This window comes from Amblyraja radiata, chromosome 23 (genome assembly GCF_010909765.2).
Source record: "Amblyraja radiata isolate CabotCenter1 chromosome 23, sAmbRad1.1.pri, whole genome shotgun sequence".
NCBI classification, from domain to species: domain Eukaryota; kingdom Metazoa; phylum Chordata; class Chondrichthyes; order Rajiformes; family Rajidae; genus Amblyraja; species Amblyraja radiata.
In genome coordinates, this window is record NC_045978.1 from 6,999,373 (window position 1) to 7,071,461 (window position 72,089).

Below are 72,089 nucleotides of genomic sequence, written 5' to 3' on the forward strand. Positions count from 1 at the left end.
TGAACCTCTACTGACAGGAGGCTCCTCATGGACTCTTTATGACTGACTTTGGTGCCTTCCCTCACAGTGGGAAACTTTTGATTCTGCTGTGTGGGGATGTTTTATGTTTAAATCTATCGTGTGTTGTGTTCTTTATTTTAGTGTATGGCTGTATGGTGATCACATTTCACCGTGCCATCTGGCACATGTGACAAATAAATATATCTTGTATCTTGTATATCCCCTTTCTCAGCTTCAATGATAAGCTTTTCATCTGCAACTTATCTAAAGCATGAACATAATGTAATATAAATCTACTAAACTGCACACGCCCATTGGATGTTCCAATGTGCCATGTAGTGTACGAACAGCCTATCCGAATGGTTATAAATACGCCATAATGATCACCAATTATTACTTGCCTAAATACATTCTCAGTGAACCTTAATGCCAACAGAAACGGAGCCACACACGCACACACACAGGCACGTACACACACACACACACACACACAGTACATATGGTACATATTGAACGCTAGTGTGACGGCTTGGAGGTTGCCCGGTCTCTTCCTGTTTCTGCTGCTGGGTGGGTGCTGATGCTGAGGCTGATGCTTCCCCACCTCGCTTCTCGCCCTGTTCCCTGCTATCATGGCGTCTCAGAATTCTCCTGCCTCGAACTGTAGCTGGTGGCCGATCTCAGCAACAGAAATCGACGGGAAAGACGACGAGGACGAACAAAGCTGCACCCCGGCTCAGGAGCTGGTGGCCTTCCTCCCTGACAAAAGCGAAAAAGACGGCGACAGCATCGTCTTGTATCATTGGACTCAGAGCTTCAGCTCTCAAAAGGTAAACACTGTAACAAGGGGTACATAGCAATAGGACGGGAATACCCTGGTAGCGATTTATATCTCGATTCCCCTTATTGAACACACTTACTTTGGGTTTTTTTAAATTTATTGCCTGGAGAAAGACATTAGAAAAAGTCTACCTATTGTTTCCGACAACGTGTTCTTATAATCTGCAGATTTAGCCTTGTCGCTTTCATTATAACATATTGACTGACGCTCAGTATGTGGTAATGTGAAAGGTTTGTTCTTCAACATAATGAAAATCAATCATTGTTTTGTTTTTTTTGTTGGGTGTTTTAGTTGAGTAAATGTAATTTTATTTGCAGGAAAACTGCAGCCATGCCCAAATATGTATGAGCACAAAAAAAACCCAACCCAGAATTGTGTAGAGAGCTCTCTATATTCACTGGAGCACCTGGACACCATGGCATTATTGCAGAATGCAGATAAAGGTTTAGTGATATCTAAGATGATTCGTGTGTGGCATTTGGATGGTTAGGCTGGTGGGACCATCAGACGGGAAAGAAAACCGTGAGAAGAAGGAGGCAGTGTAAACACATCCATACACCTCGCATTGGGAGGCAACAATGCATTGCAATTAGATTGCATTGGGCGACGTGAGATCTTCCGGTGCAGGTTGATCCTGAATGTCATTCCATTATTTTCCATGTAGTATTGAGCCCTGCTATGTCGACATCTGCACTCTGGGACGTGGACAAAGATTTCCGCCTTCCTCTCGCCTTTTTTTTTCTTGGTTGTATTTCTTTGTGGGAAATTGTGGCGACACAAGGAACTGCAGATGCCGGTGTACCAAAAAAAAAAGACACAAAGTGCTGGAGTTCTTTAATTTTAAAAACAACGTTCTTTATGGCAGTTGACCTGATTATTGGGATGCGCAGGAAAATTCATAAGATCATAAGTGAGAGGAGCAGAATTAGGCCATTCGGCCCATCAAGTCTACTCCGCCATTCAATCGTGGCTGATCTATCTCTCCCAACCCCATTCTCCTGCTTTCTCCTCATTCTATTCTTACCTAAATGGTAACCAAAATTGCAGGAAGCATAAGAAATCTGCACATGGCATTTAAAAAAATAAGCATTTCTACAATCTTTACCTGACTGAAAGAGTATGGATAAATCCAGTCTCATATCTGGTATTGGATCTGATCAGATTTTGAGGTCACTTGAACTAATTCACTGGAATGTTGCCTTGTAATGGACCCCAAAGTATTAGTGCTCACATCATTTTCACCAATAGGCATCTCTCCAGCATACACATTAAAAATTTGATTCTGCTGTATTGAACTTTGACAAAAAATGTTAGACTCAAGCCATGCCCACAGTTTTGAATGCTACTGATCAAATACTGCAGTGAATTGTATGTTAACAAGGCATTTAAGGGACCTGACATTCTGGTTTTATGTTGGGTCATGGAAATGATGTTTCTGAAGCATTATGCTAATAGCAATTTCTGTTACCAAGTCTGTTTAATTAATTTTTGCCATTGTCGCCTTCATTCCCGCAATTGTTTGATTATTAAAGACCTAGAAGCCAGTAAATAATGGTACCTTAGCCCACATGAAATCACTTGCATATTTGTACTTTAACCCACCCCTCCAATATACTACATGTAACTTAAAATGAGTAAGATTAAGTAAATAGGTAGACAAAAATGTTGGAGAAACTCCGCGGGTGAGGCAGCATCTATGGAGCGAAGGAATAGGCAACGTTTTGGGTTGAGACCCTTCTTCGGACTAATGTGAGGGGGGGGGTGGGAAAAAGAAAGGAAGAGGCGGAGACAGTGGGCTGTGGGAGAGCTGGGAAGGGGAGGGGTAGGAGGGAGAAAGCAAGGACTACTTGAAATTGGAGAAGTCAATGTTCATACCGCTGGGATGTAAACTACCCTATCGAAATATGAGGTGCTGCTCCTCCAATTTGAGGTGGGACTCACTCTGGCAATGGAGGAGGCCCAGGACAGAAAGGTCGGATTTGGAATAGGAGGGGGAGTTGAAGTGCTGAGCCACCCCGGGAGATCAGGTTGGTTAGTGCGAACTGAGCGGAGGTGTTGGGCGAAGGGATCGCTAAGTCTGCGCTTTGCCTCACCATAATCCTCCTCTCCATAGGTCCTGCCTCAGCTGCTGAGTTACTCCAGCATTTTTGTCTACTATCAATAAACTACAGTCATTGACCTCTACACTAAGGGAAGAACTTCTACCCATTCCATACAGGGGTCTCATTATTTTATAGATCCTAATTAATTTAATTGTGAGCCTCCTCTCTTCCAAAATAAATATCCTCAGCCCATAACATAAAAACTGGGAGCTTGTAGTCCTTGCAACATCTTTGCCAATCTCTTCTGAACCCTCCTGAGTGCTGTTGTTGGATTGTGGTGACTCTAGGCTGGGCAGTGGTATATGGTTTATGGTGGTTAAGTTACTGAATGTGCAATCCAGAAACTTTAACCTAAGGTAAGGAAACATAAGTTCATATCCCTGTACTTATGTTTCTGACCTAGAAATGAGAGCATCTTGTCTAGTTTATGTTTTATCTACCTGTACTGTTATCTTTAGTAAAGTCAAGTAAAGTCAAGATACACACAAAAAGCTGGAGTATCCAAACGGGTCAGACAGCATCTCAGGAGAAATGGAATAGGTGACGTTTCGGGTCGAGACTCTTCTTCAGACTATCTGATGAAGGGTCTCGACCCGAAATGTTACCTATTCCTTTTCACCAGAGACCTGCTGAGTTAATCCAGCTTTTTGTGTCTATCTTTGGTTTAAACCAGCATCTGCAGTTCCTTCCTACACGTCAAGTAAAGTCAAGTTTATTGTCTTATATGACGAGGTAACGGTTTCCCAGGCACACAGACTCAGACAATACACAAAAACACAAATTCTACAAAAATTGCATACAAACAGTAATGCATGGATGATCACTCATCCACACAGACTTGGAAGGGCTGAAGGGCCTGTTTCCACGCTGTATCTCTAAACTCTAAAGAGTGTTTGTGCAATTGGTTCAGACGTGTTTCAAGTCAATGGTGATTTGCAGGAACACGCATTGGTTGTGCCATTGAATTTCAACTGTACGTGGTTAAACTCATATTGGGGATGGTCATTACCTGCCACTTCTGTGGCGTGAGTGTAACTTGCCACTTATCGTCCCATGCCTGAACGTGGCCACATCTTGCTGTGAAGAGGCTTGGGTGGTACCGTTTACAGAGGAGTTGAAAATGGAGATGCACATTGTTGATCATCAGTAAGCACACCACTTTTGACCTTATGATAGAGGGAAGAACACGATGAAACACTTGAAGATGATTGTGCCTGGGACACTGCCTATAGAAGCCCTGGAGTGAAAGCACTGTTCAGCACTTCTTCCACCAACTTGCAGAAGATTGGCTGATGATTAGCAGGATTGACTATCTCCTGCTTTCTGTGGTCCTGATCATTGTCATTGTCAATTCTAGTGATTGTACTGGAACAGAGGTGCAGCTTGTCAGGGCCACAGGTCTTTAGTACTACATGTGGAGATGTTATCCAGTCCCATAGTCTTTGCCATAACTAGTGCTCTCCTTTGTTCTGTGCAGTCATAGAGTCATAAAGGCTTTTGGCCCAACTTGCCCAACACATGAACTATTTTGTATTGCAGTTGTAGTTCATTTTTGCAATTTCTATCCTTGCACTGTTGGCAGGTAATGGTGACATTACTTTCAAAGTGGTTCAATAGTTCTTTACTATCATATGTACCGATGTACAGTGAAATTCCCTTTTCGCGTACAGTTCAGTAAATTATTACTGCATGTAAACACAATCTCAGATTGTATAACGTGTGTAGAAACAGCCCACTGAGCCCATATACAAGAGTCGCCAGGTTTTGACGGCATTTTCAAAGTCCAAGCTGCAGCAAGCCATAAAGGCACGTTGCAGCCATCGCCTCCAATTGTCTTGCGAATCGAAGATAGTCACAGAATGCTGGAGTAACTCAGCAGGACAGGCAGCATCTCTGGAGAGAAGAAGTGGGTGACGTTTCGGGCTGAGACCCTTCTTCAGACTTGGTCCCTCAAACCATCGCGAGCAATTTTGTATGGTATTGTGAGCAATTTTGGGTACCATATGTGAGGAAGGATGTGCTGGCTCTGGAAAGGGTCCAGAGGAGGTTTACAAGAATGATCCCAGGAATGAGTGGCTTAACATATGATGAGCGTTTAACGGCACTGGGCCTGTACTCGCCGGAGTTTAGAAAAATGAGGAGGGACCTCATTCAAATGTACAGAACAGTGAAAGGCTTGGATAGAGTGGATGTGAAGAAGATGTGTTCACTAGTGGGAGAGTCTAGGACTAGAGGTCATAGACTCAGAATTAAAGGGCATCCCTTTAGGAAGGAGATGATGCGGCATTTCTTTAGTCAGAGGGTGGTGAATCTGGAACTCATTGCCACAGAGGGCTGTGGAGGCCGTCAATGGATACTTTTAAGCCAGAGATAGATAGATTCTTGATTGGTAAGGGTGTTGGGTTATGGGGAGAAGGCAAAAGAATGGGGTTAAGAGGGAGAGATAGATCAGCCATGATTGAATGGTGGAGTAGACTTGATGGGCTGAATGGCCTAGTTCGGCTCCCATCACTTGTGACCTTATGCCCACGCCAACCAACATGCCCCATCTACACGAGCCACTTATTCAATAGTTCAATTATGCTTTATTTGTCCCATATCCATCTAAACCTCTGCTATCCCTGCACCTGTCCATATGTTTCTTAAACATTGCAATTGTCCCTGCCTCAACTACCACCTCCGGCAGCTCGATCCATACACCCACCACCTTTGTGTAAAAAAGTTGCCCATCAGGTTCCTATTAAATCTTTTCCCTTCACTTGTTCTTGAGTCCCCTACTTTGGTTTAGTTTAGTTTAGTTTAGAGATACAGAGTGTAAACATGCCATTCAGCCCACCGGTTCCACGTTGACCAGCGATCCCCGCACATTAACACCATTCTACACTCACTAGGGACAATTTTTACATTTACCAAACCACTTAACCTTCAAACCTGTACGTCTTTTGAGTGTGGGAGGAAACCAAAGCACCCGGATAAAACCCACGGGGAGAACGTACAAACTCCGTACAGACAGCACCCGCAGTCGGAATCGAACCTGGGTCTCCGGCGCTGCATTCGCTATAAGGCAGCAACTCTACCACTGCGCCACCGGGACTATACTCTGGATAAAAGACTCAGTGCGTTTACCTTATTTATTCTCTCAAGATCTTATGCATCTCTATAGGTTCATCCCTCATCCTCCTGCACCCCAAGAAATAAAATCCTAGCCTGCTCAACCTCTCCCTTCAGCTAAGTCCCTCGAGTCCGGGTAACATCCTGGTAAATCTTTTCTGCATCCTTTCCAGCTAATCAATTTTTTTCTTGATGTGGCATGGAGTGAATCAAATTGGCTGGAGACTGGGTGGTGGGATTCTCCGGAGGAGGCCAAGATGGATCATATGTTTGGCACTGCTGTTCTGGCTAAACGAGTCCGCAAATGTAGGAATCTTGTACCCAGTACTCACTTGAAGGGTCTTGCCGTCACTGGTAATGGAGATGTTCTTGGAGCCTCCACAACCACCATTATCATCAATAAGACACAAAATGCTGGAGTAACTCGGCAGGTCTGGCAGCATCCATGGACAACATGGATAGGTGACATGTTGGGTCAGGACCCTTCGTCAAACTGAGTTTAGTTTAGTTTATTATTGTCACATGTACTGAGGTATAGTGAAAAGCGTTTTTGTTGCGAAAAACATCACCTATCCATGTTGTTCAGGGATGCTGCCTTCTTTTTCTTCTTTCGTGTGACGTGCACAGCCTAAAGTTGTTGGACAACTTGTTCTATTTGTTCTTCCCTTTGTGCACGTCGAGTTGATTGCATTAGTCAAAACAGGGCGGACCACGTGAAGGTTGCAATCTTCCACCCCAGGGATGCTGCCTGACCCACGGAGTTACCCACCCATTGCACATGTCCCATGTGGTCTGTGGAAACACCAAGTTTGCTGTGACACATAACCCTGACCATATGATTTTTTTTTTTTAGATTAATAAATGAACTCAACCTTGTGCATCTGATCTGCTTGCTCTGAAAATGCCTCACGAATATCACATTACTTTTGGAGGTCAATGTACCATTTACAAGTCAGCAGTTAGTTTGAGCAAGATCAGATAATGCAATGGACTTTGAGCCTCATTAATCATTCTTCCCGCTAAGCCCCTCTAGCACTTTTGTTTCTCTCTGTACCTTATTCTAATAAATGCCTATCTTCTTGCGACACAGAAATCCCACAGAGCATTGTACATTAAGGCTGCATTTACATCATCTGTTTCATACGATTCAAAACCATTTTGAATCAATACCATTTTAAAAATTGTAGTATCCAAATAAAATTGCTCTTATATGGATAGCATCCTTCCTGTTCCCAGGATATTCTAAAGTGGTTCTTAGAAAGTGAAGCTTTTTTGAAACAGAGGGTTGAATGTTAACTCCCCCAAAAAGGGAAGCATGCAGGGCTTTAAATGAGAAACAGTTGGCTTGTATCCAAATTTCTGATTTAGGTCATAAGGTCATAAGTGATAGGAACAGAATTAGGCCATTCGGCCCATCAAGTCTACTCTGCCATTCAATCATGGCTGATCTATCTCTCCTAACCCCATACTCAGGCCTTCACCCCGTAATCCATGACGCCCGTACTAATCCATTGACTTGGCCTCCACAGCCTTCTGTGGCAAAGAATTCCACAGATTCACCACGCTCTGACTAAAGAAATTCCTCCTCATCTCCTTCCTAAAGGAACGTCCTTTAAGTCTGAGGCTATGACCCCTGGTCCTAGACTCTCCCACTAGTGGAAACATCCTCTCCACATCCGCTCTGTCCAATATTTCATTATTCAGTACATTTCACTGTTTAAGTGGAAATGGGTGAAGAAGGGACTGTGATAAATCTGCTTTCGGGGAGAAAATTGGTTTAACAAAGCTGCCCGCCATCATTTCAAAAGATATTTTGTTACAGTCACAGGCCCTGTGAAAACTTTTAATTTACCCATGGCAAGACGTCTGCTTGGAACATTAGAAATGTTTGCTCCAGTAATAAGCTACTCAGTAATACATCTTTCTCACAATCATTCCTCCTTCCTCCCATAGTCCGAACAAGTCGAATCATCAATAACACACAAAATGCTGGAGTATCTCAGTGGGTCTGTAGCATCCATGAAAAACATGGATAGGTGACATGTTGGGTCAGGACCCTTCGTCACACTGAGTTTAGTTTATTATTGTCACATGTACTGAGGTATAGTGAAAAACTTTTTTTTTGCGAAACGTCAAGTATCCATGTTCTTCAAGGATGCTGCCTGACCCGCTGACTTACTCCAGCATTTTGTAGATGAAGAAGGGCCTCGACCTGAAACGTCACCCATCCTTTTTCTCCGGAGATGCTGCCTGACCCGCTGAGTTACTACAGCACTTTGTGTCTGTCTCCATTTTCATCGTCACAACTCCCCAATAAAGCAAACGCCGCGTGGAAAATGGAAATATATAGCCCAAACTTTGGGAAAGTATTAAAAAATGATATAGAATGCTCAAGCAACACAGCGGATCAGGCAGCATCCTTGGAATCTGGTCTGTTGCATTAAGAATGATGATGAGCATTTCTTGACTGTAGCACTAAAGGGGCTGTCCCACTTGGGTGACCTAATCCGCGAGTTCTGGCGAGTTTGCCCTTGACTCATACTCGCAGCTTGGTCGACACGAGGTCGTAGGAGGTCTTTGTAACTCTCCTTCATGCCCGTGTAGTTGTGGCCTCAGCTAGGTCGCGGCATATTTTTCAACATGTTGAAAAATGCCCACGAGTAAAAAAAGGTCGCCATGGAAAAAATCGATACTTTTTTTACTTGTAGGTTTAGTCGTAGTAGGTCGTAATAGGTCGGCATGTTAGTCGTAGGTGATCGAGGGTAGTCGAAGGTTGTCGAAGGTCATTGTAGATAGTCTTCATCATAGTCGAAGGAGATCGAAGGAGGTTGTCTTCACTTTCCACTATTCGGTGTCCAATTTCCCCGAAGTTAGTTGTAGCTAGTTGTAGCTGGTCGTAGCTTGTCTTCAACATAGTCTTCAACATAGTCGAAGGAGGTGTTCAAGATGACATTTTTACAAACTCTCCTAAACTCTTCTAAACTCGCCAATTAGGTCACCCAAGTGGGACAGCCTCTTAAGAATAATAAAAGATTCAACCAATGAATGTTAACTTGATTTTCATGACACAAAAATTAATACACAACCAACACAATTTGTTTTTTAAATCCATAATTATTTGGTCTTCCACATGAAATGAGCTTTGATGGACTCCTGTTACTAATCTGCATGTTGTGTGAGTGATACAATAGTCTGATGTGACAATTTGTTTTCATTGTAGAAAGTGGGTTAAATGATCTTTAATGCAGCTGCTGATGGCAATAAGCAGAAAGTTAAGTGAACTTACCTGAATCAAGGAGCTGTAGTGGTCAAGGTAACAGGTCCTAAAAGATAGTAAGAGGCTGTGGTAACATGCTGATTATACGATATCAAATCTGTTTGGATGTCATGCAAATCAAAGCTTTTCATTTTACCTCGGTATATGTGACAATATTCAACACAAACCTAAATAAAAGAGTCTCTATCCAAAACGTCACTATTTGTTCTCTCCAAAGATGCTGCCTGTCCTGCTGAGCTACTTCAGCTTTTTGTGTCTCTCTTCCTAATATTACACAGCCAGTTAACTTTGGTAACAGTCTCATTCAGTAGTGCAATGAAACAGCGTTTCTCTACTTGAAGAAACAAGGCATTGTAGATGGCAAAATCTTTTGTTGAACACAAAGTACTGGAGTTCCCATTGGGTCAGGGCAGCATTTCTGGGGAACATGGATAGGTGAGGTTTTGGGTTGGGACCCTTCTTCAGACAGATCGTACAGGGAGATGGGGAGGGGAGGCGAAAACTTGAAAAGATAGGTGGTGTGGGACAGAGCCTGGTGGGTGGTAGGTGGATACAGGTGAGGGGGTGGGGGGTTGTGATGGGCAGATGGCTGGAGAAAGGGTAGAGATGAAAAAGGGTGACAAAAGGGGAACAAAAAGCAGTGAAGGAGGAGTGAAATGTGCACAGGCTTTACTTTCACAAATTTACTATTTGTCTCAAAATAAATCCCACTGTGCCAGTAATAACCTTGGTAGCCATGCAAGTGAAAGTATTCAAACTATCCACTTAGCCGCCTGCAGAAATGAACCATGTGCATCTTTGCACAACATATTATTTATCACAGCATGAAATATGATTCAGTTTTCGCGTCTGATGCCAATATTCTTTATTAGAATCAATGACATGAAAAGGACTTGAGGATGAAGGAATAGAGGGACTGTGGTGGAGGAGAATGAATCAAATCATTGGAACCAAAAGTAGAAACACTGAGATGGATCAGTCAGTCGCAGTCACATTTATTTATATAGCACATTTAAAAAACAACTCTCGTTGGCCAAAGTGCTTTACATTTGTTATAAGAATAGTATAAACAAACAAACTACATACATATATACATATAGCCCTCGCTCAGTGGACGTCAGGAAAGGCTTGGGAGTATAGATAAGATTTTAGTCTTGACTTAAAGGAGTCGATGGAGGGGGCAGTTCTGATGGGGAGGGGGATGCTGTTCCACGGTCTAGGAGCTGCAACCGCAAAGGCGCGGTCGCCCCTAAGCTTATGCCTAGACCGCGGGATATTCAGCAGCCCCAAGTCGGCCGATCTGATGGATCAGATAGCGGTCATTACAAAATCGCCAAAATCTTTCAAGAATGGTATAGCACATACTATTGCATATAGCATATAATATAATGCTACAGTATATAATGCATGACATATAGCATGGGCGGCACAGTGTCACAGCGGTAGAGTTGCTGTCTTACAGCACGAGGGTCCCGGATTCGATCCTGACCTCGGGTGCTGTCTGTACGGAGTTTGTGCTTTCTCCCTGTGACCGCGTGGGTTTTCTCCAGGTGCTCCGGTTTCCTTCCACACTCCAAAGACATACAGTTTTGTAGGTTAATGGGCTTCAGTTATAAATTGTCTCTTGTGTGCTAGTGTATGGGGATCGTGGACTCGGTGGGCCAAAGAGCCTGTTTCTGCCCTGTGTCTCCAAACTAAACCAAATAAAACTAAATATTACCTTTATTTGTGATACAACCGTTAATTGGTGAGGCCGCATTTGGAGTACTGTGTTCAGTTTTGGTCACCCTGCTTTAGGAAGATGTCATTAAGCTGGAAAGAGGGCAGAGAGGATTTACGGCTCAAGGGGCTGAGATATAGGGGGAGCTTGGGTAGGCGAAGAATTTATTTGTTGAAGTACAGGAGGCTGCAGGGTGATCTTATGTAGGTATATAAAATAATGAGGGGAATAGATAGGGTGAATGCACAGTCTTCTACCCAGGGTCGGGCAATCAACAACCAGATCACATAGGGTTAAGGTGATAAGGACAAGATTTATTAGGAACCTGAGGGCAATCTTTGCATGCAGAGGGCAAAGGGCGTTTGGAACGAGCTGCCAGAGGTGGTAGTTGAAGTTATAACTATAACAGATCCGAGATGAGAAAAACATTTCGACAAGGTCCCACATAAGAGATTAGAATACAAATTTAAAGCACACGGTATTGGGGGATCAGTATTGATGTGGATAGAGAACTGGCTGGCAGACAGGAAGCAAAGAGTAGGAGTAAACGGGTCCTTTTCAGAATGGCAGGCCGTGACTAGTGGGGTACCGCAAGGCTCAGTGCTGGGACCCCAGCTATTTACAATATATATTAATGATTTGGATGAGGGAATTGAATGCAACATCTCCAAGTTTGCGGATGACACAAAGCTGGGGGGCAGTGTTAGCTGTGAGGAGGATGCTAGGAGGCTGCAAGGTGACTTGGATAGGCTGGGTGAGTGGGCAAATGCATGGCGGATGCAGTATAATGTGGATAAATGTGAGGTTATCCACTTTGGTGGCAAAAACAGGAAAGTAGACATATCTGAATGGTGGCCGATTAGGAAAAGGGGAGATTCAACGAGACCTGGGTGTCATGGTACACCAGTCATTGAAAGTAGGCACACAGGTGCAGCAGTCTGTGAAGAAAGCGAATGGTATATTTGCATTCATAGCAAAAGGATTTGAGTATAGGAGCAGGGATGTTCTACTGCAGTTATACAGCGTCTTGGTGAGACCACACCTGGAGTATTGTGTACAGTTTTGGTCTCCTAATCTGAGGAAGGACATTCTTGCCATAGAGGGACTACAGAGAAGGTTCACCAGACTGATTCCTGGGATGTCAGGACTTTCATATGAAGAAAGACTGGATAGACTCGGCTTGTACTCGCTAGAATTTAGAAGATTGAGGGGGGATCTTATAGAAACTTATAAAATTCTTAAGGGGTTGGACAGGCTAGATGCAGGAAGATTGTTCCCGATGTTGGGGAAGTCCAGAACAAGGGGTCACAGTTTAAGGATAAAGGGGAAATCTTTTAAGACTGAGATGAGAAAAACATTTTTCACACAGAGAGTGGTGAATCTCTGGAATTCTCTGCCACAGAAGGTAGTTGAGGCCAGTTCATTGGCTATATTTAAGAGGGAGTTAGATGTGGCCCTTGTGGCTAAAGGGATCAGGGGGTATGGAGAGAAGGCAGGTACAGGATACTGAGTTGGATGATCAGCCATGATCATATTGAACGGCGGTGCAGGCTCGAAGGGCCGAATGGCCTCTACTCCTGCACCTATTTTCTATGTTTCTATGTTTCTTTGTTTATAACAGCATTTAAAAGACATGTTCATGGATGGGAAAGGTTCAGAGTGGTTTGGGTCAGCAGGGACCAGTTGGGCCAAAGGTAGACACAGAATGCTGGAGTAACTCAGGGGGACAGACAGCATCTCTGTAGAGAAGTCTCGACCCGAAACATCGCCCATTCCTTCTTTCCAGAGCTGCCTGTCCCACTGAGTTACTCAGGCACTTTGTTTCTATCTTCGATTTAAACCAGCATATGCTGTTCTTTCCTACACAGTTGGGCCGAAGGGCCACCTTCGATGCTATATGACTCTATGACATCCCCTTGCCCTCGCTATTTGTTCAGCCTTGATTTACATTTGTTTCATATCATCGACAAGCCACCTGAAAGATGCCTCTTTGTTCCAGGTTCGTCTACTGATTGCAGAGAAAGGTGTGCCGTGCGACGAGCGGGATGTGAGTTTACCATTAACTGAACATAAAGAACCATGGTTTATGCGGCTGAACTTGGGCGAAGAGGTGCCGGTGGTCATCCATGAGGACAATATCATCAGTGATTACAACCAAATTATTGATTACCTGGAGAAGACCTTTGTGGGAGGTAACGTTCTACTACTCATCAATACATAAGATTACAATACAATAGATAAGCGCATTTAGAGAAAGGAATAAGAAATGTTCTTCTTAAGCCACTAATAGTAAATGCAATAAATATACGAGAATTACAGTGAAGGAAGAAAGAGGATATAGTCACCACATGCAGATATCGATCCAAAGTGTCCATGCCTTTAGGTTCCTCAGTGGAGAACAGTTTTCTCTGTGGGGTCAACCATCCTTGACATTCCATCCCTGCACATTGCACCACAGAGATTTGGGAAGCATTGGAAATGTCTAACCTCCTATTTTGCTGCCAACGTGGGTGGTACATGTAAGAAATGTAACAAAACATTACTTTGGTGTGGGATACATTTGACAGAAATTATGGAGTTCATCTTTTGCTTTAGTTTTAGTTTTATTGATGTTTGAATAGTTGCCTTGTGATATTATACATCACCTTTGATGTTCATGGTGTACTGGCACAGGGGTAGAGTTGCTGCTGTACAGCGCCAGAGGCCCGGCCTATGGGTGCCGTGTGTACAGAGTTTGTACGTTCTACCTGTGACCACATAGGTTTTCTCCAGGCGCTCCGGTTTGTGAGTTAATTGACAATGGACAATAGACAATAGATGCGGGAGTAGGCCATTTGGCCCTTCGAGCCAGCACCGCCATTCAATGTGATCATGGCTGATCATCCACAATCTTTAGCAGTTTGCACCCCAGCGGTATGAACATTGACTTCTCTAATTTCAGGCAGTCCCTACTTTCTCCTCCCCTTCTCAGCTCTCCCTCAGCCCACTTGCTCCACCTCTTCCTTTCTTCTTCCCCTCCCCCCCCCCCCCCCCCCCCCACCCCCCGACCCTCACATAAGTCTGAAGAAGGGTTTCGTAACGTTGCCTATTTCCTTCGCTCCATTGATGCTGCCTCACCCGCTGAATTTCTCCAGCATTTTTGTCTACCACCCACAATCAGTACCCCATTCTTGCCTTCTCACTATGTCCCTTGACTCTGCTATCTTTAAGAGCTCTATCTAACACTTAGATCCTAATGTTTATTGGAATCTCTCCTTTAGAAATATAGAAACATAGACATAGAAACATAGAAAAAATGTGCAGGAGGAGGCCATTTGGCCCTTCGAGCCAGCACCGCCATTCGTTGTGATCATGGCTGATCGTCCCCTATCAATAACCCGTGACTGCCTTCTCCCCATATCCCTTGACTCCACCTAGAGCTCTATATAACTCTCTCTTAAATCCATCCAGTGACTTGGCCTCCACTGCCCTCTGTGGCAGGGAATTCCATAAATTCACAACTCTCTGGTGAAAATGTTTTTTCTCACCTCAGTCTTAAATGACCTCCCCTTTATTCTAAGACTGTGGCCCCTGGTTCTGGACTCACCTAACAATGGGAAAATTTTTCCTGCATCTAGCTTGTCCAGTCCTTTAATAATTTTGTATGTTTCTATAAGAGGTAAAAACAAGGCTAATTAACCGACAAACCCGCACGTCTTGTGGGATTTGGGAGGAAATTGGAGCACGAGGAGGAAGCCCACGTGGTCACAGGGAGAACGTGCAAACTCCACACAGATAACACACGAGGTCAGGATCGAACTGGAGTCTCTGGCATGGGAGGCAACAGCTCTACCACTGTGCCACTCTGGGCCGAATGGCCTGTTCCTGTTCTGTACTGTTCTATGGTTAGACGTCACCTAATTTCATGAAATTCAAACAAACAATGAACATTAAAAAATATAGAATTGAACTACCTTCAAAAGAGCAGCGCTCACAGATTCTAGTTCCAATCTCCACTTGGCAAGGCAAAGCCATTGATTTATTTACCCTCTTGAAGATCAGGAAATGATTTCTTTCACCGATATCTGACACCTGAAATACATAGAAATCAATAGATAAAGAAAGAAACGGTAAATGAACCATTACGTTGCATCTGAATCCTGAATAGCTACAGAATATATAAATGAGTTATTTAAAGGAGAACACTATTTAGTGAGTATTTTAATCTAAATTACTGATATTTGATATGCACAATTATTTTTTTAAACTACTTATAGACAATTGTTTTTGGCTTCAGAATTCAAGAAACCAAAGGGATAAAGAAACTACCGTAATCAAAACTAACTACTCAATTTATCAAAAGTGTTCACTTGAATTATTTGGTACTTTTTTCATCTCCTGGGATATTTTTCTCTTATTAATAGGATAGCAGTAACAGGATCGGTCCGAGTCAACATGGATTTACCCAGGGGAAATTATGCCTGACTAATCTTCTGGAATTTTTTGAGGATGTAACTAGAAAAATGGACAAGGGAGAGCCAGTAACCTGGACTTTCTGTAAGCATTTGATAAGGTCCCACATAGGAGATTAGTGGGCAAAATTAAAGCACATGGTATTGGAGGTAGGATACTGACATGGATAGAAAATTGGTTGTCAGACAAGAAACAGAGAGTAGGGATTAACGGGTCCCTTTCAGAATGGCAGGCAGTGACTAGTGGGGTACCACAAGGCTCGGTGCTGGGACCACAGCTATTTACAATATACATCAATGATTTAGATGAAGGGATTCAAAGTAACATTAGCAAATTTGCAGATGACACAAAGCTGGGTGGCAGTGTGAACTGTGAGGAGGATGCTATGAGGATGCAGGGTGACTTGGACAGGTTGGGTGACTGGGCAGATGCTTGGCAGATGCAGTTTAATGTGGATAAATGTACGGTTAACCACTTTGGTGGCAAAAAACAGGGAGGCAGATTATTATCTGAATGGTGTCAAATTGGGAAAAGGGGAAATACAACGAGATCTGGGGTCCTTGTTCATCAGTCACTGAAAGTAAACGTGCAGGTACAGCAGGCAGTGAATAAAGCGAATGGCATGTTGGCCTTCATAACAAGAGGAGTTGAGTATAGGAGCAAAGAGGCCCTTCTGCAGTTGTACAGGGCCCTAGTGAGAACACACCTGGAGTATTTTGTGCAGTTTTGGTCTCCAAATTTGAGGAAGGACATTCTTGCTATTGAGGGAGTGCAGCGTAGGTTCACGAGGTTAATTCCCGGGATGGCGGGACTGTCATATGTTGATAGAATGGAGCGGCTGGCCTTGTATACACTGGAATTTAGAAGGATAAGAGGCGATCTCATTGAAACATGTAAGATTATTAAGGGATTGGACACGTTAGAGGCAGGAAACATGTTCCCGATGTTGGGGCAGTCCAGAACCAGGGACCACAGTTTAAGGATAAGGGGGAAGTCTTTTAGAACGGAGATGAGGAAAAGCTTTTTCACCCAGAGAGTTGTGCATCTGTGGAATTCTCTGCCTCAGAAGGCACTGGAGGCCAATTCTCTGGATGCTTTCAAGAGAGAGTTAGATAGAACTCTTAAAGATAGCGGAGTCAGGAGATACGGTGAGAAGGCAGGAACAGGGTACTGAATGTGGACGATCAGCCATGATCACAGTGAATGGTGGTGCTGGCTCGAAGGACCGAATGGCCTATTCCTGCACCTATTGTCTATTGTCTATTGTTCAGGGTGATATAGAAGGTTATTTTTTCTAGTTTTAGTGAGAAAAGGTGGCCTGAGAAAAGGATTGCTTTGAATAATGGATGTGGTGTAGATTATAAAACAACATAATTTCAAGGTCGAAACAAGGAACTGCAGACTCTGGTTTACAAAAAAAGATACAAATTGCTGGAGTTACCAGCGGGTCAGTCAGCATCTCTGGAGAACATGGATAGGTGACATTTCGGGTCGGGTCTGAAGAAGGGTTCCGACCCGTAATGTCATCTATCAATGTTCTCCAGAGATGCTGCCTGACCCGCCGATTACTCCAGCACTTTGTGAATTTTCAAGGTAAAACCTCAAGTTCCAAGGATCCACTTGCCGGCTGCAGCCTCATAATCAACCTCATTCATCTGACTTCCTCTCCAATCTCTAGTCTTCAGATTCAACCTCTTCAGTCGTTTCCCCTACAATTCTTGAATCTGGATCTGATTCCAAATCCTGTCTTGATCCAAACATTGCCTTTGACCTTGACCTGAACCCGGCTGCTGGATATTGGTTGTCCATTGACGCAAACTTGCATCTCTCTTTATGTTTCGCTCCAGGTGAGGAGAAGCCAGCAGAAAGATATTTATCCAGTGTCCACAGCCACCCAAAATCTGAACTTTGTTGCAATGTTCCCAGCGACTAGAATTCTTCCCCATTCTCACTGAAGAAGGTTCCTGACCCGAAACATCACCGATCCATGCACTCTAGAGATGCTGCTTGACCCGCTGAGTTACTCCAGCATTTTATATACATTTATCAATGCTGACGTGTAGAAAGTGATAACATTACCATTTTCACATTTGGTAATGGAGGCAGATATAATAGGCTTTTAGACAGGCACATGGAAGTGCAGGGAATAGAGGGATATGGATTATGTCCGGCAGATGAGATCAGTTTAACTTGGCATCGTGTTCGACACAGACATTGTGGGTCGAAGGGCCCGTTCCTGTGCTATACTGCTCGATGTTCTACATTCTATATACTCTCAGCTGATGCCGTTTTGCATGAAACGAGATGATGAAGCCAGCAGCTTCTAAGGCCTACAACTATAAATGGGCCTCATATGGTTGGAGGAAAGTGAATGGTTATGGTACCCATTTCCGGTGAAAGCAGTGGAATTATGTATTTGGCATCAACCCCAATATTTAAACATCAAATCACTTTCTGCTATATAAATACAATCTATGGGCAGGAAGGAACAGCGGATGCTTGTTTAAACCGAAGATAGACACAAAATGCTGGAGTAACTCAGCGTGACAGGCAGCATCTCCGGAGAGAAGGAATGGGTGACGTTTCAGGTCGAGACCCTTCTTCAGACTGAAGCTCCATGCTGTTACTGTTGCTGTTACTCCAGCATTCTGTGTCTATCTTTGGCACAATCTATGGGCAGTTGTGATGTATGGACCACTATGTTAGGGGTGGAGAATTTCCTAAACATTAATGTTCTTGTGCATCAACTTGGACTATGATTGAACCCAGACCCCCATTGCTAAATTCATATCAACATCTAACTTGCTGCCCATGTACTTTTAAATCTTTGAGAATATCCTGACTGTCAGATAATAACATGTTTTCAAGGGAGAGTTAGATTTAGTTCTTAGGGATAACGGAATCAATGGATATGGGGAAAAAGCTGTGATGATCAGCCATGATCATATTGAATGGCGATGCTGGCTTGAAGGGCCGAATGGCCTACTCCTGCACCTATTTTCTATGTTTCTATAACTGGAGACACTGGCTGTTGCTGGAATCTTGAGCAAAACATAGAATGCAGGAGTAACTCAGCAGGTCAGGCAGCATCTGTGGAGGGAATGGATAGGCAACGTTTCAGGTCAGCACCCATCCTCAGATGGATTTTTAGATTTTTGTTTAATTTAGTTTAAAGATACAGAGCGAAAACAAGTCTTTTGGCCGACCGAGTCCACACCCATCAGCGATCCCTGCACACTAACGCTATCCCACACACACTAGGGACAATTTACATTAATACCAAGCCAATTTACCTACAACATGTACGTCTTTGGAGTGTGGGAAGAACGAAGATCTCGGAGAAGATCCACTCGGTCACGGGGAGAACATACAAACTCCGTACACCCGTAGTCAGGATCACACCCAAGTCTCTGGTGCTGTAAGGCAGCAAATCTACTGCTGTGCCACTCAAAGATTGTAGTAGGGGGAAGGCTGGAAAAGAGGTGGGGGCGGGACATAACCTGGCAAGTGATAGGAACATACAGGCAAGGGTGTATTGGTAACTGGAATTGTTTTAGTCTGGATTCCAGGGAACCATCATCTGTGGGGTTTAAGGCAAGTACATAAGATCTTCTGAGATTTAATTGACTGGAGAAGCAAGCATTAGTTCATAATTCTTAGGTGCTAAAGTAGACCATCTGGGCCATTGAGTCAATCAGGGCTGATCTATCTTACCCTCTCAACCCCATTCTCAACCCTATTCTCCTAAAACCAGGCAAGAAGTTCTGAATGTCTCACTCCAGCTGCCAACCCTAATGCTCTTATGACAAAATTATATAAGTGTTTCTTTACCTAGTGCCAGGGTCTGGCAGTGTAGTCAGCATGAAAGAGACCCAATGGACATTGGGCGCCAATAACACTTTGTGACTTTAGTACAATTTTTTACTAAAGCATCACAATCATAATAATGTTCTTTTTTTTTTTTAATATCCATTCATTTATTCCGTTTCGGTGCCAAATTGCTTTATGTTTCAATATTTTATAATTTCAGAAAAGTTTTGCCACCTAATCATATTAAGTAGCCATAAAAACTTTTATTTAATTCTGCTCCATTGCCAATTGGAAAGTAATTGGTGGGAGAAGTGTAACGCCTGCAAGACTATTCGCATAATCAACTCATTAGATATTACATGAAAATATAGGAAATATAATCACAGCAAATAAATACCATGTCTAGGTAGTTAATGTATATTCAATAAAATGAAAATGGCTATAACTGGGAATTTTCTACCACCATATATCATGTTAATATATTTATTTTTCTTTTGGCAGTATTTTCAGTATCGAGGTTTTTTAGTATCGTATGCCAACAGGCCCTTCGGCCCACTGAGTCCACACTACCCATCAATCACCCGTACACACTATTCTATGTTATCCCACTTTTTCATCCACTCCCTACACAGTAGAGGCAATTTACAGAGGCCAAATAACCAGCAAAATTGTGGGAGGAAACCAGAACACCCGGAGAAAACCCACTCAGTCACAGGGAGGGAAGGTGCAAACTCCGTACTGACAGCACCCGAGGTCAGGATCGATGCTGGGTCTCTGTCAGGCAGTAGCTTTACCCGCTGTGCTACTGTGCCTCCCTGCCAATTCTGTCCCAAATATCCAGGACCACCACCTATACTGGGGGCAATTTACAGCAGTCAAATCCAAAGTTGCATCCTTAAGTTATTAAGCATCCATGCACCATACGATGCACAGCAATTTCCAGGTCAACAAGTCATTTAAAAAAGTGCACAATAATACTGATACAACATACAATACGTCAAGTAAAGAACATGAGGCAACAACATGTTAAAAGTATTTTTCTACACTGATGAATAATTGATAATTGCAAACTGTTTACTGATTCTAGATAGTCACAATCGATATGTTTTTATAGTGTAGTTATAAGATGGGAAATAGAACTAGGTATTTAAGTGTAGATACCTATACAGTAGATTGTATAAACCTAATTTTGTTAACAGCATTATAGACAATAGACAATAGGTGCAGGAGTTGGCCATTTGGCCATTCAAGCCAGCACCGCCATTCAATGTGATCATGCTGATCATCCACAAACAGTACCCTGTTCCTGCCTTCTCCCCATATCCCCTGACTCCGCTATTTTTAAGAGCCCTATCTAGCTCTCTCTTGAAAGCATCCAGAGAACCTGCCTCCACCGCCCTCTGTGGCAGAGAATTCCACAGACTCACCACTCTCTGTGAGAAAATGTGTTTCCTCGTCTCCGTTCTAAATGGCTTACTGCTTATTCTTAAACTGTGGCCCCTGGTTCTGGACTCCTCCAACATCGGGAACATGTTTCCTGCCCCTAGCGTGTCCAAGCCCTTAAGAATCTTATATGTTTCAATGAGATGCCCTCTCATCCTTCTAAACTCCAGAGTGTACAAGCCCAGCTGCTCCATGCTCTCAGCATATGACAGTCCCGCCATCCCGGGAATTAACCTTGTAAACCTACGCTGCGTTCCCTCAATAGCAAGAATGGCCTTCCTCAAATTAGGGGACCAAAACTGCACACAATACTCCAGGTGTGGTCTCACTAGGGCTATGTACAACTGCAGAAGGACCTCTTTGCTCCTATATTCGATTCCTCTTGTTATAAAGGCCAACATGCCATTCAGTGTATTATCTTCAAGACTTGTAATGGACAACTCAATACATGTTGCAGATATATTCAAATGCATTATTAAGATTATGAGGTATTGCTGCCAATTCTAAAGCATGCAAACCGCGGATGATTAACCAAGGAATAGGATAAAAATCATAAGTTTATTGCAGGACTTTGTTAAGGTTACCTTAGAAATGATAAATGTAATTTGACCTTTAAGAAAACCATAGAAACATTTATTAATTTATAAATTCTGGAAACTGCTTGGGATTTCGGGGGATGGCTGATTTGATTTCTATGTGTGGGTGTTAATTATGTGAAATCTTTATAGATGTTATTTTCCAAGTCTAGGTTGTTATTAAAATATCTTTTATGTGTGGGTGTATTTTTAAATACAATTCTTTGATTGAAATGGTCAGAATAATTACATAGTTATAAAGTTTAGTAATTAAATAATCCTAATTAAAGAGTAGAGCTATGGTCATTTTTGGCAATGCATTATTTATGTTTTTATCACTTCAGAAAACTACCCAAGGTTAATTCCAGAAACAGGAAGCCTTATTTATCCCAGAATGCAACACTTTAAAGACCTGCTCGATTCACTTCCAATGGACGCCTACACTCATGGCTGCATTCTTCATCCTGAACTGACCACGGAATCCATGATCCCAAAGTATGCCACAGCTGAAATCCGCAGTAAGTCAATGCACAAACACTTGAGCAGGACGGAGTTTCAAGTACAAATACCTAGACGTTGTAGTGTTACATGGGCAATTGACAATCATTGGTGCAAGTGTTAATTTCAATAGACAATGGACAATAGGCAATAGGTGCAGGAGTAGGCCATTTGGCCCCTTCGAGCCAGCACTGTGATCATGGCTGATCATCCACAATCAGTACCCCGTTCCTGGCTTCTCCCCATAACCCCTGAATCCGCTATCCTTAAGAGCTCTATTTAACTCTCTCTTGAAAGCATCCAGAGAATTGACCTCCACTGCCTTCTGAGGTAGCGAATTCCACAGATTTATCCCTGTTCTAAGTGGCCTACCCCTTATTCATAAACGGTGGCCCCTGGTTTTGAACTCCCCCAACATCGGGAACATGTTTCCTGCCTCTAGCGTGTCCAATCCCTTAATATGTTTCAATGAGATGCCCTCTCATCCTTCTAAATTCCAGAGTATACAAGCCCAGCCACTCCGTTCTATCCACATATGACAGTCCGGCCATCCCGGGAATCAACCTCGTGAACCTACGCTGCATTCCCTCAATAGTTTCAAAGTTGGTTAAAATAAATTAGGGGGCTGCATGGTGGTGCGGTGGTAAGTTGCTGCCTTACAACACCAGAGACCCAGGTTCGGTCCTGACAACGGGCGCTGTCTGTAGGGAGTTTGTACGTTCTCCCCGTGACCGTGTGGGTTTTCCCCGGGTGCTCGGGTTTCCTCCCGTCAATATTACCGAAGCCAATGAACTTACAAATCTGAACGTCTTTGGAGTGTGGGAGGAAACCAGTGCACCCGGGGCAAACCCACGCAGTCACGGGGAGAACATACAAATTCTGTACAGACAGCACCCGTAGTCAGGATCGAACCTGGGTCTCTGGCCCGGTAAAGGGCCTGTCCCACTGTATGAGGTAATTCAAGCGTTCTCCCGACTTTTCCCCCGATTCGAACTCGGAGAATGTCCGTGGTGGGTCCGTAGGAGTTCGTGGATGTCCCGTAGCGGCTAGTACGAGTAACAGTAGGTACTCGGGAAGTCCGGTAAACTCGTGACGTTTTTTCAACACTGTGAAAAATGTCCACGAGTAAAAAATACTCGTGATGAAAAAAATTGTTACTTTTTACTCGTACGAGCCGCTACGAGACATCCACAAACTCCCACGGACCCGCTACCCTCCCTCTATCGTATTGTATCATATCTATATTGGGGAAACTGAACCAGTCTGAGGTAGGGTCTCGACCCGAAACGTTACCTGTTCCTTTTCTCCAGAGATGCTGCCGGACTCGCTGAGTTACACCAGCATTTTGTGTCTATCTTAGGGGAAATTGAAATCCTATCTGCTATAAACCTTAGGTACACAAAATTGCTGGGGAAACTCAGCGGGTGCAGCAGCATCTATGGAGCGAAGGAAATAGGCGACGTTTCGGGCCGAAACCCTTCTTCAGACTGATGGGGGGTGGGGGGGGGAAAGAAAGAAGGAAAAGGGGAGGAGGAGGAGGAGCCCGAGGGCGGGCGGATGGGAGGAGACAGCTAGAGGGTTAAGGAAGGGGAGGAGACAGCAAGGGCTAGCCAAATTGGGAGAATTCAATGTTAATGCCATAAGGACGCAAGGTCCCCAGACGGAATATGAGGTGCTGTTCCTCCAATTTCCGCTGTTGCTCACTCTGGCAATGGAGGAGACCCAGGACAGAGAGGTCGGATTGGGAATGGGAGGGGGAGTTGAAGTGCTGAGCCACCGGGAGCGTTCCCTTTTGAAATTCGATATTCCAGCATCTGCAGTTCCCTTTTGAAATTCGATATTCCAGCATCTGCAGTTCCCTTTTGAACGCAATTTTGTGTACCTTCGATATTCCAGCATCTGCAGTTCCCTTTTGAATGCTATAAACCTTATTCCTCTTACACCTGATCAAGCTCTGAATTGGGATATTTTGCCTGCCTTAAATGTATATTAAAGGTTGATATCTGAGCATGTTGATTTGTGATATTGGGTTATCTATTATACATCAGCAATATTCATACTGATGACCTAAGTGAATAGATCAAAATGTACTTAAGTTAACCTTCAACAAAAACTGAAGACCGAAACAGTTCTGAACTCATGACTCTAGCACTTGATGTGTGCATGGATTTACATACACATATATGTACATAGTCCAAGTAAATGTTAAAAGAAATGGTCATATTTCCATAATTTAACCATAAAGCATAATTTGACAAGAATAAGTCCGAGAATAATACTTTGTTCTGGGAACATTGCACAGTCAAATTTGAACTTTAGTTGTGCTGCAATATTCTGCGTGTATTAAAAGAACAGATGTGACAAGGAGATAAAGAGACAAGATGTCCAGTTGTTAGTAGAGCTATTGAATATCACAACGGGCTATTCTTAAAAACAGTGCAGCACAAATTAAAATAAGGAAGGAACTGCAGATGCTGGTTTAAAGCAAAGATAGACACAAAAAGCTGGAGTAACTCAGCGGGTCAGACAACATCTCTGGAGAAAAGGAATCGGTGACGTTTTGGGTTGAGACCCTTCCTCAGTATCTATGTATTCAGTAACCATGGTAGATAAAGCATTTAGCCAGAATCCAATGGACTTGTGCAGATGGACATAGAAGATCTCTTGGTGCTAGTCAAAAATGAGCAGGGATGTTACTTCATACTGTTCGCCACCGTTTCTTCTGTAAAAACATCATCACTTCAAATTAATTGGTGATTTTCTCCTGGAGGCTGTGGAAATTGTCTGTGTCTATCACAAAGTCATTACTGCACAGTGTCTTTTTAAATCATTTGTAACATATCATTTGGAAAAAAATACCGTAGTAGTTAAAGTCTGAAGAAGGATCCCAACCCAAAGCGTCACCTATCCATTTTCTCCAGAGATATCGCCTGATCTGCTGAGTTACTCCATCATTTTGCGTCTACCCTACCTTTATAGTTCTTGTCTATAACAGGATGCCATTCTGGAAAGAATCCCGTTTGCAAAGATGCAATTTGAGATATGTCTGTCTCTCTCCCACGACCTAATCATAATTCAAATTCATGTGATGTTGATAATTGTGACATTCTCAGTCCTCCTGTTTGCCTCCGTGCCTGACTGCCAAGGGTGCTAATCCATTAAATTATGTGAAAATTGTCTTCAGCTTTTTTTTCGATAGTCCCATTGATTTCTATTTCTCATTTGGACTTCTTTCCTCCTGGGATTTTCTAGCAGAATGAACATTTCCCCTGTGCTGGGCTGCTTGCCAACAAGCCCAGTGCGCTGCCAACTCCTCCCCATCAATCTTCTTCGATGTCCAGTTGTTCCGGACAGCCCTTGGTCCAGCCCTTGAATATCCCAAATGGGCTATTCTTAACAACAGGGCAGCACAAGATAAAAGTAACCATGCTAGATAACACATTAAACCAGAATCTAATGTACTTGTTCAGATGGACAGAGAAGATCTTTTGGTGCTAGTCAAAGCCGAGAGAGAAATGACTTCTGTAAAAATATAATCTCTACAAATGAATTGGTCAGAGAACGGTCCTGAGCTACTATCCACCTCATTGGAGACGCTCGGACTATCTTTAATCAGACTTTACTGGACTTTATCTAGCACTAAACATTATTCCTTTTATCATATATCTGTACACTGTTTAGTCTTGCCACTGACTGATTAGCACGCAACAAAAGCTTTTCATTGTACCTTGATACACGTGACAATAAACTAAACTCAACTAAACGCATGGTGGAAATTGACTTGTCTCATCCACCTACATAATTTTTGTCAGATTCCAGTGAAATGACGTCACACAATAGTCTCAACCTACTTGTGTTTATTCCCATTGATCTTTCCAATTCACCACCACCATACAAGGACAGAGGAATCTCTTCTGTCTTCAGCATCATGCCGCTTTACTTAATAATTTGTTGAAGTTTTTAGCAGAGTGTCTCCACTGTTGGCTAAAATGTTCTGATAAACATATTTATTAAATATTTTAGATGGTCACTTCTTCTGGGATTTGATGATAATTTAACAATCTATTTCTGAAGCATAATGATGACGACTAGTTTTCTCATGGTTCCTTGAGGTTAATTGAACTTGTTTCAACAGAAATGTTCTCAAGATATTTGCATGTCGAGATGAATCAGTTAAAATGACACATCTTTTCCTATTCTTCGAGCCACCCACAGGGTATGTTCCAAAACTGAGACAGTTAACAGCAGCCGGCCTGTTTCATAAGCCTTTTTCAAAATTCACGTCAGGGTCAAGTTCTTATTATCATTGGCATCAGATTAATCTTTGTTCCAGCCTACTCTCCCATTCATTGGAATCTAAATATATTTTCTGCTTAGTTATTAGGGTCACCATTGTTAAAAAAATAGATATACCATTCCAAGTTGGGAGGTTAGAAATGCTTGCTTTATGTAAATATTACCCATTTTCCCATCAGATTCATTCTTTAACCAGGCAGTTAGAGTCGTAGAGGCATACAGCACGGAAACAGGACCTTCCCCTTCACATGAAGGGACTATTTACACTTCCCTTCCCATGAAGGCAACACGGTGGTGCAGCAGTAGAGTTGCTGCCTTACAGTGCTAGAGACCCGAGTTTGATCCTGACTACGGGTGCTGTCTGTACGGAGTTTGTAACATTCTCCCCGTGACCGCATGGATTTTCTCCGGGTGCTCTAGATTCCTCCCACACTCCATAGACGTACAGGTTTGTAGGTTAATTGGCTTCGTTTAATTATAAATTGTCCCTAGTATGTGTAGGATAGTGTTAGTGTGGGAGGATCGCTGTTCAGCATGGACTCGGTGAGCCGAAGGGCCTGTTTCTACACTCTATCTCTACACTAAAGTAAACTAAACTGAACTAAAACATGCCCAACTACCCACCCTATAAATATTGGGGTCTGGGTTACTATCTATAATATTGAACCGGATCGTGTCGATGTACGCTCTGGGACTTCTCCAAAAAACAGTAGACCACTGTCTGTAAAAGGTCACCGTTAATCAGTGATCTACTAATGTACATGGGTGACAACAATGATTCTCTGTAGACTTGATGTCCCATTTCCACAGAGGAAACGACGTGCATGGACACATCAGGCCAAAAAACCGTCTACTCAGCGTAACTACAATTGATGAGTACGGGTGTCAGAGGTTATGAGGAGAAGGCAGGAGAATGTGGTTAGGAGGGAGAAATAGATCAGCTATGAGTGAATGGCAGAATAGACTTGATGGGCCGAATGGACTAATCCTGCTCCTATCACTTATGACCTTATGACCTTATACAAATTTGCTTTGTGGATAATTAATAGACTGCCTGATTTGATGCCTGTGACAGGCGATGGATTGGAATGATTCTGCAGCATTTGATTTAGTAACGACCTTCACGCCCACGCAAGGAGCTATTTCTGTACTGCATGCTGTCTGTTCCTAAGTGCCAGTCTCCTCTGCCAAAGAGACATTTGGAAACTGAGACAAAATGGCCTGCGATGAGTGGGAAGGGTTACCTGGGTCAGTTAATTTGACTGGCAGGGAATTGACATAATTACAGGTGTAAGCGCAGATCTGTCTTCCCCATCTAAATGATCCCCTTCCCCTTCCCCACAGAAGGAGGAGGAGCCATCTTGGTGAACGGCTGCTAGCAGCAGCCGTCCGTCTTAAATTCGCTTTTTTTTAGTTTTTAGTGAGTCCTGTTTTTTTGTTTGTAGGGGATATGGTCTTTTAATGTGGGGGGGTAGGTGTTACTTTATTTATAAGTCCCTACCTGGTCGGTGTGGCAGCCTTTTTTCCGGGCTGCCCGTCGACCCGTCGTCGTGGCCTACCAGCGGGCTTGGAGCGCTGTTTCTTGGCGGGAACCACCCAGCACCTCGGCCTGCGTGGCGGCACTGCATTGGAGCGCTGGAGCGCTGGAGCGGAGCGGAGCGGGCGATGCCTTGCCTGGGTCGCCGCGCTGGAGCTCTAGCGAGCTGGACCGCCGTGAGCAACATCTCCGGGCTGCGGGTTTGCGGAGCGTAGAGGCGGCAAGGCGGCAGTGAGGAGAGTGGGCGCCGACTTTTTCATCTGGAGCCTGGGAGCGCCAAACCGACGCGGCCTTGTCGGCTTCGGCAGCCGCGGGCTCCAACCAGGAAGCGGCCGTTCCAAGTGGCCCAGCCGCCGAAATGACTCTCCCGACGCCGGGGCAAGACCACCCGGTGAGAACGGCCAGGGACATCGGGCCTCCGTACAGGCAATTGCGGTGGCCTCAATAGGCCTGACTTTGGGGTGAACATGGGGTGGGGACTGGACATTGTGCCTTCCTCCACAGTGCTATCCACTGTGGGGGGATGATTTTTTTTGTCTAACTAGTCTTGTAGGTCTGTGTCCAAGATGGCTGCCGTGAAGAGAGAGTGGACGCTGGCACGATTTGGTTGCCGCTGCTCTCTCTTCACACTGTGTTTTTGATTTTCTGTTTTTGGAATGAATTCTGTTTTTAATTTGTGTCATTGTGATGTCTTTAATTACTTGTTTTACTCCGATTATATGTTTTTATTCCGATTACTATGTAAGGTGTCCTTGAGATGTATGAAAGGCGCCCATTAAATAAAATCTATTATTATTATTATCTACGAAAGGAAGATTTTGGGAACCCCACCTCGTCTACTTTCTGGCTTCATCACTTTGATCAATGGACATTGCATTGCAGAATATACTAACAATACTCAAACAATTAAAAGGTGCAGACATCTTATAAAGCAAAACTGACGTCCTTTGCATCAGGAGAAAAAATAAACGTCTTAAAACTTAACTATGTTATTATTGAAAAAAATAAAGTTGAGGCAAGTTTTTCAAATCAATACCTAGTTAAAATATCAACTTTAACCAGGCCTAACCTGTAAATAATTATTTCTATATGCAGTTTTGGATAAAGGTATTGTTACTGAACATGTAACCTGGCCTTGCACAACTTGGTCGGCATGGTGGCGCAGCAGTAGAGTTGCTGCCTTACAGCGCCAGAGACCCGGGTTCGATCCCGACTACGGCTGCTGTCCGTACGGAGTTTGTACGTTCCCCACGTACAAAAGAAAAGACTCTCCCACTAGTGGAAACCCACGTAGGTTTTCTCTGAGATCTTCCCTTTTCTCTCACCCTCCAAAGACATACAGGTTTGTAGGCTAATTGGCTTGGTATAAATCTTAATTGTCCCTAGAGTGTGTAGGGTAGTGTTAGTGTGCATGGATCGCTGGTCAGCATGGACTCAATGGGCCAAAGTCCCTGTTTCCGTGCTGTATCTCTAAACTAAACTAAGCCCAACTTTATTTTTGCATTTGGGTTTGTTCTCGCCATTATTTCATTCTTATTTATTTACTCATATTTTTGTTAGTGTTTTACAATCTGCTGATGGACTTGTTTACCCCTGTTCTCGATCCTCGTTCGCCATCTGCAGGACTCTAGACTTTGGATTTATTTTATTTTTTTTTTCAGACGTACAGTAATTCATGACATTTAAGTATCAGCTTCATTGCTTGCTTTACCTAGTCAAGATTGTACAATAGGTTAATCTATCCGCGCAGATCCACTCACTAGTCATGTTCTACAATCAGTATATTTAGTCTAACGTTAGACTAAATGTTAGGTGGCGCAGCTGGTAGATCCGCTGCCTCACAACTCCAGAGACCCGAGTTCGATCTTGACCTCGGGTGCTGTCTGTGTGGAGTTTACATGTTGTCCTCGGACTGTGTGGATTTCCTCCGGATGCTTCGGTTTCCTCCCACATCCCAACGACGTGCGGTTTGTAGGTTAATTGGGCTCTGTAAATTGCCACAAATGTGTAGGAAATGGATGAGAAAGTGGGATAACATAGAACTAGTGTGAACGGATGGTCAATGGGTGGCATGGACTTGATGTTGCAGTTGTATAAGACGTTGGTGAGGACACATTTAGAGTATTGTGTTCAGTTCTGGTCACCATGTTATAGGAAAGATGTTGTCAAGCTGGAAAGGGTACTGAGAAGATTTACGAGGCTGTTGCCAGGACTAGAGGATCTGAGCTGTACACAGAGGTTGTGTAGGTTGGGACTCTATTCCTTGGAGCGTAGGAGGATGAGGGGTGATCGTTTAGAGGTGTATAAGATCATGAGAGGAATAGGATCGGGTAGATGCACAGTCTCTTGCCCACAGTAGGTGAATCGAGGACCAGAGGACATAGGTTTCAGGTGAAGGGGAAGAGATTTAATAGGAATCTGAGGGATCATTTTTTTCACACAAAGCATGGTGGGTGAATGGAACAAGCTGCCAGAGGAGGTAGTTGAGGCTGAGACTATCCCAATATTTAAGAAACAGTTAGACAGGTACATGGATAGCACAGGTTTGGAGGGATATGGACCAAATGCTGGCAGGTGGGACAAGTATAGCTGGAACATGTTGGGCCAAAAGGCCTGTTTCCACACTGTTTCACTCTATGACTCTAAATAAGGTAGGTGAGAATGCATAAGAATGTCAAGCACATAAAATGGCGCTGGTGTGTGAAAACAGACTATAATGTTTGAAAGACCCTGTCAACTACTTTGAACACTCCAATTATATTGACAATTGCGACATTCTGCTGTGTAGGAAGCTTTACATGAAGTTTAATGTAATGAAGGAACATAACGTACTGTGTAAATTGCATTGATTAAACTAAAAGATTAAACTTTGCAGGTTCATGTTTCTGCCATGATCTCATTATGCATCAGATGACATTTTATCAATTGTACAATATCGATGAGTGGCCAAAGCTCACTGCAGTTTGCACAGAATGTTACCCAATTAATCAGATAGGCAAATAAACCCCACTTGAATCATTTCTATCGCAATCAATTTTTTTTCTCCAAAATAAAATTGCTTGAAGGCACAGCACTTGATTTAGTCAACTTAAAAATAAAATAATGACGACATAACTATTCTTTCCACAGCTTCCTCCGACTTTGTTTGGATTTTACTGATGAAGTAATAATTAAGCATACATTGTATAGCATAGCCTGTTAATGGCCTGGTTTGAGAGGATGTTTCCACTAGTGGGAGAGTCCAGGACCTGGGCCATAGCCTCAGAATAAAAGGACGATCCTTTAGAAAGGAGATGAGGAGGAATTTCTTTAGTCGAGGGTGGTGAATCGGTGGAATTCATTGCCACAGACGGCTATGGAGGCCAAGTCAATAGATATTTTTAAGGCAGAGGCAGGAGAATGGGGCTGAGAGGTAAAGATTGATCAGCCATGATTGGATTGGCGGAGGAGACTTAATGGGCCGGATGGCCTAATTCTGCTCCAAGAACTTAAGGGAATGATTTCTTACACTATTCTGTACTATTATTTTTTACTGTACTGCACATGGTGTGATGGTACAAATATTCTTTTCCCTCCTTTCAACAGGGCACTTAGTAAACACTGCAGCAGAACTGTTGAAGCTTGACCAAGAACAACCTCAACTCACAGAGCCATATCTTTCCAAACAAAAAAAACTAATGGTACTACAAACTAAGTTTTCTTTCAGCATGTTTTTGGAAATAAAGCGATACTTTGCGGTTTAAGCTATTCTGCTCTGCGTCTATCCGATTTAGCAACATAATGAAGGATGTCCTCGGTGTGAGGATGGACTTTGTGGTAACAGGGTGGTAAAAATAAGGGAATTTAAAAAAGAAGGGAATTTTTAGAACTTTTCACAGAGAGTGAAACATAAAATATTCTCCCCTTGGTTAAACCCACCAAGGAACTAGATGTAACATTAGTAGAAGGAGAGCTGTCAGAATGCGATATCTAGAAGCTAGGAAGCTAAGGTATATTTTACATCCACTTTAAAGTTATTTGAAGAAGTTACTTGTTTGAAAAAATGACTTTGGAGAGAGTCCACAAAATTCCTTCATCTTAATTTAGATTTAAATCGTTTTAAATTGTTCCGATTACAACATTTTGACAGGGCCACGTACCAGCAGGTATAACAGGAATGTTATTTGTCCAGTCAGCTACTTTTTGAACATGAACCACCACTCACATTTCAACCTGTCACTGGATCAGCATATCCTTATGTAGGCAAGACGGAAGTATTGTATGTCGTCATAAACTGCAATGGGCAGGACAACAGCCAAACAAACTAACACATATGAATTTAAGTCCGTAATGTTTTAATACTAACATATCAAGTCCACATTTACATCAGTTCAGATTTGGGGAGAAGGCAATGTAATGGTTGGTTAGGAGGTTTGATTAGTAAGTGTGTCAAGGGTTACGGGGAGAAGCCAGCAGAATGGTGTTGAGAGGGAAAGATAGATCATCCATGATTGAATAGCGGAGTCGGCTTGATGGGCCGATTGGCCTGATTCTGCTGCTGGAACTTATGAACTGATGAGGTGGGATCCACACGGGTGAAGCAAGTCAGTCTAAAGAAGGGTCGCCTATCCATGTCCTCGTGAGGTACTGCCTGGCTTGCCGAACTACTCTAGTGCTTTAGCAAACCAATATCTGCAGTTCCTTGATTCCACGTATTTCTGCTTCCAATGATATTGATAGGATGCGGGGCAGGAGTGCAGCAATGGCTTCCTTTACAGCCCCGACCTGTGGAGATGTTTAAGAAAGAACTGCAGATGATGGAAAAATCGGAGGTAGACAAAAATGCTGGAGAAACTCAGCGGGTGAGGCAGCATCTATGGAGCGAAGGAATAGGCGCCGTTTCGGGTTGAGACCCTTCTTCCGAGAGCTGTGGAGAGACAGCTGGTGGATCAAAAGAGACCCAGATGCACAGGGTGATGTGTCTCTGGGACAGTGGATGAAGTCTTAAGGGCCTGTCCCACTTGGGCGTCATTTACGCGACATAATTTACGCATCATGACGCACGACGCGCGCGTCGTGACACGCACGTGATATGCGCCTGTTGCGCATTGCGTGCGCATGGTGCGCATTACGGTCGCATGCAGCGCCCCATGATTTCGGGATATACAAAAGATTCACCATCTGCGTGACGCACAAATGACGCCCAAGGCGGACAGGCCCTTTAGAAGTCCATTACCCAGGCCTAGATAAACACAATGCTCTGCATTCTCCCAGAATTGATGGCCCTGGGAACTGTTCCTATTGTGACCTTTTTGTTCCCACTAAGGAATTTTAGCATCAAGTATTGTGTGAATATATTATCTCCCAATGAAGGCTTCATCCACATTGGACACAACTCCCTCAATGATGTACAATGACAGGCAACATTCGCAGAAACAAATTCTACTCAATAATTAATAACAAATTTGGCAACATTCCTAGTTTTAATTAATAGAGAGATATGGGCCAAAAGCAGGCAGGTGAGACTAGTGTCGATGGGGCATCATGATCAGCATGGGAAAGATGGGCCAAAGAGCCAACTTTACCTTTTGCAGGATAAAATGTTTCCTTGCTCTATGACTCTATGACTACATAACTATATAAATATCAGACATGTAGATTGCTTTTTTTGTCAAAAGATTGATACTAAAATCGCAGCATAAAAAGTAATAGAAAATCTAACTTGAGTGCAAGAATGATGCACCATAACAACATTTTGTCATGACAAGGCCCCCTCTCATGCAATCTAGCAACAAAACTTCAAGGATTTAGAAACACAAACTGCAGCAATTAAGATTTTAGAGCATGTTTATAATGTTCTACGAAAACATAGAACTGATTAGTCCGTAGCGGCGACTACGGAGGGTCAGGGCCCCGACCACGGGTGAAGAGGGAGGAGGAGGAGGAGGACTGTCTGAACTGTATTGCCTTCCACCACAGTGAAGAATGCCGTGGTGGATGTGTGTTGAATTATGTTGTGCATGTGTCCTTTTTTTAATTATAACGCTGCATGGTAAATGACATTTCACTGTGACACATAAATTTGAACTTGAACTTGAATTAAACATAGAAATTAAGCATGCATTTCAGAGTTCCAATACACTTTTAATTTTCGCATGAGTTTCGATCACAGTAACATCCAGTTTCTTTCACGTTCTGTGTAGGCCAAGATACTCGACCATGATGATGTGAACAACCTGATGAAAATTCTGAGTGAGTTGGGCAAAGTTTTAGATCAAGTGGAAGCAGAGCTTGAACAGAGGAAACACAAACTTGCAGGTATGACATTGTAACAAATAAGTATTTGCATTTAAATTATTAGGTGAAAAGGTAAAGGTTTCCATGGTGTACGACGCTATAGCTTGGCTATGTCAAGCAACATGGATGGATTGTGAAACAGATAAAAACGTATCAAGCATTGTATGAATATATTATCCCCCCCAATGAAGGCTTCATCCATATTGGATACAATAACAGCGGCACGGTGGCGCAGCGGTAGAGTTGCTGCCTTACAGCGCCAGAGACCCGAGTTCGATCCTGACTACGGGTGCTGTCTGTCGGAATTTGTACGTTCTCCCTGTGATTGAGTGGGTTTTCTCCGGGATCTCCAGTTTCCTTTCACACTCCAGAGACGCACAGGTTTGTAGGCTAATTGGCTTGGTAAATTGTAAATTGTCCCTAGTGTGTGTAGTCTGCGGTGAAATCTTGGCCCCCAGAGTGGACCAAGTGTGGCACTATGTCCATTATTATTTCATTAACCTTTAACCAGTTATTCTATTATTGAAAGATAATGACCTGTTTAACTGCAAATTGTAAGAAGCGGTTCTGAAATGTTCTTCTGTTATACTCACCAAAACCGTTTTTTTCCATACTGCTATTGTCCACAAGTAGTCAATTAAGTAAATCTCAAGAAGGGTCTCGACCCGAGACGTCACCCATTTCTTCTCTCCAGAGATGCTGCCTCTCCCACTGAGTTAAAGGCCTGTCCCACTGTACGAGGTAATTCAAGAGTTCTCCCGAGTTTCCCGATTCAAACTCGGAGAATTACGGTAATAGCCGCTCGTAGGTGCTCGGGGCTTTCGTGGACATTTTTCAACACGAGCTTACCGCATTTCCAGAGTACCTGCCGTTAGCGTTACGAGCTGCTAAGAGACGTCCTGAGCTCCGACATACCCACTACGTACATTCTACGTACTTACCACAAGTTTGATTTTTTTTTAAACTCGGGAGAGCTCTTGGGTAAACTCGTATAGTGGGACAGGCCCTTTACTCCAGCTTTTTGTATCTATCTTAAGTAAAAACTGATACTGTTACTCTTACAAATTTGTTACAAGATAATGGAAATGATTCTTGATTTGAAGCAACGCCAAACAATAATGATTTTTTAGGCCTTTAAAGCACAGATTTTGGTTCGTTCTTCCAAGAAAAAAAAAAATTCAGTGCCAGGAGTGTACAAAACTACTTAGTGTTTCAGGAGTAAAAGTCTAATTAGGAAAATAAAGATTGGGGAGCTAAGACCTCGTTCATGGGAATAAAGGTTAATGAGATGTTTAATAAACACATTCCAAATTGAGTAGGAAGGAACTGCAGATGCTGGTTCACACCGAAGAAGAGTCTCGTCCCAAAACGTCACCCATTCCTTCTCTCCGGAGATGCTGCCTGTCCCGCTGAGTTACTCCAACATTCAAATATTTGAGTATTTCAAATAAAGTTCATTGCAAAGCAACGAAAATAGTGCCTCTGGAAAGGAATAAAGTGTTCACCATGAGGCTACAATGAGGGCTTTGTTCTCAAAGTAGGTGAAAATTAAAAATTGTAAATGTTGGACAATTAATTCGAGAAAGTTGAAAGATGTAGAGATGAAGGGAGTTGTAGAGAATCTTACCAAATGAGAGTCGATGGTATATCTGAAGATTGTGAAATGAGGGCAGAGCATAAAGAATGTTGTGATTGGATATCCTGGGGACTATTGTGAGGACAGGTGTATGAATGGTAAGAGAACCAAATGTTCTTGCTGCTTGGGCTATAGTTAGACAGCAGGAAGATTAATCCAACTCAGGATAGTCTCACTGAGCTCAGCGATAGAAAAACAGCTTTGGAAAAGATTGATTTGGCAAGTAGAACGATTTACAAGACAGCTGAGAGAGTAATGCAGTGATTGTGAAGTCAACCAAATTCTAAATCTCAGCCTCTTGAAGTGGAAATCGTACAAGAGATATACTAGATATGAGGAAGGGTCCTGACCCAAAACATCTTCTATCCATCTCCTCCCCAGATGCTGCTTGCCTACTGAATTACTTTAGTAGATCAGCATTTTGTGGGGGGGCAATATGGACCACCATTGTTATTGGTTAATTTGTTAATTGGTTAATTAATTTGTTAATTGGTTAATTAATAACATTGGTTAAATCAAGGCAAACTTTTAATTTTACGACAACTAACGTGCTGACAAAAGCACATCATGATACACATTGACGTGTTTTTATTCGGTAATTAAAGGTAAAGGCTGCACATTACGATTTAAAAGTGCGTTTTGCACAGATTTTGCTTGCAATGCAACCAAGTGCTGACTAATGAATAAACTGCATTCTGGCACTCGCTCATTCCTGGAGCTGAGATTATTGGTTTAAGAATTTTGTTTGACTCCAGTTGGAAATAATTTATATTTAAACAATTTTCTCATATGCATCATTTAAAAAAAGACACAAAGTGCTGGAATAATTCAGTGGGTTAAGTAGCATGATAAACATGGATAAGTTTTGGGTTAGGACTCTTCCTCGGGTCTAAAGAAGGTCCCTGTCCCGAAATGTCACCTGTCCATGTTCTCCTGGGGTGCTGTCTGACCCGCTGAGTTACTCCTGCATTTTGTGTCTTATTTTTGTAAACCAACATTAGAGGGTGGCACAGTGGCGCAGCGGTAGAGTTGCTGCCTTACAGCGCCATAGACCAGGTTCTATCCTGACTACAGGTGCTGTGTGTATGTTCTCCCTGTGACCGCGTGGATTTTCTTTGAGTGTTCCGGTTTCCTCCCACATTTCAAAGACGTACAGGTTTGTAGGTTAATGGGCTTTGGTGAAATTGTAAATAGTGCCCCAGTGTGTAGGATAGTGCTAGTGTATTGGACGATCGGTGGTCGGCAGGAACTCGGTGGGCTGAAGGGCCTGTTTACATGTTGTATCTCAAAAATCTAAAGAGTAGAGAGTTCTTCCCTTAGTGTAAAGGCGAATGATTATAGTTTATTGATATAACATTTGGGGAAAATTAGTAGAGGAAGTTCAAGAGAATTTTCTGTTCCTTAACCTGGTGGTGTGGGCCTGTTTCCACACTGTATCTCTAAAGCCTAAAGCTAAAGCCTAAAATCTGTGGTTCCTCGTTTCTGCACCCTAAAAAAAACCTGGGGTACAAGGTTAGGAATTTTGCTTGAATTGTTAACTTAGCATCATATTATTTGCGCCCTTTCATGTTCAAATATTGCTTAAGAAATGCTAAGTATGTTACAACACTGTAATATTGACATTTGAAAGGGAACATGTTGTGCAAATACCTTGTACCCATTTTGTGTTTTAGACCAGAAGACTGGGACGTGGTTGTGCGGCTCTGATTTCACGTTAGCCGATATCTCCCTTGGAGCAACGTTACATCGCCTCAAGTTCCTGGGGTTGGCAAAAAAGTACTGGGGAAATACAGATCGACCCAATTTGCAAGCATATTTTGAGAGAGTGCAGAAACGCCCCGCATTTCGAAGAGTTTTGGGAGACATACACACCACGCTGCTCTCGGCTGTTTTACCCAACGCATTCCGCCTTGTGAAAAGAAAACCACCTTCTTTCTTTGGCGCCTCATTTTTAATGGGAACCCTCGGTGGAATGGGCTACTTTGCTTACTGGTATCTTAAGAAGAAGTACATGTAACAATAGTAAATGTAACTCTGTGGCCTGTGTAATGTGTGATTTATGGAATGTTTTAAAATATGTGAATAATTTCACCAGGTGAATTAATTCTGTAGTACTGTTAACATTCCATGCAATAGGATGGTAATAATATACAGCGCATATATTTTATTTGCTATTTCTTAAAGAAAAAAAAAACACGTTGGTTTGGATTATCCTTCAGACTTCAGGCCAGCACTTCACAAAGCTGCTTAAGTGTGAGCAGACAGCAAATGAAGTTAGAGTCAGGAAACTGCATTGTACATTACAGTGTAAGAGCAAGAGATCTGATAAAACCCTGCCCCATTGAAGGAATTTAGAAATAAACAGGCTCTGGTGAGTTGGACTGAAACTTAATTTCCATTAGGCAAATTACTAACAAGTCACTCTGAATGTACCCAGGAGCACGGTGGAAACATTTTATTTCTCACGTTTGCTTTGATGGGTTTAGCGGTTCATCTGCAGACCAACACATTTCATTAAACCGTTGATTGAGATGTGAACTCAAATTCGTAGAAGAAAATGAAGTTAACATTCATGAATGAACAAAATAAAGTGCACTTATTTGACTACAATGAAAAGGTACATTTTGGTTTGAGAACAATGAACGTAATTCACACAGGGTTTTTAAATCATCATTTTCTGCATTCAGACATTAATTGGATGATCTGTACTCTGGCCACTGGTGGCCATTGTCTACTGATTTTAGAGGTAGCTGATAACCATCAAAGTGTTTTTATTTCAGCCTTTCATTTCTGTGGGACTTGTTTCCATTTGGCAGCTATATCTTACACCCCAGGAGTCCACTTTCTTGGGAGTTTCATGTGTTGGTTACTTACCAGTGCCTGTTCTGTGTGCTATGATTTGCTAAATCAGTGTGCACTTTCTTCAGGAAAGTTTTACAGACAATATATCTTCCTTTCTTTTAAAAATCTTCCATATTTTATCTGTTTCACCCTGCAATATCCTCCCATCCCACCTTTGAAAGTAACAATTGTTGCTTGGATCCAGTTAATCTTGTACAAGCTAATCTTTCATCCTGAACTCGGGTGCTGATATTGTGGAGTTTGCACGTTCTCGATGTGACCACGTGGGTTTCCTCTGGGTGCCGCGGTCTCCTCCTGCATCCCAAAGACGTGCAGGCTTGTAGGTTCATTGGCCTCTGAATATTGTCCCTAGTGTGTAGGGAGTGGATGAGATAGTGAGATAACACAAAACTAATGTGTACGGGTGATAGATGGTCGGCATGGGCTCGGTGGGCTGAAGAGCCTGTTTCCATGCTGTATCTCTAGACAATACTAAATTAATTGTAAATGCTATGTAACAGAATAATCTAGTGCTACAACAGCCATACATGATGGGTAACCATTTCCTTCGCAGAAAATTAGTCGCCAACATAGATCTATTAACCTGAGTGCTTGATATTGTCTCTCACATTGTATCTACCTAATTTAGGGATTAAGGATCTTAAGTAAAATGACCTATAAACTTTATTAATTTAAAAGATTGACAACAAACAAATAATTATATTGACAAATCCCTGTTAATAAGGTCATTGTTTATAATAAGCCAACTCAGAGTCCAATTGGTTTTCTAAATGCATTTTTAATGCATTTACTTCACACATAAAAGACAAGAAGAATCTCTATTGTTTTCAACTCTCTTCCAGTATTTCAGTACATTCCAGCAGAATGGAAGATTTGCATGAAAACACATGAAGGAAGTTGAAACGAAACTCAATCAACTACCAGAAAGCTGGTTGATAATATTCGATCCTTCACTCATTTTTGATAAATTACTGAATCAAGATACAACTGCAGAAAAATGTGGGGACATGTAGAATATAAGCAACCATGAGGCCAGAGCTAAAACATTCTTACAACTTAGATTCACATTTTTGTTTTGTTCATTCACTAATCACAATTTGTTACTATCCCAATTTAATCCCAAATTGATTTTAGCATCCAAAAAAACACTGAGCATTTACATGGAGGAGAAATTATATCCCTTTAATTTTTCTTAATGAAAAATCTGTCAGACTCACTATGCAGAGATCAACATCAAATTCTGGAGTAACTCAGCAGGATAGGTAGCTTCTCTGGTGAGAAGGAATGGGTGACATCTTCAGACTGAGAGTCAGGGGAGAGGGAGACTAGAGATATGTGGAAGGGTAAGGTGTGAAAACGATTCCTACTTGCTACGAAGATGAAGTTCACCAGTATTGTAACACTTAATATGTCACCTTTTACAATGCTTTAGTTGTGAACATAATCTGTGCATGCTGCTATCACACTTGCAAAAGATGCATTCATCTTCACCGAGATCATTACTGGTCAAATCACAGTCACTCGTAAACAACCCTTCATCAACCTGAGGTGTTGTGGAGGGATCAATTGTTGCCAACCTTATTGGACAGACAAGGTGATGGTAGAAAGAAAAAAAAGCTCTTGAGTTGGTTAGTTCCTGATTGGAATCATTCCATTGCCGACACTAATTAATTTTTGAATGCAAGTGACAAGTTGAAATCTGAGAAAGCAAGAATTAAATCTTGAGGAAGTACAGTCCATAGCAGAAACCGAAGAGCAATTCTGCTTAGGATATGGAACAATGGTCTTAATGCCTTACTCTCCATAAAGTGATCTCAAACAGGATACTTTGCAGGCCACAAACCTGGCGTGTATCTATAATATGGTGTCACTGTACAATAGAGGATCAAGGATCTTGTCTTCAAATGTTTACATCAGGAATCCAGGCTTCCTGACGACAAAGCAGCCTTAAGACATAAAGCATTGAAATGGATACCACTGCAAACATTTCTTCAATACCATATGCTCCTCAAAGTTGCAAATTCTTAAAAATCAAGATGCAATGAATCAGTGTCTTACTGCACTAGGAATTATGTAAACTGGAAGATTGTTAGCTCCAATTTCACTTTCCATGGGGCAAAACTGCAATGTATAGAATGATGCTCAAGTCGTTAACCTAGTCAGCATGTGTCATGAATACACAATATTGCGTTTATAAAGATCTTTTGTTTTGAATGATGTGCTAGAACTCCGGTTTCAAGTATTGTGCTCTGGAAGGAATATATGTCTTAAAAACAAAAATGTACCGAGCCACAAATGAGTCGAAGAGGACAGTCATACCTCAGGAAAGAATGTGTGTAAACTGGCTGCTTCAGAAATACAGTGTCAAACATGGTGTGAATTCATAATATTTCAAATAGAAAGCGTTCTTCTTGGTTATAAATGACAAAGATTTTAGGTATCAAAAAGACAAACAAAAGGGGGAAATAAACAGCAACACGGTGGTGTAGCGGTAGAGCTACTGCCTTACAGCGCCGGAGACCCGGGTTCAATCCTGACTACGGGTGCTTGTCTGTACGGAGTTTGTACGTTCTCCCCGTGACCTATGTTCGTTTTCTCTGAGATCTTCAGTTTTTCTCCCACACTCCAAAGACGTACAGGTTTGTAGGTTAATTGGCATGGTGTAAATGTAAAATTGTCCCTTGTGTGTGTGTAGGGTGGTGTTAATGTGCAGGGATCACTGGTCGGTGCAGACTCGATGGGCCGAAGGGCCTGTTTCTGCGCTGTATCTCTAAACTAAACTAAACAAATAAAATAATCTTTAGTAGTGATTGTGGCAAGTTCTCTAGAATTACAAATAGTACGAATCTATATTTTATGGGATAATTTGCCTGTTTATTACACCTGGTGCATTGATGCAAATAATCAGGTTTATTACAAACTTGCTGTGCATCACTGGTCAGATGTTACTATAAAATAACTGAAGGTTCACAACCTGTGCTCTGTGATAAAAAGCCTTGGGTTTAAGAGTAAGCATTACATTATGATGTAACTATTTTGAGAAGCCATATTTTTAGCTCCTTGCATGGAATTTGCATGTATCTCGGATTTGTTAGGAGATGGAAAGTCACTGTGAATAAATTCTTACCATTAGAGAAAAGTTACACTCAAATGTTACACAACTATTAAAATGAGTTTTGCTCCAATTGTAATTTTTAATAACATGGCAAAATTGTCTAACCAGCTTCAAAATGCATTTATTTCATAAATCATAAGGTCATAAGTGATAGGAGCAGAATTGGGCCTTTCAGCCCATCAAGTCTACTCTGCCATTCCATCAAGGCTGATCTATTTCTCCATCCTAACTTCTCCCCATAACCCATGAAACCTGTACTAATCAAGAATCTATCTATGTCTGTTTTAAAAATATTCATTGCTCTCCACAGCCTTCTGTGGCAAAGATTTCCATAGATTCACCACCCCGACTAAAGAAATTCCTTCTAATTTCCTTCCTAAAGGAACATCCTTCAATTCCGAGGCTATGACCTCTAGTCCTAGACTCTCCCACTAGTGGAAACATCCTCTCTATATCCCCTCTATCCAAGCCTTTCACCATTCAGTATGTTTCAATGAGATCCTCCTTCACTCTTCTAAACTCCAGCAAGTCCAGGCCCAGTGCCATAAAATGCTCATCATCTGTTAACCCACTCATTCCAGGGATCACTTCAAAATTGTATTAGAACCTACAATAAGTAAACCTATTTATTTTTTTCTCATTTTATGCTTACTGACATTTTTTTTTTAAACTTCAGAACACTGAGACATTTTATTAAGTGTTAAATATTATAAAGGCCTGGATTTTGCACTCAGCTGTAAAATAACATTGTTAATCGCTGTTCTTTGGTGAAAGCTGCAATGTAGGCATCAGCTTTTCCGATGTAATTGCTACAAGTTATAATTTCAAAGGGTACCAGGCATCCAGCAAAGATAGTGTCATCCACTCTATCCAGGCCTTTAGGAAGGAGACGAGGAGGAATTTTGTTACTCAGAGGGTGGTGAATCTGTGGAATTAATTGCCACAGACCGCTGTGGAGGCCAAGTCAATGGATATTTTTAATGCAGAGATAGATAGATTTGTGATTAGTACAGGTGTCAGGGGTTATGGGAAGAAGGAAGGAGAATGAGGTTGAGGGAAAGATAGATCGGTCATGATTGAATGGCAGGAATGGCCTAATTCTGCTCACATAAAATCAAGTAACTAATCATTTGGACCAGAATGGAAAAACATTACAATTTTTAGCTGAAGAAGAAGGGAAATTAAAGACTGAAACATTTAAATGAGTTTAGTTTAGTTTATTGTCACGTTTACCAAGGCACAGTGAAAAGCCTTTGTTGCGTCATCCCAGTCGTCTACCCAGTCATCTAACCCACCAGGTAGAAGCAGACGTATTATAAATTCATTCACAAAATTAAAATCCATTGAATTTTGAAAAGATCTTAAGAATCTGAAGTGTATATATGTAAAATTATCATCTTAAAAGAAGAGATAAGTAATGTTTATGGCTTAATACTCCTTTACAAACTAAAGTTACATGACATAAAAAGACACAAGATATAGATTGATTCAGCTGGTCAGGCAGCATCTCTGGCTGACATGACTAGGCAGATGGTTGGACAAAGGCCAGAGATGAAAAGACAAATGGTTGTGAGAAAAGGAAAGAAGAGCCAGAAGAAGGAATATAGGCAAATCCCCGCAAATGTATTATCATTGCTGTTAAAATTAATTAGATGATCATAGGCACTGATTTACCAAACTCAACCATTCAAAAGATGTCTTCTCTGCTCATAGGTGTCCGACTATTTATGAATGAAAGAACATGCGAAAGGAAAAGTAGTCTCGTTGGCCCCTCACACTTGCTGCACCAATTAGTAAGATCATGGCTTATTTATTACCTTCACCCCCACTATCCTGCAACAATCTCATAGCCTCAATTTCCCCCCAAAAATTACTGAACTTGGTTTTGAATTTACTGAGCTTCAACTGCACTCTTAGGGAGAACATTTCAAGGAATCAGGACCACCCAGGTGAAGGAATCTCTTCTCATCTGTCTTCAATGTTGGCGCCTCAAGTCATTGCAGATGCTGGGATCTGGAGCAAAGCGGAGAACTGTCGGAACAACTCAGAATTCCCTTACTTTGAAACTATGACCGTTAGTTCTATATTCCCCATCCAGAATAAGCATCATCTGCGCATCTATCATAGCAATCATAAGAGCAACCCAAAAAGTCTCCTGTCCATTCTCTCCATGGATGCTGCCTGACCCATTGAGTTCCTCCAGCACTCTTGTGTTTTGCTCAGGATTCCATCATCTGCTGTTTCTGGTATCCTGCAAATTCTGCAAGAATTATGATGTTTCAATAAGATGACTTTTCATTTTTCTAAACCCAAGACAGTATTGAACCATCTTGATGAACAGATTTTGCAAATCAACCATCCCAAGAATCAATCAGGTAAACTCGTGTTGGATTGTCTTTATCACAGGTACATCCGTCCTGGGTTTGCGAAAACAGACCTATACACAATATTTCTTATGTGCCATCATCTGGCTGGGAATATAACTACAATAACATGCCTATATTCTTGTAGTCAAACCCTTTTGCAATTTAGGCCACTCGGGGCATCAGGTAAGTCGGGACGTTTTTTCCAGCCTGATAAAAAATGTCCATGAGTAAAAAAATAGGCGAGAGGATGCCCCGAGTACCTACGGCTGACATAATGAACCGCTACGATATATCTACGGACTCCTCCGGACCTGTTACGAACATTCTGCGAGTTTGAATCAAGGGGAAAACTCGGGAGAATTCGTGAATAACTCGGGAAAATTCGTGAGTAACTTGGGAAAGTGGGACGGGCCCTTAACCCGCTGAGTTACTCCAACACTGTGTCCTGTGTATTAACCAGCATCTGCAGTTCTTTGCTTTTACGGGAAAAGGCAAGGTATGCCTGACTGATCTTCCAGCTGGATGAAAGAAACTCAGGGATGGCAATGCCCGAGTTCAGGATCAAGGTGGACTGAGAACAACCTCCAGTTGATGGGCAAAATGTACTAAGTATGTACTAAAAAGCCAAATGCTCTTTGGAAGAATTCAGCCTTACTATGCAAGAAATGTAGTAGCAGAGATTGAAAATTTGTCCACAGCCAGGATTTGATTGAAATTAAGTTTCAAATGCTACATCTCAGAAGTCAGTACTGTTTGAAAGAAAATGATTTAAAACATTGGGTGAATTTTGATGAAAGATGCCAAAGTGAGAAGAACTGCAGAAGATGTTGACATAGACAAGATAAATGGAATGAATGATAGCAGCTCCTACATTTGGGACAGAAAACAATGGCACCATATAATCAATTATAAGATTGCTCACACAGACACTTAAAGGATGAATTAGAAAAATATGACAGGGCACAATTAATTCTGAAATAAAACAGGACTATGAAAATCATTGACCCAAAACATTAACTGCATATCTCTCTCCACAAATACTGCCTGACCTGTCAAGTATGTCAGATTTGAGCATCTGTGTTTATTTTACTTTATTTCTATTATTCTGTTGCTTTTCTATTTATCACAGCTATTGAAGTGCGTAAGTATATGCAGCATGAGATTTCCAGCAGAGGCCACCTTTAATAAATGTTTACACTATTGAAAGTAACCCTTTGCATTCTTAGTTTCAGCTGCCCAGCAACTTATGTTTTTGGATAACATTGTTAAGCATCCTGGAACATGTTAAAATGCTGACAGAGCCATAGGTAAACTACGATGGATTGACAAAGCTTGGCCAAAGATATAGACTTTATTTTAGACTTTAGAGATAGTCTTTCGGCTTACTGAGTCCGCGCCGACTATCAATCACCCCGTACACTAACACTATACTACACACTTTTACCAAAGCCAATTAACCTAGAAACCTGTACGTCTTTTCATAAGATCATAAGTGATAGAAGAATTAGGCCATTCGGCCCATCAAGTCTACTCCGCCATTCAATCATGGCTGATCTATCACTCCCTCCTAACCTCATGCCCCTACCTTCTCCCTTAACCTCTGACACCTGTACTAATCAAGAATTTATCAATCTCTGCCTTAAATATATCCACTGGCTTTGCCTCCACAGCCTGCTGTGGCAAAGAATTCCAGATACACCAACCTCTGATTAAAGAAATTTCTCCGCATCTCCTTCCTAAAAGAACATCCTTTAATTCTGAGGCTTGGAGTGTGTGAGGAAACCAAAATCATCTTTTGGAGTGTGTGAGGAAACCGAAGCACCCAGAGAAAACCCACGCGGTCACAGGGAGAACATACGAATTCTGTACAAACCGCACCTGTGGTCAGGATCGAGCCTGGGTCCATGGCGCTGTAAGGCAGTAACTGTAAGGCTGCGCCACCCCTAATGTAGTTTAAACAATGTCAGGGGTGCGCAGGAACCAGAAGGACAATAGCATATTCTCCGACAGGTGGGTGAACATAGTGGGGTACGTGCAAAACCAAGAGTTTTTCTGTACAGTTGAAAATGATCCCAAAAAACGAGATTTAAACTCCTCTCAATAAAATTCAAAACACAATACAGAACAATAGCTTTTAATATTTGTTCAAAATTTATTGGCACTGTATTTGATCATGCAAAATGGTTACAATTAAATGTTGTTTATGTCATGTGTTTCACACTGCAAAGCTGGTAGGTAAAAGACAGTCTCCAGATTTTACAAGTGGTTCTAAACAGGACAGGACGTAATGTTAGTTTTTTTTGCATTAAACCTGTTAAGATTATAAATATTTAAAAAAAACAATGTTAAATTCTCAAACTATTATCCACAATCCATCGCATTAAAACTTCAATGTTTAAGAAGGGTTTAATGTACAAATGAAATATTATAGCACCATCCACACAACTCTTGATTGCAGTACCAGTCTACTTCTCAAAAATGTTTAAAGCACTAATTAAACTCTGAATTAAATAAACACAATTTTAGTACAAAAACAAGCCATTTGTATAATTTGAGTGTAGTTAATACAAAGCGAAAAATTACATTTAAACTCAGCATTTTGACTGTGTAACATTATTCTAATACAAGATTCCACATTGTTTTCCATCACTGTCCAATGCTGTCAAGAAATCCACATGTACTATCTCTTTCAAAAAGGAACACAGGCACAGTAGAGTGTGCAGAAGCTACCTACGTAAATTTGCTTTCAGCATCACACTTGTGCCAAGAATGTCCTTGGAAATGACAGCAGTTTCACATGGAATTAATGGCATTTCCCCAGTGGATTATCGAGAAGTTCAGGACTCCTGGGTACACGTGCATGAACGCAGAAGGCCTTAACTTCAGTGAGGATGTACCAATCAGTGTCAGAACTGTGTGGAAGGGAGGGAGCACAGGATAATCCCCCACCCCCAATATTCCATTGTTTAAATCTGTACTTACAAACTTTTACAAAAATCACGGCACTTAATTTGAAGATTATGTCTGAATATTTCCAGAGACACAGGGAACTGCAGATGCTGGAATCTTGATAAAAACACAAAGTGCTGGTGGGTCAGGCAGCATTTCTGGGAGATATGGATAGGTGACGGTTCGGGTCAGGGTCTCTCTATACCACATACTATATCTGTATACTCCATTGGTTTCCTCCCAAGTCCCAATGACGTACTGGCAGTTAATTAGATACTATTAATTAGCTCTTAATGTATATGAGAAATTTGTTGTAATGGCACAAGACCAATGAGAATCCTCCCCTGGGGCCTGGCAAGGACTTGATGGCTTCTTTCTGTGGCACTAAAGATAAGAAGTTGTAAGTGACACATTGTTATGTTTTAAACTATTCTGTATTTAATACATGGGAAGTACTGAAAACATGTACATTTTAAACCAGTCAGCACATATGTCACTGAACTTTTAATAAACGTATTGGACTTGACAATTTGCTTAATAAAAGTTTTAAAAGTTGAAGCCAACTAAAGAAGAGCACCGTACTTTTATTGAAAGTTTAGCACCCTACGCACTGGCCAATTGTGAAAGATATGATTTTGGGTGTGTAATGCTAACAACCTAATTAAGGAGCATGATACAAGCCAGCCTTGTCCATCGGGTAAGAGGACGCAGACTTCTTCTAACTCTAGCGTTGGATAAACATATGCAGATAAACTGTGAACTGTCAGTACAATGCTTAAATGTTGCTGTTTAAATTACTGGAGTCAGCTGTCAAATTTATACGGATTTTAGTTTTAAGTCATTCTATTTTCTATAAACAATGAAATTCAAACCGCCATGGCAAGGCACATACATATTGCGAAGAGATAATTAAATAAACAGAAAATTCAAGTATCCCAAGCACCTACAATTTGTAGACCCACGTTTAGTTTATTTATTTTTAGTATTGTGTGGAAGCTAAATTTTATTACACTTTATCCACTGACTTTCAGTATTTGTGCTTGCCTCTACGCTCATTTAGTTCATCAATTGATCCAGGTATATGTCTGGAGAATACTGCCTGCATAAATACATTTTATTACAATTGTATGACCAAGATATTTGATATAATTCTAGTGCTTGGAGCTTGTCCTAAGTGTCTGCAGTCAGTGTGACTTTTGTTCTTTGTCCTTGATTATCTCTGATTTTTTTACTCATTTTTGTTCCCAAGTTCCGGTGGCAGTCCAGGGGAAAAAGATTTCTTGTACCAAAACTGGTACGTTAAATACCAGGCGGAAATTCCGAAAATAGTTCCAATGATCTTTTGAGGTAGATCGTGAAAATATATTGCAGTACAGAAGAACATCCAAATCCACAACAGGGTCAAGGTGTTTAAGGCAACAAACAGTGTCTTAATGATGACAGTGGTAGCCTTTCCTGGCTTTTGTTCCACTTTGTGAAGCTCGTTCATGACCGCCGTTTCCTCCATTATCATAAGTACGCAGTACGACAACAAGAAGGAGTGCCCAGAGATGTCAAAACCGACCCATAAATGCCCTTGCTTGCGGCAAGCCTGCTTATTTTCAAATTCGTTGAGAACAGTCATATTTAGGGATTCGAAGCATTCGCCGGTGAAATTTTCGACGATGTGAAAGATCCGTGTGCTGAGAAACCAAACAACGGTGCCCACAGCACATGAAGCAATGCGGCGTGCTGCAAACAGAACATCTCTCTGGACAAAGTAGTTGGAGGTGAAAATAAAAGGAAGGAGCAGACCCACCGTCCAACCCCACGAGAATTTGACAAAATACCTAGAGACAAAAGTAAAATGGTATTACTGTCGAAAATGCTCAGGAGCAATCATTCTTTCATTTCCAATTGAAGGCAAATGTGCCAAGTGAAGAGGTTAGGAAGGATGGGCAAGTCTATTAGATATAGGCACACAAGTCTATTAGGCACACAAATAGGCCAGAGAGACCAATTGTTTAGGCCCCTTATACAATTATAATTGAAAGTGTGTTGTTAATATTTTAAAATTAATAAGATTCCAAGAATATATAAGCACAATAAGGTTGACTATTCATCAGAATAAATGCAAGGGAATCACTATCCTCCAAACCAACTTACAGACTGTATAAGCGGACTGATACAAGCTGCCTTGTCTTCCTTTTCCCCATACTGAGAATGAACATACAAGGTACCCAAAAATGCTGGAGAAACTCAGCGGGTGCAGCAGCATCTATGGAGCGAAGGAAATAGGCAACGTTTCGGGCCAAAACCCTTCTTCAGACTGATAGGGGGTGGGAGAAAGAAGGAAAAAGGGAGGAGGAGGAGCCCGAGGGCGGGGGGGATGGGAGGAGACAGCTCGAGGGTTAAGGAAGGGGAGGAGACAGCAAGGGCTAGCAAAACTGGGAGAATTCAACGTTCATGCCATCGGGACGCAAACAACCCAGGAGGAATATGAGGTGCTGTTCCTCCAATTTCCGGTGTTGCTCACTCTGGCAATGGAGGAGACCCAGGACAGAGAGGTCGGATTGGGAATGGGAGGGGGAGTTGAAGTGCTGAGCCACCGGGAGTTCAGGTAGGTTATTGCGGGCTGAGCGGAGGTGTTCGGCGAAACGATCGCCCAACCTCCGCTTAGTCTCCCCGGTGTAAATCAGCTGACATCTAGACCAGCGGAGGTCCAAGAATGGGGATGGGGAACATCCAAGAATGGGGATGAACAGTATAGAAGGAATTTATTCTTAAACACACTTCTCCTAAGGTCTCGTAAACAGGATTTCTTCCAACTGGAGCCAAAAACAATTTGTGTAGGAAAGAACTGCAATGCTGGTTTAAATCGAAGCGATAAGAGCAGATGCGGAGAGGATAGATGCAGTGGGAGAGTCCAGGACCAGAGGTTATTGCCTCAGAATTAAAGGACGTTCCTTTAGGACAGTGATGAGGAGGAATTTCTTTAGTCAGAGGATGGTGAATATGTGGAATTCTTTGCCACAGAAGGCTGTGGAGGCAGTCAATGCATATTTTCAAAGCAGGGATAGATAAATTCTTAGGTACACAAAATGCTGGAGAAACTCAGCGGGTGCAGCAGCATCTATGGAGCGAAGGAAATAGGCGACGTTTCGGGCCGAAACCCTTCTTCTAGATAAATTCTTGATTAGTACGGATGTCAGAGGTTATGGGGATTAGGCAGGAGAATGGGGTTAGGAGGGAGAAATAGATCAGCCATGATTGAATGGCGGAATAGACTTGATGGGCCAAATGGCCTGAATCGACTTCTATCACTTATGAAGTTATGGAAAGCATTGAGAATTGCTTCACTGGGATAGCTAAGCAATTTGTTCTTCCATTTGCTCGCTCCTAACATTCATGTTACATTTACAGTTATAGTTTACATTGTTTACAGTTAGCTTTTATTCTAATTCTGCTCCTATCACTTATGATCTGGTGACTCCACACTTTGCTGCGCTGTCTTGAGGATTTGAGTTCAGGATCAAGGAGGTCCTACTGCAGTTGTACAGGGCCCTGGTGATACCGCACCTGCAGTATTGTGTGCAGTTTTGGTCTCCTAATTTGAGGAAGGACATCATTGCTATTGAGGGAGTGCAGCACACGTTCACCGGGTTAATTCCCGGGATGACAGGACTGACAAATGATGAAAGAATGCATGGGTCGACTGGAATTTAGAAGGATGAGAGGGTATCTTATGGAAACAGATAAAATTCTTAGAGGATTGGACAGGCTAGATGCAGGAAGAATGTTCCCGATGTTGGCAGAGTCCAGAACCAGGAGTCACAGTTTAAAACTAAGGGGAAGGCCATTTAGGACTGCGATGAGGAAAAACTTTTTCACCCAGAAAGTTGTGAATGTGTGGAAATCTCTGCTACAGAAGGCAGTGGAGGCCAAGCCACTGGATGTATTCAAGTGAGAGTTAGATTTAGCTCTTAGGGCTAAAGGTATCCAGGGATATGGGGAGAAAGCAGGAACGGGGTACTGATTGTGGATGATCAGCCATGATCACATTGAATGGCGCTGCTGGCCCGAAGGGCTGAATGGCCTCCTCCTGCACCTATGTTTCTATGTCTTCCAGGAATGGCCTAACTCTGCCGCTGGAACTTTCGAGAGCCATCGCCGTACTCACACGTTGAGCGCGTTGCGCCGGTTGGAGAAGTAGGACTCAGCCAGGGGCAGCGCGTCCTTGAGCACGGAGCCGCCCAGCGTGATGGCGGCGAGCAGCAGGGCCAGGTGTCGCCGCGGCCAGGCCTGCTGTAGGGCGGCCATGGAGCGCACGGCACCGTCCAGCGCCATCCTCGCCGCCCGCCCGCTCCCCCTCTCTCTCGGCCCAATGGGTCGCGACGCCGGTTGCCAAGGGCCCGTCCACAGTTCCCATTGGTCGGATTCGGTTGCTATGGGCCCGCCTCCACCGCCCATTGGTCAGCCCCTGTTGGCAAGGTCCCGCCGCAGGCTCCTATTGGTCGGATTCGATTCCAATGGGTCCGCCTCCCGGTCCCCCATTGGTCAACTCTAGTTGCCAGGAGCCCGCCCCCGATTCCTATTGGTCCGCACGCCGGTTGACAAGAGCACGCCTTAGGCTCCCATTGGTCAGATCAGGTGCCCATTAGCCCGCCCTCGTTTTCCATTGGCCCGATTTGGTTACTAAGGGAAGGTACACAAAAATGCTGGAGAAACTCAGCGGGTGCAGCAGCATCTATGGAGCGAAGGAAATGGGCGACGTTTCGGGCTGAAACCCTTCTTCAGACTGATAGGGGGTGGGGAGAAGGAAGGAAAAAGGGAGGAGGAGGAGGGCGGGGGGATGGGAGGAGACAGCTCGAGGGTTAAGGAAGGGGAGGAGACAGCAAGGGCTAGCAAAACTGGGAGAATTCAACGTTCATGCCATCGGGACGCAAGCAACCCAGGCGGAATATGAGGTGCTGTTCCTCCAATTTCCGGTGTTGCTCACTCTGGCAATGGAGGAGACCCAGGACAGAGAGGTCGGATTGGGAATGGGAGGGGGAGTTGAAGTGCTGAGCCACCGGGAGTTCAGGTAGGTTATTGCGGACTGAGCGGAGGTGTTCGGCGAAACGATCGCCCAACCTCCGCTTAGTCTCCCCGATGTAAATCAGCTGACATCTAGAGCAGCGGATGCAGTAGATGAGGTTGGAGGAGATGCAGGTGAACCTTTGTCGCACCTGGAACGACTGCTTGGGTCCTTGAATGGAGTCGAGGGGGGAGGTGAAGGGACAGGTGTTGCATTTCTTGTGGTTGCAACGGAAAGTGCTCGGGGAGGGGGTGGTACGGGAGGGAAGGGAAGAATTGACAAGGGAGTAGCGGAGGGAGCGGTCTTTGCGGAAGGCAGACATAGGGGGAGATGGGAAGATGTGGCGAGTGGTGGGGTCACGTTGGAGGTGGCGGAAATGGCGGAGGATTATGTGTTGTATTTGCCGGCTGGTGGGGTGAAAGGTGAGGACTAGGGGGATTCTGCCCTTGTTGCGAGTGCGGGGATGGGGAGAGAGAGCAGTGTTGCGGGGTATGGATGAGACCCTGGTGCGAGCCTAATCTATGGTGGCGGAGGGGAATCCCCGTTCCCTGAAGAACAAGGACATTTCCGATGCCCTGGTGTGGAACGTCTCATCCTGGGAGCAGATGCGGCGTAGGCGGAGGAATTGGGAGTAGGGGATGGAGTCTTTACAGGGGGCAGGGTGGGAAGACGTGTGGTCCAGATAGCCATGTGAGTCGGTTGGTTTGTAGTGTATGTCGGTCAGAAGTCTGTCCCTGCGATGGAGATGGTGAGGTCAAGGAATGGTAGGGAAGTGTCGGAAATTTCGGTAATTGGCGGAAACTAAGGGTCCGTCTCCATCGCCCATTGGTCCGGTGCTGCTGCCACGGGCCAACCCCCGGTCTCCATTGGACATCTCCGGTTGCCAAGGGCCCGCCTCAGGCTCCCATTGGTCAACCCCGGTAAATATCTGCCCTTTCCCAGTTGTTTAAGAAAGAACTGCAGATGCTGGAAAATCGAAGGTAGACAGAAAATGCTGGAGAAACTCAGCGGGTGCGGCAGCATCTATGGAGCGAAGGAAATAGGTGACGTTTCGGGCCGAGACCCTTCTTCAGACTTGTCCGCTGAGTTTCTCCAGCATTTTTGTCTACCTGCCCTTTCCCAGTTTCTATTTGTCAGTCCCGATGCGCGTCCGCTTGTTCTCGGCCCCCATTGGCCGGTCTCTGTGAATAGTGACCCGCCCTCGGCTCCTATTGGTCCGTGCGGTTGCCATGCGGCACCCCTAGTCTCCATTGGTCAGGTCCAGTTGCCATCGGCCCGCCCCCTGTCCCCATTGGTGAGCCTCTGTTGCCATGTGCCCGCCCCCGTCCCCGATTGGCCGGACCCGGTAACCATGAAAGATCCTATAGCGGAGGAGCTTTGGGAACCATGGCGTCGCCTCCATCGTTCATTGGTTGATCCCGGTTACCTTGTGCCCGCCTCCCTATCCTATTGGTCAACCTCGATGCCCATTAACCATCCCCGAACACCATTGGTCCTCCTCGGTGCCAATCCAACCTCGATTTCCATCGGCTTACGGACCCGCCCTCTTAAAGGGACACGCCACTAGCGCTGCCCTCCACGGCCCACAACGCCCTCTCCCCTCCACAGATGTTGCTCGTCAAGGTAGTGTCGCCGAAATCTGCTTGGAGGTCTTTTTTCAGGATAGCGAAAGTAGCATGTAAGACTATTGGATAGACACATAGAAGGGGGTTGAGATGCTGGGGGAGAGGAGAGGGGAGAGAGAGGGGGGGGGGGGGGTAGAGGGCAGACGGCAGGCGGTAGAGCAGAGGGGAGAGAGGAGGGGGTAGAGAGGGGGGAGAGAGGAAGGGGGAGAGAGGAGGGGGGGAGTGGGATTTCGATCCTAACCTCAGCTCCTGTCTGTGTGGAGTTTGCACGCTCTCCCTGTGACTGCGTGGGTTCCCTCCAGGTGCTCCGGTTTCCTCCCGCATCCCAAAGACGTGCGGGTTTATAGGTTAATTGACTTCTGTAAATTGCTGCTCGTGTGTAATTCAATTCAATTCAATTCAACTTTAATGTCATTGCACAAATACTGAGTATGGGTACAACGAAATGCAGTTTTGCGTCAGTCCGTAGTAGTAGTGCAATATAGAAAGAAAAAAAAAAAGAGGATACAGAATAATCAAAAATACAGAATAATTAAACAATGGGGACGGAGGGACCGGAGGAATCTATCGGCGGGACTCCGAGTTCAGCAATGCGACGGTATAATTGTAGAAGCTGTTCCTCATCCTACTGGTACGAGACCTGAGGCTCCTGTACCGCCTCCCTGATGGGAGGAGAGCAAACAGTCCATGGTTGGGGTGGGAGGGGTCTTTAATGATCTTCCCAGCCCGTTTCAGACACCGTTTTCGGTGGAGGGCATCCATGGCAGGGAGCGGGGCACCGATGATGTGCTGCGCGGTTTTCACCACCCGTTGTAGTGCCTTCCTGTCCGCAACAGTGCAGCTGCTGTACCATACCGTGAAGCAGGTGGTCAGGATGCTCTCGATGGTACAGCGGTAGAAGTTGGTCAGGATCTGGGGGTACAGGTGGGCTTTCTTGAGCCTCCTCAGGAAGTAAAGGCGCTGCTGTGCTTGGAGGTGTTGAGGGACCAGGACAAATCCTCCGAGATGTGTACCCCGAGGAATTTGTAGTTGGAGACGCGCTCCACCTCAGTCCCGTTTATATGGATGGGGGTATGTCTGCCCCCTCTGGTCTTCCTGAAGTCGACAATAATTTCCTTCGTCTTCTTGGAGTTGAGGACGAGGTTATTGTTGGCACACCAGGTTGTCAGGTGCTGGACCTCCTCTCTGTAGGCTGACTCATCGTTGTCACTGATCAGTCCTACCACCGTGGTGTCGTCAGCAAACTTAATGATGGCGTTGGATCCGTACTTAGAGATGCAGTCATGGGTGAAGAGGGAGTAGAGGAGAGGGCTGAGCACACAGCCCTGTGGCACGCCGGTGTTCAGTGTTATAGTGGAGGAGGTGAGGTTGTTGACCCTAACAGACTGTGGTCTGTTGGTGAGGAAATCCAGTGTCCAATTGCAGAGGATGGTGGAGATGCCAAGTCCGCTGAGTTTGGTGATCAAGCTAGCGGGGATGACAGTGTTAAAGGCGGAGCTGAAATCAATGAACAGCAACCTGATGTAGGAGTTGTTGTTGTCCAGGTGGGTCAGGGCAGAGTGTAGGGCCGCCGATATGGCGTCCTCTGTAGACCTGTTGGCCCGGTAGGCAAACTGATGGGGGTCCAGTGTGGGGGGGAGGCTGGCTTTGAGGTGAGCGAAGATCAGCCGCTCAAAGCACTTAGCAATGACAGGGGTGAGTGCCACTGGGCGGAAATCGTTGAGGCTCCCTGTGGCTGACTGTTTGGGCACTGGCACGATGGTTGATGTCTTGAGGCAAGTGGGGACAACACCCTGGGCCAGTGAGAGATTGAAAATGTCGGTAAAGACTGGGGATAGTTGTCCAGCACATGCCCTAAGCACCAGGCCAGGGATGCCATCGGGGCTGGAAGCTTTGCGCTCATTCACCTTGCTCAGTGCATCTTGTACAGCAGAGGTGGAGAGACTGAGGGGTTGTTCATTTGGGGGTGGAGCAACTTTGATGGCTGGGGTTTTGTTATCCCGGTCAAAGCGAGCATAGAAATGGTTTAGCTCGTCAGGAAGGGTGGCGTTGTCTGGGGGAGGGGTGTTAACTTTCTGGTAATCGGCAAGGGATTTGATTCCTTGCCACATGCGCCTGGGGTCAGAGTTGTTTTGGAAGTGCTCCTCAATCCGCCGTTTGTGATTGAGTTTGGCATTCCTAATTCCCATTTTCAGATTGGCCCTGGATGAGCTGTATCCCTCAGCGTCACCAGATCTGAAAGCGGCATCGCGAGCCTTCAGTAGGAGTCTGACCTCCCTGCTCATCCACGGCTTCTGGTTAGGGAAGGTCTTTATCTCTTTGTGGGTAGTGACATTATCGGTGCAGAATTTTATATAGAGGAGTAGTGGTGTAGAGGAGGGATGTTAAATTGAACGTAGAATTATTGTGAAAGGGTGATTGATAGTCAGTGTTGGCTTGGTGGGCCGAAGCGCCTGTTTCCATGCTGTATCTTTCAATCAATTCAATTAATCAATCACACTGTTTAGTGAAGTGTGTTGAATATCCCAGCAAGTCTATCTCTTGCAAATTGTGTCATGTTTTATTGGATGGGTGGTCCTGTGTGTTATTCGGCATCTCTAAGCTTAGATTAGTCTTCTAGTGGGCATTCTTCAGACTGAATGAGGAACTACAATGAATCACAGGAGTATTGTTCTTCTAGCTGGAGACTCCAACAGGAGTGCTGCAATAATTCAACACCTGCCATACTATATCACACTTTAAAAATAAAATGTCACTGTTGTTTTCCCCGCATGTGAACAGTAAATCAATACAAACATGGAAGGTATAACTAAAGGTAGCTCGTGATCAATTGCTCTTACAACTGTACACTGCACAACAAAACAAACTGTGCAGAGTTACACATCGGGAAACAGGCCCTTCAGTACGATGAATATCAAGAGTCGAAGAGTAATACAGCGTCAAGAATTCTTTCAACACTATGTTTCTAAGCCTTCCTGCAACTGAATCTTTAATTCTTTAGTCTTTAGAGTTTTCTGCGGAAACAGAACCTTTGGCCCACCGAGTCCGCACCGAGCAGCGATCACGCCTCATCTATTGCATCCGGTGCTCTAGGTGTCAACTGCTCTACATCGGTGAGACCCAGCGCAGGCTTGGCGATCGCTTCGCCCAACACCTCCGCACAGTTTGCATTAACCAACCCGATCTCCCAGTGGCTCAGCCTTTCAACTCCCCCTCCCATTCCGTATCCGAACTTTCTGTCCTGGGCCTCCTCCATGGCTAGAGTGAGTCCCACCGCAAATTGGAGGAGCAGCACCTCATATTTTGCTTGGGTAGTTTACCCAAGGTGCCGTAAAGGTGCCATCATATCGGCATGGGGAGATTGGGCCAAAGGGCCGGTTTCCATAACATACTAGACTAAGTGGGACCCGTTGGGTCCCAGCATCACACAGGAGGGCTGGTCATCCAACGCAATATTCCACCTCTCCACCAATTCTAATATTGGTGGCCAGTTGGGGGGGGGGGGGGCTGAAGGGAGTGGTTTCCAGAGGGCTAGTATGCAAATTGTGCGCCAAATGGATTCTTGGGCTGGCGTCTCAGTCAATCAAGCCTGTTGTGCTGGCAACTCACTCACTCACGGCTGGTGGGCTGGTAGTTGACTCACGGCTAATCCTTGAAATTCTATTTCAAGCAGGGTATAAGGCCACCAAATTCAAGTGCAGTTTCTTACCACTTCTAGCAGGATGCAAGGCCACCAAATTCAAGTGCAGTTTCATACCATTTGAAGTAGGGTGCAAAGCCACTAAAGACAGCGAGTCGTGACCTCTCCCTCCTCCATCTTGCAGAGACTGAGCCACACCCACATTTCCGGGTTTTATAACCCCTCCCCCCCACCGGAAAAGGTGTGGCTTTCATGGAGTGATTGACAGGAGAGAGATTCTCAACATTTAAAAAAAAACTAATAACACTTTTATTTTTCAATGATGGGAAGAATTCTCTGCACCTGCTCAGCGGAGGGGGACTGAGTAAGATGGCCAAAAATCACAGCCGTAAGTGGTAGCGTTTTATCTAAAATCAATATACAGTGCAAACAGGAAGTAAGTGCATTTACAGTAGTGCCTTTTAACTTCAAGCCAAAGCACCCAAGCCACCATTTGCAGTAAGTAGTGCCTTTCAACTTCATGCCACCATTTGCAGTAAGTGGTGCCTTTCAACTTCATGCCACCATTTGCAGTAAGTGGTGCCTTTCAACTTCAAGCCAATGGTGGATTGGTTGCTTTGGCTTGAAGTTGAAAGGCACTACTTACTGCAAATGGTAGCATGAAGTTGAAAGGCTCTATTACTGCAAATGGTGGCTTGGTGGTGTTGTACTTCCGTTGGCGCTGGTGCCAGCTGCCCCAACCTTCAGCCCGGTAAGCCACCATTTGCAGTAAGTAATGCCTTTTAACTTCAAGTCAAAGCAACCAAGCCACCATTTGCAGTAAGTAGTGCCTTTCAACTTCAAGCCAAAGCTACCAAGCCACCATTTGCAGTAATAGTGCCTTTCAACTTCATGCCACCATATGCAGTGTGGTGTCTTTCAACTTCAAACCAATGCACCCACGCCACACCCAAGCCACCATTTGCAGTAAGTAGTGCCTTTCAACTTCAAGCCAAAGCAACCAAGCCACCATTTGCAGTAATAGTGCCTTTCAACTTCAAGCCAAAGCTCCCAAGCCACCATTTGCAGTAAGTAGTGCCTTTCAACTTCAAGCCACAATTTGCAGTAAGTAGTGCCTTTCAACTTCAAGCCAATGCACCCACGCCCCCATTTGCAGTAAGTAATGCATTTTAACTTCAAGCCACACCCAAGCTACCATTTGCAATAAGTGCTGCCTTTCAACTGCAAGCCAAAGCACCCAAGCCACCATTTGCAGTAAGTATTGCCTTTCAACCTCATGCCACCATTTGCAGTAAGTAGTGCCTTTCAACTTCAACCCAATGCACCCACGCCCCCCATTTGCAGTAAGTAGTGCCTTTCAACTTCAAGCCACACCCAAGCCATCATTTGCAGGAAGTAGTGCCTTTCAACTACAAGCCAATGCACCCACGCCACACCCAAGCCACCATTTGCAGTAAGTAGTGCCTTTCAACTTCAAGCCAAAGCTCCCAAGCCACCATTTGCAGTAAGTAGTGCCTTTCAACTTCAAGCCAAAGCAACCAATCCACCATTTGCAGTAAGTAGTGCCCTTCAACTTCATGCCACCATTTGCAGTAAGTGGTGTCTTTCAACTTCAAGCCACACCCAAGCCACCATTTGCAGTAAGTAGTGCCTTTCAACTTCAAGCCAAAGCAACCAAGCCACCATTTGCAGTAAGTAGTGCATTTCAACTTCATGCCACTATTTGCAGTAAGTAGTGCCTTTCAACTTCAAGCCACAATTTGCAGTAAGTAGTGCCTTTCAACTTCAAGCCAATGCACCCACGCCCCCATTTGCAGTAAGTAATGCATTTTAACTTCAAGCCATTGCACCCAAGCCATCTGCAGTAAGTAGTGCCTTTCAACCTCAAGCCACACCCAAGCTTTAGAACCAATAGTCATTTTTTTTGCAAGCTTTAGAACCAATAGAGACACTTTTTGCAAGATTTAGAACCAATAGACATTTTTTGCAAGCTTTAGAACCAATAGACTTTTTTTGCAAGCTTTAGAACCAATAGACATTTTTTTGCAAGCTTTAGAACCAATAGACATTTTTTTGCAAGCTTTAGAACCAATAGACATATTTTTTTTGCAAGCTTTAGAACCAATAGACATATGTTTGCAAGCTTTAGAACCAATAGACATATTTTTGCAAGCTTTAGAACCAATAGACATATTTTTGCAAGCTTTAGAACCAATAGACATATTTTTGCAAGCTTAGAACCAATAGAGACACATTTTGCAAGCTTTAGAACCAATAGACATTTTTTGCAAGCTTTAGAACCAATAGACACTTTTTTTGCAAGCTTTAGAACCAATGGACACATTCTGCAAGCATTTTAGAACCACTAAGGGCACTTACATTTGAGTAAACATGTGTTCAGTGTTATTCACAGCTCAGAGAAACGTGACCCTCTGCCTTCCTCCATCTTGAAGAGACTGTGTGGCACACCATTTCCTGGTTTTATAGTCCCTCCCCCCTGCCGCCAGCGGGGGCTGCAGGGAGAATGGGGAATTTTGTAAAAACATTAATATCTCTGTCATTTCTAATCGACGGGGAAAATCCTCGGCACACATGCGGCGGAGGGGGGCTCTGAGCAAGGTGGCCAAAAATGACAGCCGTAGGTGGCGGCGTTCTCTCGGAAATCGCAGCACAGATGGCCAAAACCGGTCAAGAACAGACTTTTAGTAATATAGATGACTGACTCTGTGGTCAGAGCAACATGCTCAGGAAATTTAGGTGAAAATGTCAGTTCCTTCTCCCAATCCAAAAACAAATTCCAGGGATGGAATCCTTCTCATTGTGAAGAAAGGTAAGCATAAGCTAACAGTGTGGGGGTAGCACAATGGTGCAGCAGTAGAGTTGCTGCCTTAGAGCACCAGAGACCCTGGTTCGATCCTGACCTCGGATGCTGTTTGTACGGAGTTTGTACGTTCTCCTTGTAACCGCGTGGGTTTCCTCCGGGTTTTCCGGTTTCCTCCCACATTCCACTGATATGGCAGGTTTGTAAATCAATTGGCTTCTGTAAATTGCCCGTAGTGTGTAGGATGCAAAAGTGGGATAACATAAAATGTGTGCACGTGATCGCTTGCCAGCGCGGACTCGGTGAGCCGTAGGACCTGTATGTCTCACATTGTGTCTCTGAACTAAACTAAGCTAATCTAAAATAATGACAGCCACAACGATATACATAATTTGTTAAAATACCTAAATCTAATAGTCATTACCATGCTGTTTAGTACTGTCCCAGAGTATCATGGTGTCAATGAGTTTAAAACACTAAGCCATCACTTGAGTTGTTTGGGGAAGGCAATGAAAAGGGGAATTAACAGTGGCAAATAGCTGAAATGATTTCAACTGCACAACACCTCTACTTTTAGAAATCAGACAACTTATTTTTTACTTATCAAAAGCCAGCTAACAAATGTAACGTGAAAGTTAGGTGCGAGCAATGGAAGAAATCTATCCCAGTGAAGTAAATCTCAACGCATCATGATCTGTCTGCAATGGAAGCAGGAAAACAATTTCTCTCCATTTCATGTTGAATTGACCTTGCCATTTTCCTTTTTTAAATATTCGTCTGACTCTGCAGTAACTGCTAGGTGGCAGTCTAGTCTGTGTAAATCCCTTGGTTTCCACGTGACAACAGCTTGCCAGTACTTTAATGTACCTACCTTCTATGTGAAGACGACATAACCAGGTTGTTTCATTCAGCAATGCATGTTATCCATAATTTGAACATTAGATTTGTGATGTGCAATATATAAAGACATCTCTGAAGAGAAGGAATGGGTGACTTTTCGGTCAGACTGAAGAAGGGTCTTGACCCGAAACGTCACCCATTCCTTCTCTTCAGAGATGTTGCCTGTCCCACTGAATTACTCCAGCATTTAGTGTCTATCTTCGGTGTAAACCACCACCTGCAGTTCCTTCGTACACGTAGAAAAACATTTCCCTTCTCTGGTTGTTCATGGACGTGGAAGGGATGTTGCCACTAGTGGGAGAGTCTACTGCTAATTCTTTGCCTTCCCTAAACATAATTTTCAGCCTTAAACACTCATTGGAGGAGTATTTGATGTCTCTGGCCCTGAACTCACTGGAGTTTAGAAGGATGAGGGGGCTCACAGTAAAATCAACCACATAATGAAAGACCTAGATAGAGTGGAGGGGAAATTTCCACTCGTGGGAGAGTGTAGGACCAAGTTCAAGTTCAAATTAGTTTATTATCATGTGTCCCTGATAGGACAATGAAATTCTTGCTTTGCTTCAGCACACAGAACATAGTAGGCATTTACTACAAAACAGATCAGTGTGTCCATATACCATGATATAAATATATACACACATGAATAAATAAACTGATAAAGTGCAAATAACAGATTATGGGTTGTTAATGATCAGAGTTTTGTCTGAGCCAGGTTTAATAGCCTGATGGCTGTGGGGAAGTAGCTATTCCTGAACCTGGTCACTGCAGACCAGAGGGCATCGGCTCAGAATAAAAGGATTTACATTCAAAATGGACATGAGGAGGAATTTCTTTAGCCAAAGGGCAGTGAATCTGTGGAATTCATTGCCACAGAAGGCTGTGGAGGCCAAGTCATTTGGTATGTTTAAGGCAGAGATTGATAGGGTCTTGATTTGGAAGGACATTAAAGGTTACGGGGAGAAGGCAGGAGAATGGGGTTGAGAGGAAAGAAATAGATCTGTCATAATCTATGGCTCGATGGACTGAATGGCTTAAATCTGCTTTCTGGTCTTCTGCAAATGGGAAAAGATCTGCTGGCTCCGGTCAGGATGGAGTTCCAGGGCCCTGGCTGCAGGGGGCAAATTCAACCCACTGATCAGCACGGAAGTCCCGATGAGGTCGAGATCGACCGGCTCACCCGGCCTAAGCACCACATTTTCAGGGGTGACCTCCGGGAGGGGATTATGTCCAGATTAAAGGAGGGGCCGGACCACCAGTTGCCGGAAATCAGTAGTGAACCCGTACCTTTCAACAAGAGCTCAGGGAAAAAAACTTAGCTCTAATTTTAAGTGCAATTGGATTTTGCATCATCGAAGTTCATGACCTTTATCTCAATTTTCAAGCAGAACACTAAAACTCTATCTGTGCGATGTTCAGAATGACTAATCTGTTCCCAGCCGTTTATTATGACATGCATTGTAAATGTCTACTGCTACGACGTTATAATACATTCCGAAATGCAAAGATATGGAAGAGGTTTGCTGTTTCCCTGAAGCCCACTCGAAGAGAGCAGGGTGAGAATGCTCCTCCTTTTCTGATATAATATTGAGACACAATTAACTTTCTTTGGCAACAATTCCATTGCTTTCTATTTCCAACCATGGATTGGCAACGATAAATTAAACCTTTGCGTGACAACATAAGCCAGGAGCTTCAATAAAAGCTGTTTGCCAATGCTATCGCTCACGACTCATAAATCAGACCATGGTGAGGTAATGTGCTTATTGCCTTGGTTTGTCAGGCACTGGGCTTCAGTCGGAAGACGGATATTTGTGACTTTTTAAGCACAATTTGTTTTATTTTCAACTGTTGTTCAACTGCAGCTCAGTTGTCACAGACTAATCTCCGAGTCAGACATTGTGGGTTAAGGCCCACTGCACAGACTTGCAAAAAAAAAAAACAACCTGCCAGTTTTCCCGAGCGCAATGTGGGTAATAATACAATGTCACAGGTGCCATTTTTCGACAAGGTGTGCCGGCTTTTGAGTAAATGTGAAACATCCTGTGTCACTATTTCATTAAAGGACCAGGACTTCTCCTTCGCATCAGGCCACTTTGGATACTTTATGCATGGTAACATACTTCTGGATTTTCATTCCAGGCTGTGCATGCTTATTTTGAAAATATGTGCGGATGAGACATCAAATGGCACTACATTTTACTATGCATAGAACTCATGGGTGTGGCGGAGGCTTGAGCAGGGAATGGGATCTTAACCAGGGCACTGACGTCTGATTTGTAATGGGTGGCATTTGCAATGGTGCTAACATTTCATTTGCGCACCACCTAATGAAACATAGTAAACAGGACCAAGAGGAGGCCATCTAATAGAAACAAAGAACTGCTGATGCTGATTTACACACAAGGACACAAAGTGCTGGAGTAACTCAGCGGGTCAAGCAGCATCACTGGAGAACATGGACAGGTGAGGTTTTGGGTTAGGAGCCTTCTTCACACTGACCAGAGATGCTGCTTGATTGCAGAGTTACTCCAGTACTTTGTGTCCTTTTAGGCCATCCTGTCCACTGAGACCACTCTACCATTCAAAAGCACGTTCCCAAATGCCATGTTCCCATTCTCTTCTCTTAACCAATAGTACCTCCCCAAAATTATGCATTGACAGAATAAGCAAGCCATCATCAACATCCTCTGTCGAACCAACATCCCCAGCACTGAGATTCTGCCAGCACTTCAACGGTTCCAGTGCCAGAAACCGGCTTCAATCTTGTCTATGGTTGCTGTCTGTACGGAGTTTGCATGATCTTCCTGAGGCCGCATGCGTTTGCTCCGTGTGCTCTGGTTTCCTCCCACATTCCAAAGATGTACAGGTTTGTAGGTTAATTGGCTTTGGTAAAATCGTAAATTGTCCCTAGAGTGTAGGATAGTGCTAGTGTATGGGGTGATCACTGGTCGGTGTGAACTCGGTGGGCCGAATTACCTGGTTTCCATGCTGTATCTCTAAAGTCTAAAGTTTAAATCTCCAGTGAGTAGATTACATCTTCTTCTTGACTCAAGCCAGACTCCCAAAGCTGGCACAGTACTCTGAGCTCCATTTAGGCAGGAGGCTTTCTGAAGGACACGGAGACTGCTTCCATGATTTTCTCGAAAACCTCCTCAAAAATATGTCATTTGCTTACTGACCCGTAGAAAACACTGATCTAAAAGCACCACAGACCAGTAGAAAATCACCCAGGAAAGCAATGAGCACTTCAAGTTCTCTGACAGCAGCACCCTATGCACCAAGTGCATGCAGTGCAAATTCCACCCAGAGACTCAGTCCACACACCCACCTGATCAAGATCCACCTCTCCATGAGACAAAGTGAGCAGAGCCCATGTAAGATTTAACGAAGAAAGGAGAAGATGAAAACAAGAAGGACCCTTTCTGCTACCTAATATATTCTTTGCCATTGAAAGTAATGAGTGGGCATCAGCAGAGCGCTGAGATCCTAAATCACAGTGTTTGCATCAAATCGCATTTGTGTGCACGGTCAGCCAAGACTTACTGGATCTCCTGGTTGCTAACCATTTTACCTCTGCTTCCAATTCCCATACTGACCTTCTGACCTCGGCTTTCTCCGTTGCCACAATGAGACCACACGCAAATTGGAGGAACATCACCTCATATTCAAGAGAGAGTTAGATAACGCTCTTAAAGATAGCGGAGTCAGGGGATATGGGGAGAAGGCAGGAATGGGGCACATTGTGGATGATCAGCCATAATCACAGTGAATGGTGGTGCTGGCTCGAAGGCCTGAATGGCTTATTCCTGCACCTATTGTCTATTGTCTATTCAGCTTGGGTAGTTTACAACCCAATCGTATGAACATTGAATTCTCCAATTTTAGTTAATCTCGAACTAACCACCCCCAACCCCGCCTAAAGCACCCCACCTTTCTCCCTCCTCCCCCTCCCCTGTTCCTCACTTCTCCCCTCCCCCTGCTACTTTTCTCTCTCTGGCTTCACAATTCACAACTATTCAAACCTTTCTCACACCTCTGTTTTTATCTCTGACCTTTGTTCCAACCATTAGCCTATCAAGGACCCCCCTCACCTGTGTCCCACTATCTTCTCCCCCCCCCCCCCCCCCCCCCCCCTCTGAAAAAAGATCTCGACCAAGGCATAGTCTCCTATCCATGTTCTCCAGGGATTTGCCTGACCTGGTGAGTTACTCAAGCAAAAGGACTTTAAAAAAAAAAAATGTATTATGTCTTTGGCACGTCATGTCTTTATCTGCTGATTGATATTTAAAACTGCTGATGAAAGTTTTTATTTCACCAGGGGTCTAAAACGTCATTGTGTCTTGTGTGAGGAACTGCTTAGGGGTTAGGAAGAGGGAGAAGTTTCTTGGTAGAAGCATCAAATGACAATTCACCACATGCGTCTAACAACCTCACTGATGTGACAACCTACACAATTCCTGACCATTGATACTTGCAAACACCACAATTCATATTCTATTATCTGAAACCCCACAATCTTTCTCAACGGTCTGTTGACAAAATGCACATAAGTGTGGAGACACCAAGAAACTGGATGCTGGAATCTTGAGTAAAACACAAAGTGCTGCAGTAACCTGGCCAGTCAGGCAGCATCTGTGGAGGGAATGGACAGATGACGTTCAGGTCAGAACCCTTCTTCTGACTCACCTACCACCTGGACATAAATATATTCAGTCCTAAGGCATATTATTCCAAATTTGTACATTCTTCCGTCCAAAACAAAATCATCAAAACTAATAATTTTTTATTCCTGAATTCGTAAATCAAGGCCTTGAATTATCCAGTCACAAGACCAAGCCCATAGATACTATTTATCCCTAGATTCCTTTCTCCTTTGATGAACATTTACCTTGTTGTTTATAATATGTCACGTCATGTGAATTAATTTTTTTATAAATACCCCTTTAGACTTCTGACGTATTTTCCCCTCCTTACTAGATAAGTTTTGAACAGACCACCGTTCTACATAATACTAGATAAGACATGGATCCCCAACTATTTAACTTGCGGTTATGTGCATAAAACTGATACCAATTGCTATTCAGGCAGTGAGAATGTAAACAAGTCGGATACTTACCTGTGTTTATTCTGGAATAATTTTAAATGGAGAAATATATCATTAGTCAGGTGTAGACCTATAGCTTTCTCATAGCTATGAACCTATTTAATAGTTAAAGCATTACTGGGCAGCACTCAGATAATACTGTATGTCTAGGCTGCCATATTATTCAATGGGATCCATCAGATAGCATTTAACTGAATAGTATTCAGCAGTTTATTGTTTGGTTGAAAGATACAGCATGTAAATAAACCCTTCGGCCCACTGAGTCTTCAGCGACCATCAATATCTGCTTTGAGCCCAGTCCTTTTCTTAATTATGTGAAGATACCAAGTTTCAAAAATATAAGACTGGTGTAAATAAGGAACAATAATAATTCCAATATTGCAGATAGAGTGTTCAATATAACACTTGGACCCAACCTCCAACCAAGTCATTTGTTTTCTAACGTTTAACCGCTTTCCTATCCATATTCACGTTTTTTTTCCTTAGCCCTAAGCCTTGAAATTAATTTATAATCCTTTGTGTACAAATGTACCTTTCAGAGCCCATTTAAACAATGGACAGGCAGTTTGAATTGTCACTTATTCAAGGAAATCAGACAGGTATTTTCCTGTCTAAGGTCATGGTGACTAACACTAATTTCGATGTTGCAGAAATGATCCTCAAACCTACTCCTGATAATAAACAGTTTAAACTATTTTGGGAGGAATTAAAATGAACTCAAAGGAACCCTATTTCCTTGCGTTAGTTTTGTAGACAACGGTTCCCAAATGATTGGTAAATCATTGTATCAATGGTTGTAAGCCACCCAATAGGAATATTAAGGTAGACAGAAATGTTGTACTTCCGGTGGCGCTGTACTTCCGGTGGTGTTGTACTTCCGGTGGCGCTGGTGCCAGCAGCCTCCACCTACAGCCCGGTATCTTTTTGTTTTTTTTTGTTTATTTAGTTATGTAAAAGTGTGTTTTTTTGTGGGTTTTTTGTGTTTTTATGTGGGGGAAGAGGGTACGGTGCGGGGGATACCGTCCTTCAGCCGCTTCCTGGTGAAGACGCGACTATTATTCGAGTCGCGTCCTCGCCCCCCCCCCCCCACCACCAGCGGCCTACCTACTGGATTAGCGCGGCCTTTCCTGCCGGGATCGACCAGAGCTCCAGCAGCGGCGGGACAGCGCTGATACATCGCGGGGCTGGCGATGCCTTACCGGGGATCGCCGTCTGGAGCCCGGAGTGCTGGACCTGTGGCACCGACATCATGGAGCTGCGGTTTGCGGAGCTCCCAACGCGGGCGGCGCTGATGGACAGCGCGGGGTCCTGCGACTCTGCCCGGCTCGGCCTGCGGACATGGGAGCTGCGGACTCCAGCTGCGGGAGGCGGCTGATCAGGAGGTCCGGGCCGCTGAGGAGGATGTTCACCGTCGGGGTTCGGCGTCGGCGTTCCACCAGCCCGGCGTGAGGGCCTGGACATCGGGCCACCCAGGGCGGCGACTGCGGGTGCTAGGAAGGCCCAGACCACGGGTGAACATCTGGGAAGAACGGAGTGGAGGCTGGCTGGACTATGGTGCCTTCCTCACCTTGGTGCCACTGTGTTATGTTGTGTCGTGGACTTTCACTGTTTGTGCTTTTTTTTAAATTCTATTTTATTTTTAATATGTTTTATTATTTATTATTATTTATTTATTTTTATTTTTATGATACTGCCTGTAAGGGAAATTCATTTCGTTGTCTCTAACTGAGACAATGACAATAAATTTGAATACAATACAATACAAAAATGTTGGAGAAACTCAGTGGGTGAGGCAGCATCAATGGAGAGAAGGAAATAGGCGACGTTTCAGGTCGAGACGTTTCTTAAACAAGCGGAATATGAGGTACTTTTCTTTGGACTTTGTTCATCGTAATAATTGATTAAATGTCCACCACCTTCTGTAAGATATCATGTCACATTTGTCCTCTAAAGTAGGCCACATGTTGGACCACTTTTGTAACTATCTGCAATTCTGGAACAATTGAAAAAATTAAGGCAAGTGGTGAATTCTGTAACAAATCTTTCATCGGATCTACTTTAATCTGACTTTATCCTGCACTAAATGTTAATACCTTTGTCCTTTTTCTGTATTGTGGATGGGTTGATTGTAATCATGTATTGTCTTTCCGCTGACTGGTAAGCATGGAACAAAAGCTTTTTACTGTACCTCGGTACATGTGACAATAAACTAAACTAAACTAAAATGCCGGGACACTTCATCAGGAATTTTGTACAATGCATAGCCATGATTAAAGTATAATATGTGATTAAATCCAGTACCTTTTACCAAGCTTCACATTACGATGGAACCCATGTAATCTTCATACTGGAGTTTACATGTGCATTTAAATCATACAGGTTTGGTTCTAAAGACCTCAGTTACTCTAAGATTCAGTTCATGCTCTGGTTGATAATAAATTGCCAGAGCAGGGCATTCCTTTCAGAGTTCTTTGCTGCAAAGAGCAAAGCATTATGTTTTTATTACTAGCTTGGTGACAAACTTCTTATGCAAAGCAATCTATAAATCCATCAATTCATGATATAGTAACCGCAAACATTTCTAATTGCAGCAGAATATGCCCAATGGATTAACCCATTTCCTGCTTTGCTAATTAATATATAGACAATATAGCAACCAAAAATATGAACAAATAAGGAACTTGACATCACACAATAATTTATCGAGATAACTTTAAGTTTCAGAGATGCAGCGTGGAAACAGGCCATTCGGCCCATTTAGTCAACATCGACCAGCAGTCACTACTAGCATTATCCTACACACTATGGACAATTTACAATTTACAGAAGCCAATTAATCTATAAACCTGCACATCTTTAGAGTGTGGAAGGAAACTGGAGCACCCGGAAAAATCCCACGCGGTCACAGGCAGAATGTGGAAACTCCATACAGACAGCACCCGTAGTCAGGATCGAACCTGGGGCAATCGCGCTTTAGGGCACCAATTGTACCGCTGCGCCACTGTGCTGCCCAATACTTTTCCTAAAGAAGATGTAGGAGACAGAAGTGATTCTCTGGACTGCACAAGGAAAGTTGAGGTAATGGCAGTCACAGGTATCCCCTCCCCTGGGAGATCTTATCTCTTTGATAATGAGCTTGAATGCTGACTGTTGAGTATGGCCACTCATTAATCTCCAGGCTGCGAACTGTTTCCTGTCCTCATCCAAATTGTTGCTGAACCGGCTAATTTGAATTGCAAATATGGCTGAACACCGAAAACCTCTAGATATTCTGAGACAACCAGGTGAGTAAACAAAACGGCCTTAGCAAGGGGGCACTGATGACTTTTCAATTGTCATAGAGTCATACAGCATTGAAACAGGCCGATCCAACGGCGACTATGCTGACCAGGATGCCCCATCTAAGCTAGTCCCATTTGCCTGCATCTGGCCCAAATCCTTCCAAACCTTTCCTATCTATGTGCCTGTCCAAATGTTTATTAACTCAGCCTCAGCTATCTTTGGAGCTGCCGGAGGAGGTAATTGAGGGAGGTATTATTATAACATTTAAGAAAGATTTAGACAGGTACATGGATAGGATAGGATATGGGCCAAGCGCAGGCAAGTGGATCTTGTGCAGATGGGGCATGTTGGTCGGTGTGCGCAAGTTGGGCCAAAGGGCCTCTTTCCACACTGTATGTCCCTATGACTCTACCTCCTCTGGCAGCTCGTTCCATATACCCATCACCCTCTGAGTGAAAATGTTGCCCCTCAGATTCCTATTAAATGTTTCTCCTCTCAATTTAAACCTTTATCACAAGTGATAGAAGCAAAATTAGGCCATTCGGCCCATCAAGTCGACTCGCCATTCAATCATGGTTGATCTATCTCTTCTTCCTAATTCCATTTCCCTGCCCTCATCTTGTTCTTGATTCCCCTACACTGGATGAAAGACTCTTACATTCACCCTACCACAGGCTAAATGCAGGAAGATTGTTCCCGATGTTGGGGAAGTCCAGAACATGGGGTCACAGTTTAAGGATAAGGCGGAAATCTTTTAGGGCCGAGATGAGAAAAACATTTTTTCACACAGAATCTCTGGAATTCTCTGCCACAGAAGGTAGTTGAGGCCAGTTCATTGACTATATTTAAGAAGGAGTTAGATGTGGCCCTTGTGGCTAAAGGGATCAGGGGGTATGCAGAGAAGGCAGGTACAGGATACTGAGTTGGATGATCAGCCATGATCATATTGAATGGCGGTGCAGGCTCGAAGGGCCGAATGGCCTACTCCTGCACCTATTTTCTATGTTTCTATGTTTCTATCTATCCCCCCCCCCCCCCCCCTCCATGATTTAATACACCTCTATAAGATCACCCCTCAGCCTTGTGATCCCTTTATTATAAATCTCAGTTTGGATTCTATAGTAACATTAATACACATTTCAAAGTTGAAAATGTGCCAGTGTGTGGAAATGTCAATACCTCGTGGAGGTGGACCAATAGGTTAAATAAAGGTCTTATGTTATTAAAATCTCTTTGTCCTGCCTGTATCTAATGATAATTTCTCCTAGAATAACTTGATCCTATGCCAGACCCACCCCACTCCACCCCCCCCCCCCCACCGCCACCTCCAGAATACCCAACATAAAAAATGTTGCCATCCATGTGTAACCAGCATAGAATTTGCACGAACTGCACAAAGATTAATCGCTCCAGCAGAAACAGGCAGATTGAATTTTTAAAGTAAACCTTAACAACCTGGAGTGGTTATTAGTCATGTTTTATTCCGGGTAAAATCAATTTTCAAATTTGCAACATTAAGAAATCAGTGTTAAGCGATGAAGCTTTTAAAGCGTGACACTATGCCCTTCCAATCTAGTCAGGAAAAAAAAAAATCTCTTGCTGGGAATAAAAATCGGCCAAGTGAAATATGTCATTCTAGTTACTTCAGTGCTCAATTAAGGTGTGCCTGAATGGAAGTACCGATTCATGCAGAATGTAATAGACCCAAAGCTTACTCCAGGCCACATCATACACTGATATCTCAGCGCAGAACAGCAAACATCATATGCTGTTGAAATGAAATGTCAAATTAAAGCACAATTTATCAAGTAGGTAGATAGAAAATATCAGAAGGTACACAAAAATGCGGGAGAAACTCAGCGGGTGCAGCAGCATCTATGGAGCGAAGGAAATAGGCAACGTTTCGTCTGAAGAAGGGTTTCGGCCCGAAACGTTGCCTATTCACACTGTGTTTTTGATTTTCTGTTTTTGGATTGAATTCTGTTTTTAATTTGTGTCTCTGTGATGTCTTTATTACTTGTTATATTCCGATTATATGTTTTTATTCCGATTACTATGTAAGGTGTCCTTGAGATGTCTGAAAGGCGCCCATTAAATAAAATTTATTATTATTATTATTATTTCCTTTGCTCCATAGATGCAGATGCAGATGCAGATGTAACTGCAGATGCTGGTTTACAAATGAAGACACAAAGTGTTGGAGTAATTTAGCAGGTCAGGCAGCATCTCTGGAGGACATGGATAGGCAACATTTTGGGTCGGGACCCTTCTTCAGACATTAATCCCATTTGTGTTCCTTGGAGCTTGCTGTAGACAGATTGGATACTGCATTGGATACATAGTAAGAGGAGCTAGACGTCAAAATTACTTGATCACCCCGGAATGTGCTCAGCAAGTGAAAGAGTTTTGATGAATCAAACTGATGGGATGTGTAAGGTGTTGAAAGAACATTTTCCCGATGTTAGGGGAGTCCAGATCCAGGGGCCGCAGTTGAAGAATAAGGGGTATGCCATTTAGAGCGGAGATGAGGAAAAACTTTTTCACACGGAGAGTTGTGAGTGTGGAATTCTCTGCCTCGGAGGGCGGTGGAGGCTGGTTCTCTGGATGCTTTCAAGAGAGAGCTAGACAGAGCTCTTGAAGATAGCGGAGTCAAGGGATACGGGGAGAAGGCAGGAATGGGGTATTGATTATGGATGATCAGCCATGAACACATTGAATGGCGGTGCTGGCTCAAGGGGCCGAATGGCCTACTCCTGCACCTATTGTTTATTGTCTATTGAAGCAAGGAACTGCAG

The 72,089-nt window shown here is 43.5% G+C and overlaps 2 protein-coding genes across 2 annotated transcripts; one reads left to right on the forward strand and one right to left on the reverse strand.

Moving 5' to 3' along the window:
• Nucleotides 1-427: 427 nt before the first annotated feature.
• On the forward strand, nucleotides 428-38,181 carry gdap1l1 (ganglioside induced differentiation associated protein 1 like 1). Its single transcript, XM_033041470.1, has 6 exons — nucleotides 428-827; nucleotides 13,048-13,240; nucleotides 21,673-21,846; nucleotides 31,245-31,339; nucleotides 33,842-33,956; nucleotides 37,245-38,181. Exons 1-6 carry the CDS (start codon nucleotides 630-632, stop codon nucleotides 37,586-37,588), a joined length of 1,119 nt encoding a protein of 372 aa, XP_032897361.1. The 5' UTR covers nucleotides 428-629; the 3' UTR covers nucleotides 37,589-38,181.
• A 7,851-nt stretch (nucleotides 38,182-46,032) lies between these two features.
• fitm2 (fat storage inducing transmembrane protein 2) lies at nucleotides 46,033-51,256 on the reverse strand. Its single transcript, XM_033041471.1, has 2 exons — nucleotides 51,023-51,256; nucleotides 46,033-48,692 (listed from the first exon to the last, which is right to left on the reverse strand). The coding sequence occupies exons 1-2, from the start codon at nucleotides 51,187-51,189 to the stop codon at nucleotides 48,092-48,094; spliced, it is 768 nt and encodes a 255-aa protein (XP_032897362.1). The 5' UTR covers nucleotides 51,190-51,256; the 3' UTR covers nucleotides 46,033-48,091.
• Nucleotides 51,257-72,089: the final 20,833 nt, after the last annotated feature.

Excerpts from the sequence above, each read along its gene's own strand:
- fitm2 (XM_033041471.1), bottom strand. The coding sequence starts at position 51,189 with ATGGCGCTGGACGGTGCCGTGCGCTCCATGGCCGCCCTACAGCAGGCC. Across the intron at positions 48,693-51,022 it reads CGGCGCAACGCGCTCAACGT|GTATTTTGTCAAATTCTCGT; the intron begins GTGAGTACGGCG and ends TTTTGTCTCTAG.
- gdap1l1 (XM_033041470.1), top strand. The coding sequence starts at position 630 with ATGGCGTCTCAGAATTCTCCTGCCTCGAACTGTAGCTGGTGGCCGATC. Across the intron at positions 13,241-21,672 it reads GGAGAAGACCTTTGTGGGAG|AAAACTACCCAAGGTTAATT; the intron begins GTAACGTTCTAC and ends TTATCACTTCAG. Across the intron at positions 31,340-33,841 it reads CCAAACAAAAAAAACTAATG|GCCAAGATACTCGACCATGA; the intron begins GTACTACAAACT and ends CGTTCTGTGTAG.